This window comes from Medicago sativa, chromosome 5 (assembly GCF_051527215.1).
Source record: "Medicago sativa cultivar Bolivia chromosome 5, Bolivia_mono, whole genome shotgun sequence".
NCBI classification, from domain to species: domain Eukaryota; kingdom Viridiplantae; phylum Streptophyta; class Magnoliopsida; order Fabales; family Fabaceae; genus Medicago; species Medicago sativa.
In genome coordinates, this window is record NC_140753.1 from 7,556,527 (window position 1) to 7,621,538 (window position 65,012).

The 65,012-nt window shown below is 33.6% G+C and overlaps 8 protein-coding genes and 1 pseudogene across 10 annotated transcripts in view; 4 read left to right on the forward strand and 5 right to left on the reverse strand.

The window, feature by feature from the left end:
• Positions 1–919, forward strand: part of LOC146919629 (ACT domain-containing protein ACR1-like) — a 4,368-nt gene extending 3,449 nt beyond the window's left edge. For both annotated transcript variants that reach the window (XM_085713043.1, XM_085713044.1), the window contains exons 7-8: positions 83–190; positions 292–919. In XM_085713043.1, coding sequence (XP_085569169.1) covers positions 83–190; positions 292–681 — 498 coding nt within the window. In that variant the 3' untranslated portion in view covers positions 682–919. The remainder of the gene's footprint in view (positions 1–82; positions 191–291) is intronic.
• Positions 920–5,105: 4,186 nt separating this feature from the next.
• Positions 5,106–5,444, forward strand: LOC146919630 (uncharacterized). Its single transcript, XM_085711054.1, has one exon. It carries the CDS (start codon positions 5,106–5,108, stop codon positions 5,442–5,444), a length of 339 nt encoding a protein of 112 aa, XP_085567180.1.
• Positions 5,445–6,028: 584 nt separating this feature from the next.
• On the reverse strand, positions 6,029–8,438 carry LOC146919631 (uncharacterized). Its single transcript, XM_085713045.1, has 3 exons — positions 7,811–8,438; positions 7,331–7,518; positions 6,029–6,942 (listed from the first exon to the last, which is right to left on the reverse strand). Exons 1-3 carry the CDS (start codon positions 8,376–8,378, stop codon positions 6,256–6,258), a joined length of 1,443 nt encoding a protein of 480 aa, XP_085569171.1. The 5' UTR covers positions 8,379–8,438; the 3' UTR covers positions 6,029–6,255.
• Positions 8,439–11,793: 3,355 nt separating this feature from the next.
• Positions 11,794–12,150, reverse strand: LOC146919632 (VQ motif-containing protein 29-like). Its single transcript, XM_085711055.1, has one exon. The coding sequence runs from the start codon at positions 12,148–12,150 to the stop codon at positions 11,794–11,796; it is 357 nt and encodes a 118-aa protein (XP_085567181.1).
• Positions 12,151–21,954: 9,804 nt separating this feature from the next.
• Positions 21,955–24,942, reverse strand: LOC146919633 (ARM repeat superfamily protein). Its single transcript, XM_085713046.1, has 2 exons — positions 24,810–24,942; positions 21,955–24,630 (listed from the first exon to the last, which is right to left on the reverse strand). The coding sequence occupies exon 2, from the start codon at positions 23,962–23,964 to the stop codon at positions 22,609–22,611; it is 1,356 nt and encodes a 451-aa protein (XP_085569172.1). The 5' UTR covers positions 23,965–24,630; positions 24,810–24,942; the 3' UTR covers positions 21,955–22,608.
• A 7,410-nt stretch (positions 24,943–32,352) lies between these two features.
• On the forward strand, positions 32,353–36,118 carry LOC146919634 (PKS-NRPS hybrid synthetase cheA-like). Its single transcript, XM_085711056.1, has 5 exons — positions 32,353–32,405; positions 32,549–32,580; positions 33,053–34,289; positions 34,396–35,722; positions 35,801–36,118. The coding sequence occupies exons 1-4, from the start codon at positions 32,353–32,355 to the stop codon at positions 35,225–35,227; spliced, it is 2,154 nt and encodes a 717-aa protein (XP_085567182.1). The 3' UTR covers positions 35,228–35,722; positions 35,801–36,118.
• A 4,907-nt stretch (positions 36,119–41,025) lies between these two features.
• On the reverse strand, positions 41,026–41,424 carry LOC146919635 (uncharacterized). The gene has a single exon (XM_085711057.1). The coding sequence runs from the start codon at positions 41,422–41,424 to the stop codon at positions 41,026–41,028; it is 399 nt and encodes a 132-aa protein (XP_085567183.1).
• Positions 41,425–50,875: 9,451 nt separating this feature from the next.
• On the forward strand, positions 50,876–52,626 carry LOC146919636 (uncharacterized). Its single transcript, XM_085713047.1, has 3 exons — positions 50,876–51,080; positions 51,173–51,461; positions 52,234–52,626. Exons 1-3 carry the CDS (start codon positions 51,009–51,011, stop codon positions 52,389–52,391), a joined length of 519 nt encoding a protein of 172 aa, XP_085569173.1. The 5' UTR covers positions 50,876–51,008; the 3' UTR covers positions 52,392–52,626.
• A 5,146-nt stretch (positions 52,627–57,772) lies between these two features.
• On the reverse strand, positions 57,773–59,785 carry LOC146919637 (galactomannan galactosyltransferase 1 pseudogene; annotated as a pseudogene). The gene has a single exon (XR_015011559.1). The product of XR_015011559.1 is annotated as a galactomannan galactosyltransferase 1 pseudogene (transcript).
• Between the last annotated feature and the right edge of the window lie 5,227 nt (positions 59,786–65,012).

A 65,012-nucleotide genomic window follows, 5' to 3' on the forward strand; every position in this document is an offset into this window, starting at 1 on the left:
TTTTATAATAAAGTTGAGTTAAAGTCAAACTATAAAAATTATGATGAACCCGTCATTAAATACATTGATCCATGTCTTGCAGGAGTACTATATAAGGCACAAGTGGAATGGTTTGGCTCTCAGAACCCAAAGTGAGAGGGAAAAGCTTATCTTATGCATAATAGCTGCAATAGAGCGTAGAGTGTCGCATGTAAGTCCTATAAAACCTAGCATTAAGATTTTCCTTTTATGTATCCTTATTATTATGCCATAATGCACTGATGGTGGTTTTTTATGTATGTTATGGTGCAGGGTTTAAGGGTTGATATTTGCACTGAAAATAAAACGGGTTTATTATCGAAAGTGACTCGTGTAATTCGCGAAAATGGACTATCAATACCAAGGGTTGAGATTGGAATGCGAGGAGATGATGTGGTAGGAACATTCTATGTCAGAAATCCTTCAGGTCAAGAAGTGAAACCAAATATAGTGGAATTGTTGAGACAAGAGTGTGGTGGATCCGTAGATGTAGTTACTGATCACAAAGCGCCTCGTAAGCTTTCTCGAACATCATCTTCCTCTTCCTCGTCGAGTAATAGTGAAAATAGTAGTATAGAGGATACGCCAAGACTTTCTATTGGAAGCAAGCTATGGTCTCAGATAGGAAAGATTTCAAGCAACCTTAGCCCCATTAAATCGTGAGATTCTCTCATATATGGAACTAGTGTTCTCCTTGAAGTTATGTCCCTGCCAAATATCTGTGTACATAGAAAGTTTTAGTTAGTTTTCATGTTTCTCATTATTCTTTAAAGCTAGAGAGAAAGTACTCTGGTGTGTTCATGGTGGTCACTCTGTACATATATATTTCTCACATGTATATATCCCAGGCTATTCCACAATGAGAAATAAAAACCACTAACTAATTTTTACACAAAAAAAATCATGTGGTATGAGCAGTAAGTCTTATAGGAAATGCTTTTGATTGATAGAAGTTGCTTGAAATTAGGCTTAGCCACGTTTAATTTGATATAAGCACAACTTTTTTAAAAGTACTATTTTAATATGTTTTGAGTTTAAAAATTGTTGTGTTTTAGCATTAAAATCACTTAAGAATTGCTCCAAATAGAGGGAGGAAGCATCACATAAAACTAACCTTTCCCTTGATTTTTATAAGCCGTGATTTTCCTTTCATGATTGATGTTACATATTCCAGTGTATGAACATTTGACCTAATCTTCCTTGACCAGGACTAGACAGAATTGGTGTAGAGCAAGTTAGGGATGGGCCCCCGGTCATGCTAATTGTGCAAAGTCAACTATAGACTCTAATTGCATGACTTCTCTAGATGATCGAATAACTTGCAACTTAGAAGGCAGAATTGAATTTTGTAAGAAAATAAAATGATAGAAAGAGACGTAGTGAAAAGACCTATTAAAGTCCAACAACGATGATATTCAAGGTTGGCTAAGTAAGACAGACATTATTGCCATTTGATTTAGAAGTCTCACTCAAATAATGTTTAATAAAAGAGCGGTGCTATATATCACAAATATAGCACTCACGAATTTGTCCCGAAGACGGTTAAGAACAACCTGTTTGTAATATATCATGGGGATCTTTTCTTGGTTTAATCCACTTTCATGAGTGTACGTATTTCATGATCCTTGTTCGTATTTATAGATGAGTTGGAGAGTGAATCACATAGTGCTGAAATGCACGCGGATGGAAGACAAAAGACCATAGATAAGTGATAACAAAATACATATTGAATGAGGGGAACATATGAGAGTGAACAATAAAACTAGTGGTTCTTTGAAGAAAATAAAAAATAAACTAGTGGTAATACGTGAATATGTTGTGTCGTGATAATTTCTTGATGTTTTTCTTCGCTATATTAATCATTTCTCTTAATAAAATATGAGAGACAGAGAGGGAGTATATTCACAAATTTTAGTGAATTCTAACTTATTTTCGGAAGAATAATGCTAGGAATATTCTATTTTCATCACTCACTCTTAGTATATGAAATATAAAATCAATAATGTGTTTCACCATTTTATGTGGAACATATTTTCAAAATAGAGGACTTTCATTAATTTCATTGAATAAGAGAGTCATCGTAGAATGAGGGAAAGAGTGATCCTAGCAAATTAAATTATTTACTATATGAACAATTATAAATTTTGAATTAGCAGGACCCTTATTTAAATAGACTACAAAAAATATCATATTTATTGTTTGAGAACCAAAAATATCATATTAAATAGTAAAATTAATTGAATTCTAGGCATAATTGGATCTTCTGTCTTTAATTTATGTACTTGTACCAAATATGTCTTTTTACTTCTTTTTTAAAAATAGTAAATATGCATTTTGGTCAACATTTTATTTTAATCTCATAGGTTTTTAAGTCTCGTTACGTGCACAAAGTTATTATCTTTTAAAATGTTCGTTACGAACGTATACACATGGTCGTTATGGTCTGATACGATAAAATGTTTTTTTGTTGTTGTCGAGAACGGTGTTAGCGTGATTACTTAAATATGCTTATGTCGTAAAAGAATAGTCAATATTTTTACTTATTTATTTACTAAAAGACCTAAATGAGACCCAAAAACAAAATGGTACGTCTAGTGAAAACGCATAAAATCTTTCTCTAGCTATGAACCATAATATATTTTTTTCTCACATTCATCAAAGTAAACATAATTAAGATTAGAAGAATTGGATAGAAAATTAGGGAAGAGGTATATTAGATCATCATTTCACATATTTAGGATAAGTTAGTGACAAGTGCTCGCTTTACAAAAATAAAATCCAAAAGGATGAACCCTAAACCTTCTTCTCATAGCTGAAATTTTGATCGCCCAAACTAGGCAATAAGAATTGCGGTGAATGCAAACTTGTAGGAGGCTTTATTCTTGGAGAAGAAGTGCAATCTCAATTTCTTGAAGTGGCATCACTTTGGTTTCCACCATATATAGCAGTTGTGGACCAAGTTTTTTCAGTAAATGCAACAGTAACCCAACATGGAAATCACAGATATAACAAGAGGATCCATAATATGGAGAGGAAAAGAAGTGAAATTGGTTGTGGTTGATTGATGGAGAAGAGAATCGAATGGGTGTGGTATGGCGTGGGCACATGAAGAATGGAGAGGAAAAGAGGGAATAGTTTCTTCGTAGATGATTTTTCTGAGTTTTCTTAAGTGTTTCCTATATGTTTCTCGCATCCCAAAGCAAAACCAACGTGATTTTTAAGAAGCTACAACTAGTAGCATCAGCTCAACGCATGTTCATGGTTGCATTGCCGTGGAAACAGTTATTAAGTAGTTTTCCTCAAATCTTGTTACTATGTACACCCTGTTCATGGTTGCATTGCCGTGGAAACAGTTATTAAGTAGTTTTCCTCAAATCTTGTTACTATGTACACCCTCCTGTCACTATTATAAGCAAAAATCAACATTTTAGATTCATTCATTAAATGATGTATGTGGTCTATAATAAAGACTACATATGTAAAATGTAGTTTTTTGCTTATAATAGTGACCGGAGGGTGTAGAAGATAATGCACGAACTACCTCCTATGCCGCATAATTTTGTTAACAAACTAAACGTGCAAACACTTTTAAAACTTAAAAGACCTATGTGAGATAAAAAAATTAAAAGACATTATATGGTTGAACACATAACTTAAAGGACAACTGCAATTTTGCCAAAATTTTACAGTGAAAGGAAGAATTCTCAAATAAGAATCAGCAGACAGCAACTCCCATTTAAGATGTATAGGAGATAAGATAATCAATCCAGCAATTTGAATCAAAGCAATAGATAGTCTATATGCAAAATATAGTATATCAACAACTGCACACACCACTTCTGGTATAGTAGTGTCAACAATATTTTTCAAAATATTTCTCTCGGAAACATAGCACCCATAAGCGCGTAGAGAGTATGCAATTATAAGAGCAGGACTGACGACACGTAATCTAAGAACATCTAAATCTCATTTAGGCCAAAAGACCCAAACAGAAGTGGGTTAAAAGTTAAAACTAAAGATGAACAACAGCATTAAGCATTAGACTTCAGAAAATCAGAGTTCTGATGTTTAGGCATAGTCGCTATTTAGAGCAGAAATTCTGGCAGTGCAGGTAAACTCTTTGGTGTTCACCAGAGGTTAACCTTTAAGCGAAACATCTACGTACCTTGGATTCAAATACACCGAAGATTATATGCAACACACGCTAAAAATTCTGCTATTGATAATTCTTGCTTAGACTATACGACACTATATTTCACAAGAGGTTTTTTATTTTTGAATGGCATTTTATAAGTATGTAATCATGGCATTTTATTAATAATTTCAAGCCAGGTACAGGCTGTGTGAAGTAAGGTGGCAGATTCTTTTTGGATTGGATAAAAGAGTAGGACGTTTCAATTATTGTGCTGCCTTGAATGGATTTGTTTACGTTTCAGTCATTAGTTGGACTGATCTTTGTCAGTTCAACGGGTACACCTTGTGGAGTCCTGCTCTTTACCCAAATGATTTCGCTCATTCCCAAAGTAAAATACCAAACTACCCCTACGCATGTTAACATGCGTTACGCAAGTTAACTTGCGTAGCGTGACTTAAGTCACGTAGCGTGAGTTAAGTCACGCTAAGTGCCGTTTTTAGTTCAAAACCCAGCATGCAAGCCCAAAACACCATTTTTTCTTTCCCTCCACCTCCAAAAACCCAAAAAGTGCGAATTTTTGGGTCATAATCTCAACTCCAAATCATTGCAAATCGTCAGGAAGCAAGTTTCTACGCTCATCAAGCATCAAAGAATAGGTAATGTATCACCAAAACTCATCCTATTTTCCTGGTTTTTCTGCCTGTCACGTCATTTTTTGTCAGTAGGTACTAGGTCTGAGCGTGAGTTAACTCACGCTAGTTGTGAGGTGTGCGTAAGTTAACTTGCGTAGGAAGATAACACTAGCGCAAGTTAACTCACGCTAGTGTGTGTTGCCCAGTCTGTGCCCAGAATTTGAAATTTTGCGCCACTTTTTTTTGCTTGCTTTGCTTGCCGCACAAGTCATTTATTTATGTTTTCTTTGTATTTTTTTATTGAGTAGACATTGAGTGGCATGGTGGAACATGTGGCGGAGGATGGCGTTGAGCCCAAACCGGGCAAAAACAAAGCTTCCGGTGAATCTTCCGGTGTAGGCAAACCACCCAATGATGTGAAGTTTAAAGTGAAAATTCATTTTCAAGTCGAAGCTCACATACTTCACAATCAAGCAAACCCTACCGGTAACTTTGAAGAGAAGCCTAAACCGGTACCTACCGGTGTTCGTGTTATTGAAGAAAACACCGGTTCATTTTTTACAACAAACGAGAGATGGAAAGATCGAGAAGAATTGCTTGGTTGGGTTCGTCGACAAGCGGCTAGGGCGGGATTTACTATTTCTATAGATCGTTTATGAAATTTGGACCATTTGGATCTTTTGTGTGTGATTATGTGATTGTGAGAAAAACGATGTTTTTAATTAATTTTGATCAATTATGTCGTATTATCCGATAAACTTCTTAAACTGGCATAATTTGGTTAAGTTATGAATGCGGCGTGATTACATGTCTTTCTAGACTTATCAAAAGTCTGTTCTGTTACTGCATGCATGCAGTTTCTGTTTCTGCTATGAACGTGAGTTAACTCACGCCAGTGCAAATGGCAACGTGAGTTAACTCACGCAATCCATTACACTAACGCATGTTAACATGCGTTATTTTTTTTTTTACAAATAACACCAACGCATGTTAACATGCGCAATGCTTTTCAACAAATAACACTTACGCATGTTAACCTACGTAACGCATGTTAACATGCGTAAATATTTGTACTAGCGTAACTTAACATGCGCAAGGACAGTTTGGTATTTTGCTTTGGGAATGAGCGAAATCATTTGGGTAAAGAGCAGGACTCCACCTTGTGAGCGGTAAAATTCTCTTTTGCCAGGCTTCATTCAGGAACGTATGAAATATGTTGAGTAAATTAAAATTATCAATAAACTTGAATAATCGATAAATATTTCAATATATCAAATTCAAATAGAAGAATTAGGTACAGTGCAGTAATAACCATACATAGCACAACGCCCAGTGGAGACAGGCTTTATTTACACAAAGCACGGCCTTCAGAGGTTAATCATAGAGTACAGAAAAGGTGTATGCAAATATTCACAAAGTAGAAGAGAATCATATAAAGAAATTACCTCTAGGACATTTACCGTGGCATTATCAAATTACATCAATGTCATCAACATTAAGCCAATCATTTGAATCCTTAGACACGGAATTACGAGCACTGGAAAGCCCAGAGCCTGCATGTCTGCTTTCCATAGAGTTTATATCTTTATCAGAGTTAGGTGAACTTTTACCTAACTGAACCCAATCTCTGGAGTCTTTTGTGGATGAATCAGAACCTGATGTTTTCTTATTACTTGCATGTACATCACCATCCTCCTCCTCCTCTTCGAGATCACTAAATGAGACATCCTCTTCATCACCCGTATGATTGGTAGTTCCACTGGGTCCAACTATTTCAGAACTATCCTCCTCTTTCAACCAATCATCGGCATCATCCTCATCCGATTCTTCATATGAGAATCGTTTTGCTGAACTAGATGAAGACTGTTCTGCAGATGGATTAATTGGGGTTTCTTTAACCACAGACTTCTCAATAGGTTGTGTTACATCGCTTTTAACAGAATGTTCCTCCGTCTTCACATTAGACACAACCATAGACGGAGCTTCTTCAACAGCAGAGGTCTGAAGAGGCACTGATTCAAGTTGAGCATTGCTTTGTACAGAAAGGTGTTGTTCTTGTTCCTCCTCTTTTGAGGGCATGTTGATTAAGTCCACTTCTTTCTTTTCCTTACTTCTTCGGTCTATTGCCTGAGTTAACATTGCTCTAGCCTCCATTATCTGCGAGCAAATCAGGATTTGCTATTAATACAATAAGAACTAATAATACAAGTAACATGCAGTTGAAAATAAAATTTGAAAAGCATGTGTTTATTTCAAATTTCAAAACATCTTATTAGACACGTATTAGTACTACTACTAATTTAGTAGTGACACAGAACAATCACATATAACTCACAAGGGTTCTTAACAAATTGATTCGACCAAACAAGCATTGTTACCCGTTATTGCCATAATTTTCAAAGATCAAACTCTATTCCGGTGCCAAGACAATAATCAAATAAAACACCTTCACTGTCTCTAATTCAATCATTAGTTGCACATGATTAATATTAGAACAAATAAAACAGATGCATCCAAAACCGATTCCAATTAAAGTTTAACTTACTTGTGGAGTTGATAAAATCACAGCATCATTTTTGCTGAGTTTAGGATGCAATAGTACAAAATAAATCTTCCAAAAGCAACCATCACTCATATATCCAGGGCAAAGCTCCATTCTAAGAGCAGCTAACCTTGGAGCGAGATGTTCAACAGCCAGAGCATGCTCTTGTTGTGCATCAGACAAATCAAAATCTGCACAAGGACAAAAACTACAACATGAATTCACCTATAAAACACTAACACGTGTTGGACACGGGACACACCTTCTACCAGAAGCATTTGTGGCGCTACAGAGAAATTCACTATGCATAAAGAAGAATCATACAAAATATAAACTAGAATATATTGTAAGCTACGATATTAAATTAATATTGTAATTACATTTGATTACATAAAAAAATTAGATAACAAAGGTAAATTACTTAAATTTAAGCATATTCAATATGAACTTAAGCATATTCGATATGAATGAAGAATATACTACCATCAGAATCAGGATCATCAGGAAGAGGAAAATCAAGCCAAGTTTCTGGATGCATAGCTAAATTTCTGGCAAAATTAACAACCTCCTCCGTCACTCCAACAACACCGTTGAGATCATATTCTTCTTCAGATCCAATTTGAAGAAAACTGGAAGCGATCTTCGTGAATTCAGAAACAGTTTTATTACCAGAAAGCTTCGAGATTCCGCTTTTGAATTTTCCACTAATTTCAGCAAAATCGCTTCGGATTCCAGCGATAACATCTTCATCAGCGAGATTCGGATCGGAATCGCGAGTCTGACGATTGTCTTCGTGATCGGGATCGGGCGGTGGTGCTAGGAAGGAAGCGACGCCCCAGAATTGGCGGGAAAGGGATTTTGTTAGCTCGGAGATGTCGTCTTTGACGCCGCGTGCGGTGGGGCTTGATGCGGATGGTGATTCGGATTCCGATTGTGGATCGGGTTGTGATTCGGATTTGGAGTTAGGATTGTTGTTAGGGTTTTCTGATTCTTCTTCGTTTTCTTCGTCGATTTTGAGTGAGTTTGCGATTGTTCTTGCTAACCATGACATGGTTCGTTGATCTCAATTTTCAATCTCTCACAAGGTGTTTTACCATCACTTCATTTGTTCAAGTGTTTTGTGATTTTCTTAACCAGATAAGACACCAAGCTACGACGCCGTTTTAGTACAAACAACAACAATCATGATGATGTTAATACTAATTAATATTAATATTTATTTATAATTTAGGACAAACAAAATGAGTTGTTTTCTTAGAATTTGATGGCTTAAATGCGTAAATCAACCCTCTAATTTGACGTGTTTTTGGCTTTCACGTTGTATCTTTTTTTCTTTCTAAAACAACCTTGTAAGTTAATTACTTTTTGCTTTTCGTCCCTTCGCCAAACATTGTTACAAAAACGCTTTGCATGCTAACGACGTGTGACGTGGCAGGTGCTAACTTGGCTAAACACGCTTATGTGGACAGACAGATGATCCCTAACTATATTATAGGGACCAAAACCAAAAACAAAAAGGTACAGAGGGACGAAATTAAAAACGCCTAAATAACAAAATTTGAAATTAAGGTGGCATTCCAGATGATCCCTAGCTATATTACTAGGACCAAAACCAAAAACAAAAAGTTACAGAGGGACGAAATTAAAAATCACGAAGAAGAAGTTGTGGAGTTCAATTGGAGAAAAAGACTTGATGGATGATGAAGACATTGTTAGCACGACATGTGATTTCAGGGGCGCAAAAAAAGAAGAATATGGTAGAGAGAGAAGAAGAAGATGGAAACAACAAGGACTTTTAATTTTAAATTTTGTAACTTCGTGATTCTTAATTTCATCCCTATGTAACTTTTTTGTTTTTTGTTTTGGTCCCTGTAATATGTCAAGGATCATCTGGAAGGTCACCTAAATTTAACATTTTGTTATTTAGGTGTTTTTAATTTCCTCCCATGTACCTTTTTGTTTTTGGTTTTGGTCCTTGTAATATAGTCGGGAATCATCTGTCAGTTCACATACGTGTGTTTACCCAAGTCAGCACCCGTCACGTCGCATGTCGTTAGACATCAAGGCGTTTTTGAAACAGAGTTTGACGGAAGAGACTAAAAGCAAAAGTTGTTAACTTATAGAGATGGGTTGTTTTAGGAAGAAAAAAAAAGGACCTGATTTACATATTTAAGCCTAATTTGGACAGAGGGAGTATTATTTTTAGTATTATACCGAGAGAGTGATGTTAGTTAATTCCAAAGAAAAAATTATTGATAAATTATGTAGTATAAAATAAAGTTGATAAAAGAAATTATTTAGGAATTGAATTCGATTCTTCCGAACAAAATATTAGGTGAAATTCAATTAATAAAAATATGAATGAAAAAATAGTAAATATTTCATTAGTATTGGAAAGTGAAAATTATCTTGATAGAAATAATGTAAAAGTGACAATTATAGAGCGCATGATTTTGTGATAAGTTTAAATTGTGTTAGTAGTATATTTGTGGGGAAGTATGGTATAATTTGATACTTTCTTATTTATGTTTTAGTAGTAGTTCTCATCCAATTGATCCTATTTTGGTATATAGTTGGTGGATTAACTTGTTCAAAAAATTAACTATGAATGGACCTAAATTTGATATAATTTTAATTGTAGTAAATAACTTAGATAAAAGCAAAATTGAAAGACAAGGCAAGACAATAATCAAGAAGGAAGAAAAGAAAACTCAACTTTTACACATCTATGTGGAACCATCTTTTCAAAAACAAAATCAAGTGGAAATTCGAGCAAAATCGAGTTGAAATTTATGAATTATGGCTTAGCAGGACTTTATCAAGCAAGAAATATCCATACCATTTTTTTTTTAATTGAAGTTACTGGTTTGATCTATAGTGTTCCCGTAACTCTATTATAGTTTGACCTCTAAGTCTTCTCTTGTGTGACAAAGGAAGATACACCAATTTTTTAGACAATAGTCCATTTCACTTTGCATCAAACCTTGGGTGAGCTACTGTAACTAAGAACAAAACTTTCCAATAAATTTTTTACTTCTATAAATGTGTCTTGGATCTTCTTCATCTTGTAGTAAGTAGTAATTCTCAGACTTCTTTGTTATATACAACCATTTCTCATCAACATGAATGATGGTATACAACCCTGTGAAAAATGGATCACTCGGCAAGCTGACATTTTCAAGCATTGATATATAAAAGTGCAACCTAACTTAAGATGGTGATGTATTGTGGTTGTATTCAAATTCAACACACGAGAGAGAGAGAGGGATCTGATTGATGTTGTTTGAGGCAAAGGAATGTTACGAATTCGAGCAAAATCAAGTTGAAATTCTTTTGCGGCCACAATTTTTTGTCAATTTATGGGATATATCAGCATATGCATTGTAATCCAAATATCCTATATTGTATGTATGGAAATTGAAAACACTGATGCCAACAATTTTGTCACAACTTTTTTCAATTTTCTTTTCGGACTCTTCTCTAAGGCTTTGTTTGGGAGTTTGGAGGGGAAGGGAGGGGAGGGCTTTGGGGGGTTGGAAATATATAGAAAAATAGACAAAAAATTCACATTTTTGAAAGAACAGTTTTTTAGAGAATGATAAACTAATACTTATGATTAATATACTTTTAATTTTAAGAATATTATAACAACATAGATTGAATTTGAAAAATTCATATAAACTCTCCATAACCCCCCAAAACCCTCCCCCAATGCAATTTTTGAGTTCCCTCAGATGAGGGGGATTTTTTATTATGAGTAAAAAATTAACCTCCAAAACCCTCTCCTCCCAATGTCTTCTATTTCTTCCATTTGTTCCTTCCTTTTTTCCAAAACCATCCCCTCCCCTCCCCTCCAAACTCCCAAACAAAGCCTAAAAGCGACTCATGTATGGCTCTTCTTTCTTCGTTAACCAACTTTAAAACAAAAAAAAAAAAACAAAAAATAGCTTGTTTGTGCTTTTCCCACTAGATCTTTTGATCGCCTATAAAAAATTGTGATGAGATGTGGCTTGTTTTATAAGATTGAGTTAGACCTAACCCAAATTCTAAGGGTTATATCCTTACAAATGAAAATTGTAACAAGAATGTGAATATTGAAAAATAGGACAATAAGTGGCCAAGGATCGAATATTAAGCAACCTGTCCAATTAAATTCATTGCTAAATATGTAGTTCTGTTGACAATGTTATGATCGATCCTGAATATAAATTGTAGTATATAGCAATGACAAATGTTCTATTAATATGCTTTTAATTAGCATTTATCGAATTAAATCTTATCTTACATTTTACATGCACATGTCTTGATCAAGAAAATCCAAAAAAGCATAACAATGTATAATTGTAATGTAACATGCAACAGCCATGTTATTGAGCTGGCACAACTAAGCCAAATAATAATTAAAACATTTTGAAATTAAAACCAATCGAAAACCTTGCTCAATCGGTCACTGTTCTGTTCTAGCTTCATGAGAGTGAAGACCACCAACTCTGAGAAGATGGTGAAGACAAATTCAATTCCAATAAACCTGATTGCTTTGTCACACCACTACTCTCTTGATATTGCACCCCTTTATCACTAACAACAGGTGCAACATTCTTCACAAATTGTTGATGTTGTTGAGGCTTGAATTCTGGTGCACCTGTGAGTTGTTGAACTAACTCTCGAAAATTCATAACATCAACTTCATAAACCCTAACTGCTGTTAAAGGTTGTGGTGCCACTGAAGCTTTTTTCCATGGTTTTGATTGTGGCTTTCTAACGGAATGGAGTAATGAATTATTATGAGACTTAGGATAAGAGGTGGTGGAATAAGCTTCCATGGTTGTATAAAAGTTTAGAGTTAAGAAATAATAAGATCAAATTAAGAGACCACTTTTATAATATGTGTTGTACAATATTGATTCAACTATTTATAGATTGTTGTTAGCAGCCTAAGCAGTGAGGGCAACTATATTATATTATAAGTTATTACTATATAAAATGAAATGTGCTGATTTATGTGTGTTGCGTTGATGGTCAAATAAAGCCAACGATGGATTAAACTTTAAAGGATGGGATTCTGACGTATATTTTGTCTTGACCGTCGGCTGAATCGGTATTATTTGATGCTGTGTTAGCTATGACATAAGCAAATTAACAAATTCAATTTGCTCTGGTCAACATTATGTTGTTGAATAGCTCAACTATAATGTGTTTAAAGACATCATCCAAATTAAACTTATGTCTCATGTGTTCTTTTCTTTTCTTTTTTCTTTCACGAAATCTTAAATATAGCAGTTAAATAAATTTTTGTTTCCTATAAATATGCTAAAAAAAAAAAATGGCTCCTTAAAAAATATCAACAAATTTTAGTCCTCAAAATGCTTTATGTCACAATTTATTATATTTATTTTTAAGTAAAATCATGTGTATCATTCAGAATTTTGAATTATTTTTTGCAGACTTGTTTAGTGGATTATAGTAATCTCTCTTTCAAAAGTTTGAATTTTTTAACAAAGGATGAATTAGCTAAGAATTTTAAGTTTTTAGCGTTTAAAAATTTATTCTTCATATTTATTTTGTTAAGAAATTCGACATTTTTGTGGGAGAGATTGTTATATTATTCTAAACATTTATGTAAAAAATCATTCAAAAATATGATTGGTACACATGAGTTTCTTTAAAAGCGATGACCAAAAGTTGTAATGGAAACTCATTGAATTTTTTTAGTAAAACTAAAAACAAAATTTAAGATATTTATAAATATCAAATATTTATTCAACCCTAAGTATAACAGTGAGGATATCTACAACATGTCTAATATATATAATAGCAGCTTATCTTTTAATTATTTATTAAAAGTAGATGAAATTTAGTTATTTAACCGTTGAGCTTTTAGTTCTTTTTGAAGTGTGTTTTCTATAAAATGTTTTTGAAGATACTTGTAACGGTTGCTACCGGCAAGAGACGAGTGCTTTGGATTCGGGGTTAGGTGGAGGGGTTTAGAATCGGCGACAACGTTTATTTGTTTGGGAGAAAAAGTTGGTGGAGGAGTGTAACGAGGTGTTATCTAACATTTATGTGCAGGTTGGGGTAGAGGATAGAGGAGGTGGAGGTTGACGCTGAAACAAGGTTATACAGTTAGTGGTGTTTATCACATGTTAACTACGGCATAGTCAAATTATCACATGTTAACTACGGCATATATGGTCAAATTCTCAATAGAAAATGCATGAAATAATTTGGTTCGTCGTGTCGGCTTCTTCATAATAGGCTTCACACGAAAGATAATTTAGTTCATCATGGTATTATTTATCAAAATGTCAATGTTTGCGTTGCAAGATGCGGTAATTCGAAATTTGTGAAACATTTATTTTTTGGATGTTAATGAGGCAATGGTTTGGTATCTACTCAACAATCTCTCTACTCTGTTTGAACATATTACTCATTTTAATAATTTGGGTGGTTTTTCAAATTCAACTTGAAAAAGGATGCAGGTGGTGTGGCTTGCTTGTGTGTGTAGATAATTAGGAAGAAAATGAACAACCATTGTTTTAATAATAAGGAGGAACCAATTGATCAACTACTGATGGTTGAAAGCTAAGAATTTTTGCTTATCTTTTGATTTTCATAATTGATGGTTGCATCCTTTAATGGTTGCGGCCTAATGGATTGTTTATTTCGGTCATTTTTATAAGGATCCCTTTGTAGGTGCAAAATATGCTTATAACAAGGGATCACATAGGGAGTAAATAAATAAGATTATATTTTCGAAAAAGTTATAATATTTTGAACTTTTAAAATTATAATACTAAATCTTAATTTACAATTATGTTAATGAGAATGATGTGTACCTCAAGTATTACTTCAAAAATCAAAAGAAATAAGCTTTTATGAAAAATGATATATTTATTGTATCAGCAAATTTTAACTTTATTTAAAAACAAACTTTTTTTTATAGATGTTATATAAAAAATAAAAAAAATAAAAATCCTTTTTATAGATTTGTAACTCAATACTGTTAAACATTCCTTAGCAAAGTCATTATTTTAAAATAGAAGGAATATGTACATTGTCTTATTCCTTAAAAAAGAAAGTACATTGTCTTATTGTCAATTTGATTGGTCGATTGGACTAATAAGGTGTTAGGCCAAATAACCCGATTCTTTTAGGACACTCCTTAGCAAAATGGTTATTTAAAAACATAAGGAATATGTGCGTGTGTCTTATTGTAAAATTGATTGGTCTATTGCACTAAGTAAGTTAGATCCAATTAGTTAATACATATTAGTATTGATACACGCCTATTTCCTTCATTATGTGATCATATATAGTCTCTTTTGTACATCAATAACAGAGTTTACATTCAGAAATCATATTTTTGTTATAATTACTAGCTGGTGCAAAGAAAATTCAAGAGAACTAGACATAACGTTTAATGCAAGCAGACGAGAGAGAGCGTGTAAAAGTCTTCCTTGAACTGTCTAAAATGATCTCTTGATGTATGTAGAGTTCTCCTTTGAAGTTTATAAAAGAGGAGACATGATTTGCAAACCGAACATGAACGAAATCATTTTTTAAAGCATTTGAGATAATCTTTCTAGATCTCAAATGTTTTATTCTTCAATTCCTTTCAAAAGCTAGCCATAACTATCCCTTCAAACAAATAAGAATGCTGCTCATCGGTCTTTCTAGCCATAGCATTTGAGATAATCTTTCTAGCCATGAACTCTTTTAAATCAAATTCCAAGTTTGCTTGCTGCTCATCGGTCTTGTAATCTTGTTCATATTAATTGGTAAGATAATTTAACGTATAGAATAGACAGATAAATTAAATAAGAAAAAATTGAAGAATCTTGCAGAAAATTTGCCATATGTTGTCACATATGATGACATATTGCATGGTAGCGAAAGTCCTCTTCGGCATTTGACATGCATGCTTCCTCACGTAAAGTATTTGTAGTGCTTCACTTAATTTCACCCACACTAGTAACTGTTGTTTATTTTATTTTATTCTTTTCTTATGTTCTTCAAATTGATACATACTTCCATTCCCCCTAGACCTAGTATTTTAATTTAGAAAACTAATAGTTAGTCAAGTCATGTGTAAATTGATTAGTTAGGAGCCAACGCAGTATCAAATTCAACATGCCGTTGGCCTTTGAAGAATATATGTATGTGCACGAGTGTAACTGATATATACATATATAGTTAGTTTGTTAGCAAACCAAGGACTGATTAACAACCCAAATCAAACTTAATTAACAATTAAACGTGGACATAACAATAAAGAATAGAGCAGAGCAGTGATGCAAATTAGTTCTATATTTGCACTTAGTTTTTTAATGTCTTGCGCTGGCCACAGTCTGATTTTGACTTGGTCCATGTTAGGAAGAGGGAAAGAAATATATATATCAACTCAAACAATTGTATATTCTAATTGGTATGTTTCTTTCAACGGATCATGTTATTGTTTTGCATTTATGTATGGACCAGCTTAAAATCCTTTTTAGTTTACTAAAAAAATATACTACACTAATATCGCTTAAAATCCTTGGTTTGAATGTTAAAGTTGGATGACATGAGCCTAAGAGGGCCCAACTTTATCGGTCGGTGACTTAATCCCATTGAAGGAGTGTTTTTTCCCTTTTTTTAAGTATTGTTAGTAAGATTTTAATTTGTTTCCTTAACTTTAAACTTGAATTGGATTTAGTGCGAGTAGAGTATGGCTCTTCTTGAGTGAACTTGAGATTCTTATCAAAGATCAACTTCATTTTGTGGTGATTCTACATTTGACATTTCATTCTCTATTCCTCATGGATTGAAAGTGGTGTCTTCTTACTTTTCCCGTATGAACATTGTGTTGCTCTCTCCTACGTCTCTATTTGGGTTTCTCCCTTGTGCTGTCATGGGTTTCTCGTCTTCTCCCTTTGTAGAGGTCAGGGCCGACCCAAAGGTCAGGCCACCAAGACAATTGTCTTAGGCCTAAAAAAATAGGAAAAAAAAAAATACTTAATAAAGAATGAATTTGCCGATTTTGTTACCAAGACAATTATTTCAACAAAGATTGAATTTGCCGATTTTGTTATCAATAGAAAAATAAATATAGAATAAAATTGATTACAGTACTTTAAAATTAAAAACGAAAAGTATTTCTATTAAAGAACTATTTTAGACTAGGACCTCGTATTAAAATTCGCTTTAAACCTCACTGTGAGTTGGGCCAGCCCTGGTGGAGGCTTTCTCTCCCACAAATAGGAGTCGAGTCTACTTTTCAAAGCACAGCTGCCACCCACCTGAAATCGGGGACTAAAATCACTTTAATTATCTTTGATCTACATCCAATACCTATGTTGCCCCATGTCCTTCTACCATCAATCGCATGTGCCCCTCTTACACATGTTACTAAACTATGCAAACCTCTACTTGGATTCAATCCAAATTTTATGGCGCAACTCGGTCTAAACACACCACAAGGTGCATACTAGGCTCCCAAACTATTAACTTTGTGGTCATGTCATGATACACCATTAAGTGGTCTTTTATCACTGTTGGGAGGTTTCTCTTCCATCATCCTCTCATTCAGGGTCCTATCAAACAAGTACCCATCTATCTCAGTCTCACTCTATTCATCGACAATGCACCCACCACCTAAACCACCCTAAACGAATAAGTTTAGAGCTCATTTAGAAATCATAGACCACATGTAGCAAAAGATTACTTACCTACAACAACCGGAGGATACTTCCACTCAACTGGATAGACGGTGAATGTGATTGTTGAGATCAAACAAGTTCCTTGATCCACGGAATTGTATGGTCACCTTGGTTGTTATCTGTTTATCTTCTAGGATGACGTAACGACCAATTTCCATGCCACGTTTTTCCGTCTGGCCGATGGATCAACGTTGGGTTTCCTCCTTATTGGACTAGGCAATTGGTTATGTTTGCTCCATTAGTTTAAGATCTTGGTGCTTGATTCAATCACTATTTAGGTTGGGACTTTTAAGCCCATACCGTTACAGGTGTAAACCTATAACATCTAGGCTTTGTTTAGTAGAAATAGTGACCGCCTAATAAGTAAGCTAATAGTTTCTAGCTGATGACTGATAGAGAATAAATTAATGCAAGTGTTTAGTAAAATTAACCGGTTTATCAAACTAATAAATGTAAAATTACATAAAAGAGCATTACTAACTCGTAATAAAATTTACATTTAAAATACTTTGTTTTAAAGAAATTTTAAGATATTCAAAATTCATCAATTTAAATTATTAATTTAAAATATATTCCATATATTATTATTATTATTATTATTAAATTAAAATTTTCTTGCATAAATTTTATTTTATATTTATACTTAATTAAAGTTTTGTACTTTACCAAAAACAAAAAAATAACAATAAAACATGTTTACATTCTTCAAAAAATATATTCATTTTAAAAGATAAACCTAACAATAAAATTATAAATTGTACTACCTCCACTCCTAAATATAAGACCTTTTTGAGAAAAAAATTGTCCCTTTTTATAAGAATCATTTGATATTTTCAAGTACGTTAATTAATTCTTTACCAACACACCCATATTTATTTTATGGGTCTTGCTAACCAGTGCCCTCAGGGCATTGGTTAAGGAAACCAAAAGTACTCCCTCTGTTTCAAAATGAGTGTCGCTTTAGCCAAAAAAAATTGTTTCAAAATGAATGTCACTTTCAGTTTCCAATGCAATAATAACTTTTTCTTTTCAATTGTACCCTCCAATTAATACTCTGTACACTACTTTCAGAGTATTACTTTTAAAACTAACCAATAGTTAATAAGGATAATTTGGTAAAATAACTATTCTCTTTCTTTTAATCATTGCATTTCTTAATATGTGTGTAAACACCTAAAACGACACTCATTTTGAAACGGAGGGAGTAATATATTTACATTGAATTCAACAATGTTTTGACTTTTAAAAAGTTAAATTCTTCACTTTTCACCATTTCCCAAGACAATGTTTCTATTTTTATCTTCTTAACCAATGCCCTAAAGACACTCTTTAGCATTTCCCTTATTTTATACTCCCTCCGGTCACTATTATAAGCAAATTTCTAATTTTTAGATTCATTCAATAAATGATATATGTGACCTACAATATAGACCACATACGTCATTTATTGAATGAACCTAAAAAATCAAAATTTGCTTATAATAGTGTCCGGATGGAGTATATTCTTCATCAATCAACATTAAATACTATGTTGAAAACATACACTAACCCTCCTTAAAGGATAAAATTGTAAAAACAATAACAATTACAAACAAATTTATTATCATTTTCAATTTTCTTAATTCCCGTTATTTTTTCAAAAGAACCTTATAATTAGGGACGAAGGTAGTAGCTTATACTCCCTCTATTGTCAATTACTCCTTCCGTTTCAAAGTGAGTGTCGCTTTAGCCAAAAAAAATTGTTTCAAAATGAGTGTCGCTTTCAGTTTCCAATGCAATAATAACTTTTTCTTTTCAGTTGTACCCTCCAATTAATACTCTGTACACTACTTTCAGAGTATTACTTTTAAAACTAACCAATAGTTAATAAGGATAATTTGGTAAAATAATCATTCTCTTTCTCTTAATCATTGCATTTCTTAATACGTGTGTAAACACCTAAAACGACACTCATTTTGAAACGGATGGAGTATAAGCAAAATTAACTTTTTAGATTCATTCAATTAATGATGTATGTTGTCCGCAATATGAACCACATAGCTTATTTTTCAGAAATATTGAATAGTGTTTGACTTTATAGTTCACAACTTATAGCTTATAATTTTTTCTTCCAATTTTACCCTTATTATTTTATCTCAAATCCATTATTATCCCTTAAAACTTATAGCTTATCGTGTTTCTTCTTTTCAAAAAAAATAAAATAAAATAAAATGCGTCGTCTCTTCTTTTTTATGATTTTTTTATAAAAGTTTAATGTTAAGTTTAAACATATGGTCACTTTATTGTCAACAAATTGTCACGTAAATAATAGTATGTTTTTACGTCCCTCGAGAAACAATAGTATATTTTTACGTTTATAATTTGGGAGCTTCTACGGTGCAGTCAGGAAACTGACTTTTTTGAAAAATTAATTTTGATTTTAATGTTTGATTCATTTTTAAATTGTTGATTACTGATTAATGATCAATAGTAATTCATCTAGTAATACTTGCAACATCTTGGACTTACGTGTACTATTTTATCGTTGGAATATTTAACATGCAAACAAAGTTGATGATATTATGTGATAGTCTTAAGTGTTACACTTTGTGGGGTGTTACGCTTATAACAAAGGTAGGATAAAATTAGATGTGTAGTCTTGTTAATCTGATGAATTGATGATACTGTGAGGACTGAACTTTTGATGTCATTGTACAAAAAGTGGGGCGTTACTCATTACATTTTTGATGTCATTCTTATGACTTCACCAAAAAAGTCATTCTTATGACTTCACCATAGAATTTTCCTTTATAATTTTCCGTTGTTAGTTTAGTAGTAAAATAAGCTATAAGCTCGTGATAAAAAATCAGTTATTAAACAGGACTTTTTTTATATGCAAACTACAAGCTATCTATTATAAACTACAAGCTATCTATTAAACTTTTTTTATGTACAAACTTAGTATATGGCCAGATAATAATACTATAAATATAATAAAGAGTTTATCACAAACTTAGTAGATGTAGATGCAGATGCTCCATCTCTAGAATATAGATCTGCCCCAGCTGGCAGCATACGAGTCAATCTTTTTGCGCTCAAAGGCAAAGCTCAACTTTGTTTCTTCATAATTGTTCGAGTCAATAACACGAGGTGTAATAAGATATTAATCTTTACACGTGAGACAGTTGAGCAGACAACATGGTTTTGAGTTTTGACTGTTGACCACCGAGTGCTGATTTGCTAGTAGTATGTCCTTATTAGCATTATGAATCATATGTACTTTAATATCCTAGTTGGTCCTGTCATGTTGTAATTTAGTTGAGTTAATGAAATTTGTACCGTTAACTTACAAAGACTAATCTGGGAAGATGATTAATAAAAGTTGAAGTCAAAATTCTCAATGATATGCTTAAATAGAACCAAATGAATAATGCAGAACATTAGTACACACCCTATAATTGGAGGAGCAAAAGGCGAAGTTATGATCACAGTTGATTTGCATAAGTACATATCAATCAATGCTTTGTAAGAAAGTACTACTATAACTTTGGGTGAATTACTTCTTCATAGTTAAAATATACTATTCCCTCCGGTCACTATTATAAGCAAATTTGGACTTTTTAGGTTCATTCAATAAATGATGTATATGGTCTATATTGTAGACCACATACATCATTTACTGAATGAATCTAAAAAGTTAAAATTTGCTTATAATAGTGACCAGAGAGAGTATATAGTAGTCTCCATGAACATAGTAACAACAATGCATTGTAACATGATGAACATAGTTCAGTTGATAAATACAATGCATTGTAACATGTAGGAGTCGGGGTTCGAATTTCGGACGCCCCATTTATTCACCTTAAAAGTGAATTTTAGACCTATATATATATATATATATATATATATATATATATATATATATATATAGAATCAAATTGTTGTTAGAATTTTATATTATTTAATATGTTTTTCGTATTTTGATTGACAAAATCATAATGCCTCGAAACCAACTTCATTCAACTCCTACCATCACGCTAGCGTGGGCCTGAGTCCAATTCCACATTGCAATCTTTAACCCGCTTTGATATCATGTTAACAATATTGGATTTCAATACAAAATAACAAAGAGACGACTAGGGTTTGAATAATGTTACAATAACTTAACAATACAAAAGATTATTAGAGACTCTAAACTAACCGACTCAATAGTTTAAGTTTAATACTTTATTATTTAACACAAATAACCCTTCATTCAAAAATTAAAAAATGTGTCAACAAAATGAATGGAGAGAATAGAAAAGGAGAAAAGAAAATAAGCAAAATGTTATTTTCATCGTTTGAATATCACATTCAAGAGAAAGAGACGTATAATCATTTTGAGCAACAAGAATATCCTAATTTTCCCCAAATAAAACAGTCTATGATCAACACTACTACTCTACTACCTTAAGCCCCTAAGGCTATTTTTATTTTAGACTTGGCCTTTATCCTACTTAGTAGCATTATTTGCATAGACATATAGAATTTGTAGGTATTCCTATGGCCAAACAGCAATTCAACGTTCCTATTCCTTGAAAGCTTTAGAGCTTTCTTATCTATCTTTTTCAATCAACCACTGATTCAGTGAATGGTTAAATTGGGTCTTGTTCTTAAATACTACAAAAGGAAAAGGAAAAGGAAAAGTATACACTAACTGGAACGTCTAGTCATCCATAAATACTGTGTGAACTTCACCACTTCTGGTGGATGGTCTACCACTCTTCTCCCTTAATTTTTTCACTTTGCTCCCTCCCCTCATAGGTCATTTCAATTATAGCAACACCAAAGGGACATTTTTTTTTGAATATAACCCCGGAAAGTTAAGTAAAATCTAACAAAAAAAAAAATATTTTAATCAGAATTCGAACTCAGCAATTATTAAAGTAAAATAAATATCACAATTTGAGATGTTGAAGTGCAGAATAATTAAATTAAATGAAAAATGAAATAGTTGTTTTCAATTCCATTGTACACATAAAAATTGAAGGTTTCACAGGCTCTCCATTGTCTCTACACATGATTGAGATCAAAAGTAAAATTTCCAGTATTTTTGTAATGGAAAATTGGAGGCCTCTGAAATGATCCAAAGAGGAAGAAGATACAATGAAAGTAAGGGCTTGGAGCAAAGCAACTCCTCAACAATTACAATTGAAATTGCAAGCTCCATCTTTGCTATGTGATGATCACTCTCCTAACAAGTATCTTTATCCAACAACAACAACCGCATGACTTCTAACCCCAAAAGCAGTATAAATAATTCAAGTATCTTCATGATGGGGCTTATTGTAACAACATGAACATTGGACAAAAAGAAGTAAATGCACAGAAGCAAGGGTGTGCAATTTCCACATTATGATTTCTTCTTCATTCATCAAATTAATTGTTGGAACCAAAATACTTAAAAATATTTACAGGAGAGACTTGCACCTCAATCCCATTTTCACATTTTGGAAGTTATTGGAGTTCTGTTCTGTGGTTTGAGAAGCTGCTAACCTTTAATTCTACTCTTGCCCCTTGTGAATTTACAAAATTATTGGCACCACCACCAAGTTTAATCCAGTGTCATTGGATGGTTCTGGTAAGCTTACACTTGGAAATGAAGATGGTATCTGAATAATTCAAACTACATAGTTTCAAAAGCTCAGCAGATTGTTGTTTCAATATTGGATTGCAACCACTTTGAATCACAAGAAGGAGCTTAGCGGCAAGCCCTGCATCAACGGCAATCGACGAACACTCCTCGGGTGCGAGCTTGCAAACAGACCACAAAATTGACAATGCATACTGAGTACAGCTTTCTGATATCCTCATCAAAAGTCTCACCATGATAGGTATGGTGTTAACACATTCCTTCAAAGCTACCCTGCCTTCAGGTATTGACGATAACGAATCCAAAACACAAAGGGCTAATTCCAAACAATCATGGTCCATACCAGACAACAATTCAACTAATTGAGAAACAGCACCAATGCTAACTAACAAAATCTTAACTTCCTTATAGAAGCACACTGTTCTGAGGAGGCTTAATCCAGGACAGATTCCATTGCTATGTCTCTTATCCTTAACAAGCCTCATCAATCCAACCAATAAACTATGGCTGGAGATAATCTCGGAACGAAAATCTTTCTCCTCAATTAACGTTTCAATCAACCGCGTGCAACTGATTTTAGTCTCAATTGAACCCTCATTCAAGATATCAACCATCAAAGAAATCTTTGCAGGTTGCATAAGATTCTTTTTAGATTCAGAATCAAGTGTCAAACTAACAAGAATACCAATAACTTCAGAACCAACAGCATGTGAAGTAAAAGGACCAAGTAAAGAAGACAAAACAGAAACACCACCTCCATCAATCACAGACTTACGTGCAGTAGCATGAACAGCCACAACTTGATGAAGCTCCTTCAAAGCATGAACTCTAGCTTGACCCTTCACCTTCTTGAGTGTCTCCACAAGCTCAGAAGCTCTTCCTTGAACATCTTCAGACCTCTTCTTCATCAACAAGTACTTCTGAGAAAACCAAGTATATATTAACCTATAAAGTGTTGTGTTTGGAGTGATGGAATCATCCCAAAGCTCTTGCATAGTTGTAGGACAAGTAAAGTGTCCCATGTTAAACCATTTGAGAATGTTGTTCCTCTCATAGGTTTGTCCAGTGCAAAGAGTAACAGGGTCTTGCATTGGTTCAAGAGAAATTGGACAAATGAAAACACTTGGTACTTCACATAACTCAAGCTCTTGAATCATTTTTCTCAGATCTAATTTCTCACCAACAACACCAGTTCCTACAATACCACCACAATCAACACCACCCAAAACCCCATCTTTCACAGCTGTGTCCAGATCTAGAATCTGACCATCACCACCACCCTCATACCCAACAACCATATCCCTTTTAGAAGGCTGATACATAGGCATTTTTCCCTAAAAAAAAAAAATCCCTTTTTTAGACCTAGAAAGCTATGAATGAAAAAACCCACAACCCAAAAATCAGTTCAATGACAAGAACTCTTCAAAGGGTCATCAAATCACATTACATTACAGTCTATGACAAAAGTGAAAAAAAATGAGAAGAGAGAGAAAATGGGTTTTTTCACTGTAGAAAAATCACTTTTTTTTTTGGGTATGGTCAAAAAGTAAAATAATGCAATCACATCTCAAATCATGAAGATATAATAATCAAAGTTGAAAGAGAAAAAGAAAGAGAGAGAGGTAGCAATGAAAGAAAGAAAGAAAGAAGAAACAGTGGTGAGGTGACCACAGTGATAGTACAAGGAAGAAGTGAAATGAATGGCAGAAGGAAAAAACCTGACAAAGAGTTGAAACAAAGATGGGTGAGTGGGTTGAAGAGAAATAATTGAGAAACAGATCAGAGAATGAACAGTTAAGGATTAATAGAAATTAAAACAGGTACTTTGTGAGATTTATTGTTGTTTCAATTTCAACTCATAACTCATTCATTGAGTTGAGTTGAGTTGAGTTGGGTTAGAGAGAGAAACATAACATAACATAACATGTGATTGTGAGAGAAGAAGCAACAAATGCAAATAATGTTAGTAGTACTAACTAGTATTCTTCTATGTTCTTTTGGGGAAATACTTCCATGACATAGTTTTGATGCCATTGGTGCCATTGGGGAAATCCTGGCCATTGATGTGTGTGGATGTGTGTGGGGATGTGTGTGTGATGTGTGTGTGTGTGGTGAAGATGCAAGCTATGGCACCAATGACACCAAAGCTATGGCACCAAAGTGTTACTCTAACCTTTTGGGGGCATTTGGTCAACAAAGCATAAGATTAAACTAAATAATTGAATCTTTTTGGGTAATTAATTAATGATTTCAAGAAATGGATAACCGGGAAAGTATGGGGTGTAGCCGGTCAATGAAATGAGATGAGACTGTCTAGGCTTGTGCACCACACGTGCACTTATCTAATCTGTCGCCGTAAACTTTCCTTTTCTATGTTTATTAATCCACTACTAGAACTAGTATAATCATACTCCTTTGGGTTTTTTTTACAAGTGATTACATAAAAATATAAATAATCATTTTCGTCTTTAAAGTTTTTGAACCAATCCGATGATAACCACACTTTTTATTTTATTAATATTATCCTACCCCACACAAACTTATGATTAAGTCCAAAATAATTTTTAATTCATTCACTTTCTCTCATCTTCATCTCATCTCATCAGTCAGACTCTTTCGTTTCTACTAAAAAAGAAACCCTTGCCGTCAACCACACCAAAACCATTGTTCATCGCTATTGGTCACCGCTGAGATCGTTCATCTGGTTAATTTTATCATGTTTATGTCATTGATTTATCATGCTCATCTCGTTAGTTTTATCATGTTTATGCCAATGATTTATGCCATGGATTTGTTATTTTGACTATGTTTTAATTTTATGATGTTCTTTTTGGAATGAGAAATGATATTTTGACAACCACTTTTTGACAACTTTTAGACAACTTTTTCTCTCATACTCACATGATGTTGTTATCTTCTCTATTCCTTTTTCTCTCTCCATTGTTTTTGACCAATAAGAAGTGAGAAAAACAAGGTTGTCAACAAAGTTGTCATCAAATGGATGTCAAAATATCATTACTCTTTTGGAATTCTTGTGTTTGTTGATGAATGATGCATGTATGGATCATGAATGATTGAAATATTTGAGTTTGATGAAGTTGTTTTTGAAGAATGATGGATGAATGAATCTTGGATCATATGTATGAAATATTGAGTAAGGTTAGTTATAAAAAGTTATTTGAAAAATAGAGAACATGAAAAAACAAAATATGAAATACAATTATACAAAGTTCTATGAAATATTTTGTGAGAATATGAATTTTTTTAATTGTATTTTTAAATAAACCGATCAACCGAAGCAATCCAAACCGAACCAACCCGATTAGTTTGGTTCGATTTTTTTTTTAAAAACAGTGAAAACCGAACCAAAACAATTTACTAGGACCAAAACTTTCTTAAACGATCCTATATTTTATTTTTAAACCAAAGGTATCATATTTGCTCAATTACAGAGAACAATCCCCTCAAAATAATTGAGATACATTTAAGAAGTTGATATCTTCTAACAAATTTTGCTCACCGCACATTAGTCAGAAATTTAACCCTAGATCAAATAGTCCAATGACTCATATATCTCTGACATATATCACACTATATCGATTCCTTAAATAATATCATCACTCTATCTATCTTATAATTACAGTATTGATCAATTTGTAAAATAAAATATATTTCAAAATGAATGGTATTTTTACTTTTTAATACAACATTAGCTACTTTTTTTCAATAATATCTTCTAATTAACACTATTTGCATTAGAAATGGCCAATTTGTAAGAAAAAACATTTGTATCAAATTTTAACATTGTTATTTATTTCCTGCTCTTGCATTCTCTTGCTACTTTAATTGCTCCAGCCATGATTTTAATTGGTATTACTATTAGTATTTTAGTACATTCGGTGTTTTTTAACAGTATATTTGGTGATAGTTTTAAATACCTGTAAACTATAGATGAACATTTTTAATGCAATTAGACCAATTACTCCTCCACACAGGTAAAAACTTTATTTGCAATGAATAATGATCTTCTTGTATTTATCATCCACACAGGTAAAAACTTTTATATCGTTTATTTTGTTTCTCTATCAAACATTATAGCGTGTGTGTAGGCTGTTTTAATTTAGGCAAAGTAGTTGGAAAGCATAAAATCTTTGAACAAATATACAACATTTTATTTTAATACTTTTTATGAGAACCACTTCAGCTCTCTCAATACTCAATATAGATAATTTCCAAACAACTCAAATGCCCATTATTTGGCCAAATTTGTCACAGGAAAGCCTGGCTTAGTGCAGTTACAAGAAATACAAGCAATGTTATGTTAGTCAAAAATTATGCAAATAATAGTATTATTTTTCTATAACACATTTGAATAAATGAGGTACCTTTATCTTTTGTCAAAAAGAAAAAAAGAAAATTTCAAACAAAGGCAAAGGTTTGATTTTATGCTATTTAGTGTAGGAGTAGCATATAACAATGTCTTTTTCTTTTGGCCGTGAAAGGTGAAAAAGGATAAAATGGTCTTTGAAAGGTATAAATAAAGAAATGAATAATTTAGTGCGCACGAAGCAACAAAGGCAGAAGAGTTTCACAAAAGTCCAGGGAAACCCCACGAGGGTGTGTGAATGAATGAATAAAAGGTGCTGTGCTGCCCACGATACAACCAATGTTCAAACTACGTAAAAAATAAAGTATAAAGAATGAAATATAAAATAAATTCATTAAATTTTGTTGGGCATAAAATAAATGAAAATTAATGATGTATGTGGTTAAATTTGCTTATAATTGACAACGGATAGAGTATTATTTTACTGGTGATAATTTATATAAATTTCACCGTTTCTAAAGTTATGTAAAATTTGAATACCAATGCATTATACACAGGGCCGTACCTTGGAGGATGCAAACCGCTCAATGGAATCGGGCCTCCTCAAGGTATGGGCCTCAAAAAAAAAATTATAGTCCAGTAGTACTACTAAGTACTACCCCACTAAAATAATTTCCTTATACGGTAGTGATTTTTACATTTGGATGTACCGCATATATGTGATACCTTGTATTTATCTTTTAAAAAATTTAAATAGAACATTGTTCTTAAAAAAAAATACATTTTTATTTGTTACGGACCTCTTTTCACTTACAGAGGCGAGCTTCCAAATTTGTAGGAACGACCCTGATTATACAATGAATATTGAATATTGCTAAAAAGTATGTATGTATAAGTATAACTTTCTATGAAGAAATAAATCGAAAATCAATTATTTAAATTCTTCATGAAAAAAATTGTTTTTGAGGAAATTATTGATGGAAAAAATAATCCAGTGCACCACTCTAATATCTTTGGCAAACCAAAAAATAAATAAAAAGAGGAGAATGGTACATCTCTTTTTAGTAAATCAAATACATTAGATACTTTTGCAAAAGAAATATAAAGAAAACAACTACCGTCGATTTATTTAGAGAAATGATATTTGTACATCCATTTTGTGATAATTTTTAGACAACTTTCTCTCTCATGCATACTCACATTATATTTTTATTCTCTCTTTTCCTTTTTCTCTCTATATTGTTTTTGACCAATGAAAAAAGAGAAAAAGAAGGTTGTCAAATAGATTGTACAAAATGATTGTTCAAATATCATTGCTCATTTATTTATTGAGAGGATCAATTTATTTAAAATATAAATAGAGACGTTCTTTCTTAAAAAATAGTAATAATTGAGAAACGACAATATGTGGTCTCCCAGAAAACCCAAAGAAGAAATTAAGAAACTCAAAATGAAAGAAGAATGGGCCACCAAAAGGGTTACCCTTTAATTTTAGGAAAAAATGCCAGCAAAGCATTGGACTGTGACAGTTTTTGCTTTGACTGTACGCATTGGTTTGCTTATCTAATCTATCCAGTCTTTGCCTTTGACTGCCTTTGCCAAATGCATATCAATATCAAATTCAACTCTTTCTTTCTTTCTTACTTTACCTTACACTCAACCCAATTAGACATTTACACGTGACTCTGCCAACTCTGTCCCCATCCTTCTCTATGTCACTGTTTTTCATGCCTAAACCTTGTACAATTTACACTTTAATAACACTCTAATCCTATACTTTCATTTTCATCAGTTTACTTATTAGGCTCAGTCTAGGGTGAGAGACCTTAATAGGTCTCCTAGGTGCATTAGTGTTTAGAAACTTTTTTTTTTTGAACAAGTAGTGTTTAGAACCATTAGATCATGGAGGTTCATATTAACAATCATGGATGTTACACACCATATGTTTCAAAATATGTTTTGTTCACCATTCTGTTTTTCTCTCTGCATTCTCTCTCTCTCTCTCTCTCCCTCCTTGTTGTGACACCACCGCATTGTTACGCCGTTTTTGCTTTTTATGAGATTTGAATCCGTTTTTCATCATAATAACAACAACTATCATCACCAGATTTCCCTTAAAAAAACTTTCATCACCAGATTTGGATCCTTATTATCAACAATAATTAAATTTCATTAATCTTCCTACTAAAGAAATAAAAAAGAAACAGAATTTGTACTCTAACAAGATATGTTCCTACGATTCAAAGAGAGTGAATTTGAGAAGGAAGGACAGTATGGTCATAAGGTCGATTAAGCAACTCATAGTTTTTGGATCTTGACATGAATATTGATTATTATTATTACAATTGATTATTATTATTATTATTATTATTATTATTATTATTATATTATTATTATTAAGGTCGCAACTAAAAACTATTTGTAGCTCTCAATGATTTAAAGGTCGGAGAAGGAGAAGAATGCGAATGCCTCAGTGAAAAGAGATCTAAAAATTGATTATTATTACTTTTTTCGGTTTGGATCCAAATATATGGAAGATGGCAACTGTGTCGGCAACATCGACGTCGGCGTCAACATCAGCGTTAGACAGAAAAATCTTTGAGGCTCGGCGTGTTTGACAGTGGCGGAGGATCGACTACTGGCCACTGTTGGTGGTCGGCCGACGAGAGTGTAAGCAAACAGAGGGGCCCCAGAAGAAAGATGAAAGCTCATGAGAGAGAAAAGAAAAATAATCTAGTGTGTATTGGTTTATGGTGTGCTTAACTAATCCAACGGTTACAAAAGATAATGCACCGTAGGAGACCTGTCAAGGTCTCCCACCGTAGACAGTGCCTACTTATTAAGGCAGTGTCATCAGATTTCTCCCAAGCAGGAAGACCAGATTTTGTACTTGCTTAAACTTTTTTATTTTCTTGTATGCTATTAATTGTGACATGTGAAGCCATGATACTTCAAAATAGATGACGTATTGTATCTCCTGCGTATCTTGCACCGATACCTGTCTGATACTTTCCAATACGTATCAGGAGAGTATCCGAAGATTAAATTTTATTTTTTTAAAAACAATTATCCGATACTTCCCGATACGTATCAAGAAAGTATCTGATAATTATCCTGCATCGATACCTGCCTCAATAATTCCCAATTAATGTTAACTAAAATAACTTAACTCTTGAGTACATTGCTTCTTTTTTGGATCAATATAGTATAGCACTAACAATGTTCTTTTGGATATAGTATAACACTTATGGTGCTCTTTTTATGATATATTGTGTATGTAATTGATTAATCATCACTCTCTTAATCGTCAATATTATTTATATTTATGTTGATGTGTTACGAGCCTATAACTGGTTTCTTTTGTTTGTTAATATATTTGCATATTAAAAAAATGGTTATAATTATATTGTACATTTAATTATATAATTTTTTTATTAACGTATCTCAGCCGTATCGTATCTTGATTTTTGAAATTTTCCCGTATCGATGCAGTATCGTATCTGTATCGTATCTCGTATCCGGGCTTCATAGATTGTGACACTATCAAAAAGCATAAAGTTTTATGGCTGTACTATTTATTCATTTCTAACCAATTAAACATTGTTTATTTTTTTTATTTTCTTTCATTTATGAATTCAATCAAAAAGTGTAATAGGTAGAAATTTGTTATAAAATAAAGTACGACATCTAATCATTATTATAAGTAAAATTTCACTTTTTAGATACATTAAATAATTAATGTATTTAGTTTACAATAAAAACTAATTACATTAATTATTCAATGTATCTAAAAAAGTAAAATTTTGTTTACAATAATAACTGGATTGAGTATCTTCCAACTCGTGTTAGACAGTATTATGTTGCTAACTTTATTTTTAATAGTAATATTATGTAGGGAAATGTTAACGTATGCTAAAAAAATATTATGTATAGAAAATTGGATGTATGTTTTAATTAAAATTGAATAGGGTGTAGATGGCGCCGATGAAAGTGTTATGTGTCCAGACTGGATGGATCTTTATAGTTGGAATTCAATATTTTACTCAAATTGTTGTAGTTGGGACTTGGAGGGACAGATATTTTTTTAGTATATATTATTGATTATCAATATTAAATTTAAGAGGTCTTCGATCTAGAGGTGGGGAAAGCTTGGTTATGTGAGTGCATATTCAATTCTAAAATAAATAAAAAGTTCAAAGATATAGACCAAAGACCAATATCAGGATTCAACTTTCAGACACTGTGGGGAGTCACATGATCGAGCACATTATAATGCTTTTATAATATGCAATGTCACATGATCATCTTAGGCCTTCGCCACTTATTCATAAGAGAAATGATATTTTGACAATCATTTTTTGACAATTTTTGGACAACTTTCTATCTCATACTCACATGATGTTGTTATCCTCTCTCTTCCTTTTTCTCTCTCCATTGTTTTTGACCAATAAAAAGTGAGAAAAACAAGGTTGTCAACAAAGTTGTCATCAAATGAATGTCAACATATCATTACTCTATTCATAATAGTCATTATAATTCTCTTATTCAAATATTAGCAATCTGACTTAGGAGATTACCAATACTCTCACCCATTCCATGTTGCTTTTAACTTGGATACCAACATATTTTAATTTTAAGGATAGATAATGGAATATTCTTTCACCATGCTATTTGTGCACCAACGTACATTTTCATGTCTTTTTAATTTACATGTTTGTTTCCAACATGATTTTTGTATTATTCCTTTAACCCACTATAATTAGAATCTACCTCTAAAATGAATAGCTCGATAAATCAAATTCAGACTCTTTTTCTGATAGAAAAATATGTTATGAACTCTCTCAATATTTCTATTTTTTTGTTGAAAATATTTAAGGATCGACAACTCCCAATATTTTTGTTGATATGAATTTTGTATTTTACTAATTCCATTTTCCACTACTCTAATTTCATAATGTTTGTTATAGAAATTAATTGTAGCCATGGTAACAATGATACGTAACCCAACCCATTATGTTTTTTGTACAGGTCAGATAAGTAACTCTACATCTTGAAATTCCACACCTAGACAGGAAAAAGGATGTAACTGGAGAGGTTGGACAATGATGAACAATCCCAAACACGAAGAACAGACGTGGTTGCCATCATGAAGAATGAATACAACAGTTGGACTATAGTTGCATACACATCGCCCGTATATTAAATAATTCTACAGTATTTTACTATATATTTAATTTTTGTAAAAGGATTGTATACATGTACTTATGATTTATTGTCTCATCATTAACTACTAACAACCCTCCATTCATTTTTAAATATAGCTTCAATTTTATTAACCAACAATGGATAGTCATGTGTAATTATGCTTTACAATCTCATATTGCAAAATATGGAAGCTGGTGTTGCCACTTCCCAATCCCCAAAGACTCTCAACAGGCTAAGGTTGTTCCAGGAAGTTATACCCCACACCCCTACACTTATACCTTCACCCCAATAATTTTTTTAAATTCCAATTTTACCCCTTTTATTATATAATCTTTTACACATAAAATTTTCACCCTCATTTTCAACATCTCCTAATTCAGGATGAGTTCACCCCCACATGATATTTTTCCAGGTACTTATTTCCTCTTTTTTTTTCACCGTAAAAGGTTTCCGAAAATACTTCGGAACACTCATACATACCTGTCCGAAAATTTTTCGGAATACTCATATATATATATATATATATACGTTTCCGAAAATAATTCGGAATACTTATATATACGTTTCCGAAAAAATTCCGGAAGACCAGTATGCAAAGATTTCCGGTTCATACTAGTTCATTCCAATTATTAAATTTCTATAAAACGTAAACAAATTAACAACCGGAAATGTTTATTGATTGTTTTCCGGTGTATTTAATTTAATAGTTTCTTATTCTTGATTCCATATAAACGTTTGTGCTTAATTACTACAATACCAAAAAATTGTCCAGATTCTTATATTACTTGTTTGTATTATTTTTTAAAAATCTTCATTTTAACAATAGTTTCTTATTAGAAAAATTATATTATAGTTTTTCACTTTTGTATATCATTTTTAAATAGTTACAGACATACCTCAATTATATGATAAAGATCAACCATGTGTAGACACCACTGCTGCATTCACAACTACACAAAGGTTTGATACAAGAGAAGCTGTTGTAAGCTGGGCTAGGGAGATAGGAATTAGAAATAAAGTGACTGTTACCATTACTAGATCTGATAAGGAGACCGGAAAGAGAGGAAGGAGTAATAAATTAATCTTGGGTTGTGACAAGGGTGGAAGGTACAAGCGAGCTGAAAGTTCAACACAAAGTGCTACGAAAAAATGCGGTTGTCCATTCAAAATTAGATCAACACCGTTGAAAGATGGTCTCGGATGGAAAGTTGAGGTAAAATGTGGATTTCACAACCACGAGTTACCTGATAGATTGGAAGGTCATGCGTTTGTGGGACGCCTAAATGCAGATGAACATAAACATGTTGAAGATTTGACAAAGCGTCGTGTTCCACCTAGACACATACTTCTATCATTGCAAGAGAGAGACCCAGAGAATGTCACTCGAATCACACAAATATATAAGAAGAGGAGTACGCTAGAAAAAAAGGTGAGAGGTAATAAAACGGATATACAACAGTTGCTAACGTTGATAGATGGTGAAAATTATGTCAGTTGGAGTAGAAGAAGAGACGACTCAGATGTAATGAGAGATATAATGTGGGCGCATCCAGATTCAGTCAAGTTGTTGAACTTGTTTCCAATTGTGTTGATTATGGATAGCACATACAAAACTAATAAGTATAGATTGCTGTTGCTCGAAATTGTAGGTATGACATCTACTGAGTGCACATTTGCGGTTGCATTTGCCTATATGCAATCTGAGCGGAAAGAAAACTTTTGTTGGGCATTAGAGAACCTGAAAGGTATGTTTATTAAGGAAGGCCCCCAAGTAATTTTGACTGATAGGGATCTTGCTTTGATGAACGCCGTTGAAATTGTATTTCCAAATAGTGTTAATTTGCTTTGCCAGTTTCACATAGACAAAAATGTTAAAGCAAAATGCAAGAAATATATTTCAAAGGATATGCAAAAGGTGGTGATCAAACTGTGGAAAGACCTTGTACAATCGCCTAATGAGGATGAGTATCAGCAACGATTGCAACAGTTTGAGGAAACATGTGTTGGTTGCGATACGTTTGTCGATTATGTGAAAGATACCTGGTTAACTGATTATAAACAAAAATTTGTTGGAGCATGGGTCGACAAAGTGATGCATTTGGGTAACCAAACGACTAATAGGTATGATTAAATTGAAATTTTATTTTATATATTTTAATTTTTAATTTGAACATTTTTTTTTAACAACATTGGATTCACTTATATGTGATATTTTGTTTCATATTAGGGTAGAGTCTGCTCATTGGAAACTGAAGCAAATGTTGGAAAACAGCAAAGGAGACTTGTGCAAATGTTGGAAGGGTATGCATGATAACATCAAGTTGCAATTAGGCAACATCATAGCTTCATTTCAGAAAAGTTTTTATGAAGTTGACCATGCACACACAAGTCCATTTTATGAAAAATTGCGTGGATTTGTTTCTAGAGCTGCCTTGAGGCGCATTGTTGTTGAGTTTGAAAGAGTTAGATATATGGATATCGACGAATCGACATGTGGTTGCAGACTCAGAGCAACATATGGATTGCCTTGTGCTTGTGAGTTAGGGAGATATAAAATTAGTGGTATGCCTATACCATTAGATTCAATTCATATTCAGTGGAAGAAATTAAGCATGGAAGGTCAACAAGAGGAAGACACAGAAACTAGATCTGAGTTAGATATGACTTATGCAATTGAGGAATTATGGAAAAGGTTTCGGTCACTTGACATTATTGGAAAACGAGCATTGAAAAGTAAGGTTCTTGAACTTGCTTATCCAGCTACGAGTTCCATGTGTCCACCTCCCGACAAAGTTAAAACCAAAGGAGGAGTGAAGAAGGATAAAGGCAAGGTACCAAAGGGATATGATGTGTACCGTGATCCTTCATATTGGGAGCATGTTGACAATGAATATTATGACTCTCAAGGATCGTTAAAGAGGTTGTGTACACAATCATCCCAATCCTCTCAAAAGCAATCATCTCAAAAACAGCCATCTCAGCCATCTCTGAAGCTACCTTTTCAGAAACAGTCATCTCAACCATCTCAAAATCTACCATCTAAAAAACAACCATCTTAGAAACTACCCCCTCAGATACAATTGTCTCAATCATCTCAGAAGCAACCCTCCCAGAAACAACAAGAATTTTATAGGTTATTGGGACAATTTCCTGAACATATTCATCCATATGTTGAAGACATAGTCAATGTTGCTCCAGACGGAAATTGTGGATTTAGGGCGATTGCACTATTACTTGGATATGGTGAAGAAGGATGGCCTATAGTCCGCAGAGAGTTGGATAGTGAGATAGTAGCTAATATCAGTTTCTACAAAAATTTATTCGGAAACTGTCTGCAACAAGTAAGAGATTCATTGAAGATATCAGGATTGGGATCTCAGCCTAGAGAGAGATGGATGACCATACCGCATATGGGTTACGTGATAGCAAATCGGTATAATGTTATTCTAGTAACGTTAGGGCGTCCCAGTAAGACGTTCTTTCCTATGAGGACTTCACATCTCACTAGTGTTAGATTTTTTTGCATTGGTTTTGTCAAGGATCACTGGGTTCAGGTAAATACAAATACTAGTTATTTTAATTTGAAATAATAATTACTTTTGTTTGAAATAATAATTTAACCTTTTTTATAGGTAAAGATGAAGCAAGGATTTCCATTGCCCGAAGTTACATTGGATTGGAAGAAATTTTGTTTACCAGAAGCAACATCTTGGATGGTAGCATTTGATGGACGTTTGCAACAGTGGCAATGTCTTGCACCGGTAGTGCCACACATCACTAGCGTAATTGAAGTTTGAGTCTTGTTTTATGATTTGAAACTGTGTTTCTATTTTTATTTTCATTTAATAGAATAAATAAACAAACTTGTGTTTGTGATACTCTAGTTGTTCCACGGTTTCCCCATAGATAAAAAACCATAGTACTGTTTTGTATTTAATAATTTGTTTGCATTTGCCACAAGTTTAAACATGACATCTTCAATAAGAGATGATGTAACTCATTTTGGGTTGCATAGCTATCTTAAATATAGCATTATTCTCAGGATTCAAATATTATTATCTCAACTTTTCCATTAGTGCAATGCTTTATGACAATCAAAATGACACTTATTTGATCACATCCGAAAGAGAAACCAAAATAAAAAGTTCTATAGTTTGTGTTCACATAGCCCTTATCAGCCCTGAAGCAAACAACTAAGAGAGATAAACCATTAGAGAATAACTTAATTAGAATATAACAGAAACATATGCATGAATATTGTGTCCTGTCTCAACTTAAGTGGATGATCTCTGGATACTCTGTAAAAATGTGCGTGTGTGCATTGCTTCTTTAATCAATTGTAGTACCAAAAGGTTACAAGAATGGAAGAACAAGTCCATACCACCTAACACCAAGGGAAGCAGTACAATAGCTTATAAAAACTGTTGTCTTAAACAAGAATACCAAGTCTACATATATTACATTCTCGTTCCTGCTTTTTTTTGTAATGTATAGGTTCCTGCATATATAAATATTGATCACATGCTTTGAAGCAACAACACGAGCACTATATATTATATCCCAATATTGCAAAGTCAATAGTAAAACATATAATCATGAACCAAAAGTCGATAATACAACGTTTAAAATAAACCAGAAGTCGATAGTACAATGTATATCATAAAGCAAAATTTGATAATACCAAATTTAACATCAAGTAGAAGTCGATAATGCAATATATAATAAATAAACTAATATAGCTAAGGTAAAGGTCCACCATGAGTCAGGTCTAATGCTTCATACAAATGCTCAAATTGGGATTCCTCTTTTGTGGCCCCGACAACATCCAAGTAATCCTGTAGCTTAGAAGCAATCAAAGACATCCTTGGGTCAGAAGGTCCTGCATCATCAGGGACTCTATATGTTGGAACAGGGACTGGTCTATGTGGGTCCTCATTAGGCCGTATCAAACGAGGATGTGATACCCTGTAGTACCACTCCATGTATGTATTTGTGACTTCATATGGATATGTCACAAGAGATGCTCCTCCAACGACCCGATGCACGCTGGAATGGTAATCAATCCACTCAACACCTACATCAAAGGCATGGCGATCTGGAGGTGGTGGCGGTATATCCTGTATGTATCCAAATTGTCGGATACACCTCTCAGGCAAGTAAGGAACTACAGTGTCATACCAGCGAAGACAGCCACTATAAAGACATATTTTGTCAAATGGGACTACCCGAGAGTGACTCTGAAATGGACGCCATATGACATCTGTAGGTGTTAGATCATCTATCAATCTCCGTATCTGATCGACCTTTAGAGTCCCCTGCTTGTATTTCCATCGCATAGCTCGAGGGAAACCTCCTCCAGGTTGATCACAAGAAATTTGATTCTCTGCTCGATTCCCAAGAGTCGGAAAATATTCATGAATCCAACACTGTTACATAATAGATAAAAAAATTAGAAATTATAAACTGAAACAATAATAAATTATTATAATAATAAATATTTCGTCTTTAACATTATTAAAAAAAACACCTGAAGAAGTGTAGCATATCCTCCAAGCTGTTTGGTGGTAAACATAGACCCATCTCCTAGGTACTCGTATAATGTAACCAAAGCAGCTGCACCCCAGCAAAATCTACCGCAATTTGACAAATTCCTAAATAGCGGCAAATATTTTGCATCTACAAGACTAAAACTCTTGTCTGCAAATATAGTACACCCAACTAGCAACATCATGTACGCCCTAGCACCACAGTCAAGCATCCCAGTCTGGCGATGCCTTTTGAACAAATCATACAGCCACTCCTGCCTATAATAACCACCTCTGTTCCTCGCCGTCTCTGCCTTAGCGACATCATAACTTACACCCAATAGGTCCACAGCAAGTCTAGATGCTTCTTCTTCGGATAAACCAGAAGGTTGATCGTAGAAATCTCCCCTCACCGGAACATGAAGTAAGCATGCCACATCGTATAGAGTAATCGTCATTTCACCAAATGGCATGTGAAATGACGACGTCTCTGGATGCCATCTCTCAACAAATGCAGATAAAAGATTGGCATCAACCATCTTCATGCTACTCCTCTGAAGTGCGCTTAGTCCAGAACCATTCAGCCAACCCTGTACCAGAGGGGGAAGTTGTGGAGGAACCCAATCTTCCAACTTTTTCCCATGCGATGGTACCTTTAAATGTTTTTTTGTACCGCGTTCCTACGTAAATTTAAAATGAACCATTATTGTATAATTTAATAAAATCGAAATAATGAAAGATGATAAAATATTATTATGTAAAAAAAATAAAAAATCTATAAGTAAAACAATTGAAACTAATAAACCTTACTGTATGACTAATAGAATAAAAATACCCCTTCGAATTACAAAGTGTGGCTTGAAGGGAACAAATACAAAATACATTATAAACAAAGAGTGTGTTAATTACTTACCTGACCATACCATAGCCTACGGGCAACATGGACCTCATACCGCGTGAGAACAGACAAGTCATAAGGTCCACCCATATACCTCTGTGCGGGTTGCTCCACATCTTGATCCATATGCTCCTCTACTGCCACAAGTCCATGCTGCTCTACCTCTTGATTTATGAGCTGCTCCTGTGCTTGATGTACGGCTGGTTGATCCCGAACCACCTCATGTCGTAGTTCATTTCGTCCTATGCGTATAATCTTGCCACCTCGTCCTCTGCACCGAACCCCCTCATGCCGTCGTTCATTTCGTCCTATGCGTATAATCTTGCCACCTCGTCCTCTGCATCGAACCACTGAATAAAGAAAAACAAAGAATTAATAAAAGAAAAAGAGAAAAGAATTAAGCTTAAAAACAATAACAGTCATTGCTACAAGTATATAGTTAATTAAGTATACATATATAATCAAGTCTTAATTGAATTAAAAGTGTATGATCTGAACTTGTAGATGGAGCTAAGTAGCAGCAGCAAAGATACATCTAATACTCATTGCTACAAGTATATGTTAAATGGAGATTTGGTTACTTCCTTGCACAAAGTCAGTGATGTATCTAAGGAGTTGAATTCTAAAAAATTTACAAGTATATGTATCTAACGAAAATTGCAAAGTCAGTGATTTATCTAAGGAAAATTGAAGTCCATGGATTGGATCACAATATTGAAAATTGCAGCAGCAAAGATAATTGTTTACTAGCATAATATATCACTTATAATTGTTTCACTCGAATCACAAATTACAATTATATCACTTAGTCAAATTTACTAGCATAATATAATTCTTTATGTGCTGTGAAATACTATAATTGTTTATGTGTGTGAAAAACATGTTAAATTAAAAAAAAAAATTAGATTAAGGATTCAGAAAGCCATTTCGGAAGTTGCAGAATCGGAAGTTGTTTACCTCTAGCCAAATTTACCCATAGTTTGTTTACTAGCATATATAAAAAGATTCGGAAGATGCAGACAAAAAAATGTCTGAACCGGAATACTTCACCAAACTAGTCCGGGAAGTACCGGAACGCTTAAAATGCGTCTTCCGGAAAAAAATCGGAAAGCTTAGTGATTAGGATTCCGATTAAGGATTCAGAAAGCCAGTTCAACACATCATATTTCCAGAATCGTCAGTTCATCACGTCGCCGTTTTCAATTGGCGATTCCGGTAACAACTAACCCAGAAAACGGCAAAACTTAATCATTGATTCCGGTGACCCATTAACAGAACAAACATGCAAAAATACAGTGACAACACAAACATAGAAACGATTAACAAAACAAGGAAAGGAGGCTTACTCTCAATCGTTGTAGAATTAGAAGAAGGGTTTTTCCGGAAAAGGGGTGAACACAGGAACTGTTTTTTTTCAGAAAAGGTAGGGTGAAAAGTGAAAGGGTGTTGTGTTGTGTTTTATACAAAGGGTAATTTTGGTAGTTTATGTCAAATGTTGGGGTGAAGGTATAAGTGTAGGGGTGTGGGGTATAACTTCCGTTGTTCCATTATGTCTAATCCGCGAGCAGGGGCGGACCTGAACTAGGCCTAGTGTGGCAAGTGCCACACCAGCCCAGCCAGGCCCAATAATATTTTTTTTAATTGTACACTGCTTTTGGTTCAGATTTTGAAAGTTACTTTAACAAAGTAACACAGTCAAGGACCCACCAAGCAGTGTTTCGTTTGTTTGTATCTTTGAAGCTAGTACACTCTTTATTTATAAGCTAGCTCATCTCTCAATATCTTAAAAGTGGCCGATGTGGGACTAAATTTCTTCTTGCTTTAACCTTGTTGCAGAGTATTTCTTTTTGGTAATGTGCAGGCAATCCTTTCTTATTCTACCAATTTGTTTTAGGAAATGGTGAATAAATTTAAGAAAATAGTTCACCCACACCCGATGACAGATAGTCATGTGAAAGGTTCTATTATTAATCAGAAGGTACCTTAATCTAATCCAGTAGCCATCAGCAAAGAAACCCGTCCTTAATTTGATTGATTCACATAACTACGAAGATTTACAGCTTAAGGATTTTGAGGACAATACTTGGACTAAATATATCTTTGTAGAGGATTGAAAATCTTGAATGAAACAAAAAGAAGAGAATGTGTAACAATGTCTAAGCTCTATTATTTTATCAAGAAAACTAGTCCCCCCTTTGAATGCAAGAGCAATAACTCTTAAGGGAACTGCATACCACAAGGGAAAAGCATGATGGTTAATTATTTGACAAAAAAACTATGCCCCACCAATATTGCGAGTCCAGGTCCGCCCCTGTCCGCGAGGCATATGAACATGTGGAAGGCATCTGGGTTACCCTCGTTAGGGTGTGAGGCGCCTAGGGTAGGGTGCTAGGCATTTTTTTTAGGGAAAAAATTCATTGATTTTCATTAGCTATCAAGTCTCGGATACATATGACGGTACATCAACATAAACATGGGAGCTAGCATGATATGGGGCTACTCTAGCTAATTCATGAGCGACCCCGTTGGCTTGCCTCCTATTGAACTCGACATGAGAGTTCTGAAAATTACAATCGAACAACTGCCTACAAGCCTGAAGAATACAACCTAGTTCACTGCTATCACCTAGGTTTGAATTAAAATGTTCAACAACAGACTTGGAATCCAAAACAAAATCAACATTGTCATAATGAAGATCAGCCACCCATTGTAGTGTCGTGTGAAGTCCAACAGCCTCGCCAACATCCACATCACAAAGAGGAGAGAAACAGTCTGTCTTAGCCATGACAAACTCACCCTGATCATCACGGATGCATATGTCAATACCTACCATATTCAGAGAGTCGGAAAAGGAGGCATCAATATTACATTTGTACCTACCATATGTCGGCTTCGTCCACTCGTTGACAGGACCATGAATAACACTATTCGGTTGAGCAAGGATGTTTGTAGCTTTGTGCGATCTGACTTCTTGGGCGGTTTTCCAATCATCTAAGAGGTGTTGGGTGTAACAGCCCGATTTTTCGCTAGATTTATTTTATTATTTATTTAATTGTTTTTATGTGCGTTATATGTGCTCATATGTGATTATTTGCCTCTGTGTGTATTTCTGGTTGGGAATTGTAGAATTCGGTGTTAGAAGGGTATTTTGATTATTTTGTGAGTAAGGGTAATTTTGTAATTTGATGAGGATTATTTCTAATGCTTAGTGAGAGTTGTTATTTTACTAAGTTACTAGAGAGAGAGTGTAGTAATTATTTTAATTACCAGTAGTTGACCACTAGTATTACATTTTACCGTTAAGTGAGTAGTAACATTTTGGGTTAGAATAGAAATGGGTTAGGCCCATTAAGGCATTGTGAGTTGAGCCCAATTATGTAGAGCTTATATAAACTCTAGTTGGTAGAGAAAATAGGGTTTTTACCAACATTTGTCATTTGGGAGAAGAGGTAGAAAGAGAAAGAGCAAGAGAAGAGAAAGGGTTGAAGAAGGAGAGCTAGAGAGAGCTAGAGATTCAAGTTGTGGGAGCTAAATTGAAGCCTTAGCTTGAGTTGTAAAGAATTAAGGTAAGGGGGTTAGTCTTTGGTCATAATTACTTAGTTGTAGCTTCTACCCTAATTCTTTACATAAAAGCTTATTTGAATAATTGATTATTTGTGAAATTAATTGTGAAATTCGTGCTTATGTTGTGATGCAATGTTTGGGTATGTTAATTGAGTTGTTGATGATGAAATTGCAAGCTTAAATCATGTACATATGTATGCTTTGTGTTTTACCCAAAAATTGTTGATATGAGATGTTGTTGTTGATGTTGTGAGGTGTTGTTGTTGATGAATGGAACCTTGGGTGATCTTAATCTTTGAACTTGTGATGATTTGTGTTGTTATTTTTGAAGTTTTATGAAAATGGGTCAAATGGTGAATTTTGTTGGAAGAATGTTTTGGTGCAAATTTTATATGGTTTTGTGTATCTTTTCATGTTTAGAAATGTTTAAACAAACTTTGGGATCAAATTTGAGCTTTGGGAAGTCAAAATTGAGGTTTTGGGGTAAAAAAAATGAGTTTTTCCCGTAACAGGACTGTCCCAACTCACCACAGCATCCCCTATTTCGCGTTCCTGCAGCTTTTTCACACGTTTCTGTTTTGAATTGGCCTTCGGTGTAAACATGAAAGTTGTAGATAATTTTGTTAGCTTTCTAGAGGCATTGGTTTGACTTGAAAATGATTTTTGGTTTTTGAGTTATGATGAAAATACTCCAAGGAGGTCTTAGAGAAATTTTACGAAAAATTCGCATAACTATATCTAAGTCGACCCAAACCTTATGGATTGTTTCCCAATTTCAAACTTATGTTTTATGAGTTCAACTAAGGTGTTTAATGGTACTTAATCCATGAGGTGATGAATCTAACTTGGTTTTGTTTTGTAAAAGAATTGGTTTTGCAAAATGATACCAAGAGACGAACTTGGTGATTTTCATGATTTCGTCGTGTTTAGCCGGTGAAACTTAATTGTATGCTCTACTGCACTTGTATATAGCCTAGAGGTATACTTAGTTGAGGCATTGAATCTTGTTTACTTGATTTTAATTCAAAAGCTTCAATTTTTTTTAAATGGTGAAATTAGAGACGAACTTTGATGAAAATGGTTTTATGAGCCGGATGATTTATGAATCCTCTATGGGTAGTTAGATATGATTGTAAGAAGATGTTTGAATGGCTGCTAAGTGATGAATATGATGTTTGTTATCATATGTTGTATTGAATGAAGTTTTTGAACTTTATGATAAAGCTAAATGTTGATATTGCCGTTGATTATTGCTGTTGTTTATAGTCGTTGATTATAGCTGTTGACTTGTTGTGAACATATGCATGGTGGATTGAGTCATATGTGCATGCATCATATGTCGTGTCGGATGTTATATCCATATTGCCGTTGATCGGATACTTGTATCCATATTGCCGTTGATTATAGCCGTTGATAATGATGTTTTTGTTGCATCATAAGGTGACGACCTTGGAGGAGTTTGGTACCACATGCATCTAGAATAGTCTAGAACATTGCATGCATTTGATTAGTTGATGAGTCGTGTCATATTTGAATATGTGACTTGGTGAATTGTGCATTGGTGAAATTTGGAGATTGTTGTGATTATATGGATTGGTGTATATGTGCATTAGTGGATTTTGTTGATGGTTGTGAATAAATGATCTATTCTCTAATTGCATGTATGCCTATTTGTGCTTATACACTTGGTGAATCAATTGATGATAATTATTTTAGCAATAATGATGAGGTGAGATTTGTATATGTATATATGTATATAATGTGGTGATTTTCTTTGATGATGATGACTGCTCGCTTATAACTTTGAAATGATGGATGTTGATAAATGACGAGCTTATGTCGATGACTTGTTTAGAGATTGAATATGTCTGTTATGCTATGATGATAATGTGATAGCTTGAGATGCAAGTAATGAGGGGTAATAATCATGTGATGCTTGTATTCTAGGAGGGATGGTTATGTATATGTGATATGCATGAATCCTTAAATGCTTATGGTTGTTTATGTTGATTATGATTAATGTAAAGCTTACCTCCAGTGGTTTCGACCGCCTACCTGTCGGTATGGATGGGTAGACGCCGTGCAGGAGTAGTCGCTCGGTGAGTTGCTTGTGGATGTTTGGATAGCGGGAGCTATCTCCGCTATCATTTTGGCGTAGTAGTCTAGGGCTCTGATTAGGTTGAGTCGGAGTCCTAGTCTTGTTAGATTATTTTATTTTGAAATGTACTCATTGTTGAGATTTGGAGAATTTTATGTTGATGTTATTTGACCATGGCATATATATTTTTTGAGATGTATGAATTATATTCCGCTGTGACTGTTGAGATATTATTATATATGCATGCTGGTTGTTGTTTAGATGAGACGTAGCGTCTATTTCTTGAATATTTGTTATATTCGCGTGTTTTATCGATTTAATAGAAATAGGACGTTACATCGGGTCCGTTCGACAACATGTAGACATGTTTCATTTTGTTGTTGCCACAATTTTAAATTCCTACGCTTCCACAAGCTCCACATGATCGTCACAAACAATTCTTTTTGCGCAAAAGGCAGCTGGTCAAGAAGAGAAAATATCAAAGCATCAATGTTATAATTTCGAAGGAGAGTTCTATCAATAATATCCCATAAATTAACCTCTCGCCACGCTTGCATCGTACCTGGACATTCTAATAAGACATGAATACTATCTTCATAATTAGTTCCACACAAGACACAATCATTAGGACAATGAATACCACGACTACTTAGGCGTGCACGTGTAGGGAAACAACCCCGACACACACGCCAAACAAAGTTTCGAATCTTGGGAGGAACCTTAAGCTTCCATATCAAACTCCAATTCCCCGGAACATGCAAATGAGAGTTATCTGCAATTTCTGTAACACAAATTCGTTATGCACTACGAACAGAATAACTACCAGTTTTCTTAGCCTTCCAAACAATTTTATCTTCATGAACAAGAGGATGGAGAGGAGTATTCAAAATAAGCTGGGGAGTATTATGATCAAATATATTAGAAATTAAAGTAGCATTCCAAACCTTTGTCGATGGTTCGATGATGTCTTGAACTTTGACATGAGCAAGTGGCGCATAAAGAGGGCTTTGTGTTGAGAGGGAATAACCATCTTTAAGCCACGAAGCACCAAACAATGGAATAGTAGCACCAGAGTCAATCCTCCATCTAACACCATGTTTAACCACAATTTTAGCGCTGAATATACTTCGCCATACATATCTGGGATTAGGTCCAAGCCTAGAACTCAAAAAATCACATTGTGGAAAATATCGTGCTTTGAATAAATGAGACACAAGACTAGTGTTATCAATTTAAAATTTCCATCCCTGATTACCAAGCATCGCTACATTAAAAGATGTGAGGTCCTTGAACCCCATACCACCATAATTCTTATGAACAGATAAACGCTCCCAAGATAGCCAATGCAAACCTTTTCTAGTGGTGCCACCATGTCCCCACCAAAAAGCGTTAATCATTTTTTCTATGGCATCAACTAAATTGTTTGGTAAAAGATAAACACTCATAATATAAGAAGGAATAGATTGGAGTACCGATTTGATCAATACTTCTCTTCCAGCTTTAGAAAGGCACTTGCTGCTCCAAGAGTTTATTTTGTGCCAAATGCGATCCTTAATGAAGCCAAAAGTCGCTTCTTTGCTTCTACCAATCATGGATGGTAGCCCCAAGTACTTACCGGTTCCCATAACACCGCGAACACCAAGGATGGAAGTGATAGAGTCTTGAGTAAGGCCGGGCACACTCCAACTATAATAAACTTCAGATTTAGGAAGGCTAATTGCTTGACCAGAAGCTTTTTCATAAGTCTCAAGAATATTTTTCATCACACCAACTTCTCTTTCTTCCGCCCTGAAAAATAAAAAAAAGCCGTCTGCAAATAACAGATGAGAAATAATAGGAGCATTAGTACATATAGAAATGCCATGAATATCCCCTCTCCTTTCAGCTTGACGAATGAGATCTGAGAGACCTTCTGCACATAAAATAAACAAATAAGGAGAAAGAAGATCGCCCTGTCTAAGTCCCCTACCAGGAAATATAGGTCCCACCGACTCATTGTTAACAATTACAGAATAATCGACTGTTTCAACACACATCATAATCCACCTAATCCAACGGCTTGCAAATCCCGTTTTAATCATGACTTCCTTAAGGTATAACCATTCGATATGATCATAGGCTTAACTGATATCCAGCTTTAACGCTACATTTTTATCTCTCAACCTCTTGCTTATTTTCATGTGGTGAATAACTTCAATAGCAATCATAGCGTTATCCAAGATAGAGCATCCCGGGACAAACGCCGACTGGTTATCTGAGACACATTTATGGAGACCATTTTTCAATCTATTAGCCAAGACTTTAGCTACAAGCTTATACAATACGTTGCACAATGCTATGGGACGCCAATCTTTCATAGTATGCTGCTCATTTCCTTTAGGGATCAAAGCAATGTTAGTGGAATTAAGCGAAGGTGGAAACTGATTATTATTCAACCAAGAACAACACTCACTAAAAATATCAGAATTACACAATGACCAAAATTTCTGAAAAAATCCTGGATTGAAACCATCTGGACCAGGACATTTATCCGGGTGCATAGAATACATGGCTTCCTTAAACTCTTGTACCTGAAAAGGAGCGGTTAGAAAATCATTGTCCTCTACCGACACAACATTATCAATGGCTGCCAAGATAGAGACATGTTCACTATGATTTTCAAGAAAAAGTTCCTCAAAATAACCTTTAGCAAGCTGACATAGACCCTGTTCATCTGTTACACGAATCCCCGCATCATTTTCTAAAGAAAGAATACGATTTACCTTCTTGCGAGAGGTTGCAGACGCATGAAAAAAATTTGTATTTAAATCACCATCACGGTACCAATGAGTTTTTGCTCTTTGTCTCCAATATTTATCCTCTTGAATCATTAACTGAGTCATTTTCTTTCTCAATGAAGACAAGCGATTATGATCAGTTGCTGCTCCTTGATCTCGGCACCTATTCAATTCTTTCTGGCACTCGGCAATTTCTTCTTTCAGACCATTATGAGTAGTCTTGCTCCACGAGCTAAGATCAGATGCACAATGATCTATTCTCTCAGTTATCGACATACCTGCACTAGACAACCAACTATCAGAAACAACATCATGAATCCCCGGTTCTACACACCAAGCATTCTCAAATTTAAAGGTTCTTTTAGGCACCCAGACACGTGTAACAGGCTCGCTAGTGAGAAGAATCGGATAATGATCAGAAGCCGAGGCTACTAAATTTTCCACCTTCGCATTAGGAAATAACTGAAACCAGGATGCATTAGCAAGTGCACGATCCAACCGTTCCTCAACTGCCCTTGAAGTACCTAAACTTTTAAACCAAGTGAAGGGATAACCTTCCATAAAAACATCTACCAAACCTGCATCAGACACAACTTGTCGGAACCCGTTGATTAACCAACGAGCACGTACAGAACCACCTCTTTTTTCTTTGACATCTAGAATATCATTGAAATCACCTAATATACACGAAGGTAAAGAAATGTTATTAGATAGACTTCGCAAAAAATTCCAAGAGTCACGTCTTTGCCCACTTTCTGGAATACCATAAAAACCTCTAAGTTGCCAATGTCCACGATTAGAATCATTGACCTCCACATTTATATGATTATTAGAATAGTTCAACACTGTACAATTAAAAGAATTTTGCCAAAACAGTGCTAATCCACCACTCCGGCCAATGCTACTCACAACAAAGCAATTGTCAAAATCAAGCATATAAAGGAAATCATTTGCTTTATTAGAGTGAACTAATGTCTCACTGAGAAATAAGGCGGCTGGCTTATGATAGCAGACTATGTATTTTAATTTAGGAACTATGCTCGGGTTCCCTAGGCCTCGACAGTTCCATCCTATAATACTCATTTTTCTTTGCAATTATGGTAATCCCAATAATCCACATCTGCCATACGATGAAAAATGGTACCACACTAATTCACCAAGTTGACTTGTTATAAGATATATAAGATGGCACTTGGAATGGAAATACAAGAAAATGCACATCAATGTGAAGGCAAGAGAAGGTACCACACCTTTGTCTCTATGAATTAAAATACATGTAATAGCAAATTGGTGGAATCGTGAGTCATACAGTGCAATCAAAAAAGACAAAAAGAAATAGCACCTTTAGCTCTTGAATTGAGATTATGATGCCAATTGGAAAGGAAAGCAATCGCAATACCACATGATCCTGAAGAAAAGGGAGTGTAAACACTGTTATCTCTATGCAGAGGAAGCAAAAACGTTCAGGGGAGAAGATTTCTCACCGAACGACGGCAAAATCCCTCACAAGGGAAGCGACGACGCTAACCCTAGGAGCGGCGGCGATATGTATTAAGGAACTAAAACTTACGGTGCTAGGCATCTCTCTCGGATTCTAAACTATATTTAAGAGTTTTTCGTTAATTTGTTCGGTAATCTTAAGGTTTTGTTTGTGAGTTTGGAGGTGAGGAAAATGAAAGGCTTTGAAGGGTTAGAAATATAGAGGGAAATGGTAAAATCTTTCACATTTTTTGAAAGAACAATTTTTTAGAGAATGATAAATTAATTCTTATGATTAGTATATTTTTAATTTTAAAAATATTATAATTACTTAGATTAAATTTGAAGAATCCATGTAAACCTTGCAAAACCCCCCTTCAATACAATTTTTGAGTTCCACCAAATGAGGAGAGTTTTGTATTACGAAGAAAAATGAAACCTTAAAGTATTCCCCTCTTAATGTCATATATTTCTTACACTTGCTCATTCCTTATTTTTTTCTTTCCAAACCCTTTCCCTCCCTTCCCCCTCCAAACTCGCAAACAAAGCCTAAGAGACTAAAAGAGGGGATTTTTAGAAAAATCAAAGGTTGAGGCTTGAGTATTTTTGGATGAGATTCTTAGATTCTAAACATTTTGGATAGTGAGATCTCGTTAGAGGAATGATCTAAATTTTCTCTCTTGATTTCTCTTAGTTCTTAGTTGAATTAGGTTTAATTTTTTTTAAACAACATATATGTATATAAATTAACCGCGCTTGCACATGATGTACAAGAGGAAAAAAAGAAATACAAGGCTCCGTAAATATGCGGCTACCAAAAACCAACAAGAGAAAATAGTACACCCAAAAGACCCCAGCTAGGTGGACACAAACCAAGCTGAAGAAGTCGAAAAGAAAAAAAAAACACCCCCATTACCAAAATATTCAAAAGCTCTATCTCAACAAACAATGTCGAGGGTTCGCGAACATCATTCATAGAATAGAAAAGATGTGATCTTTAATCTACTCAAGTTCCATATAGGACCTTAATATCTTCAACCTCTTTGCTAGTATTGTTAAAAATGATGTCATTTCTAGATTTCCAAATCACCTAAATGGTTGCATACCAAATCAACCTCTAACCCTTTTGGAGCTTCTTGTTCCTCGCCTCCTCATTCCAACATTCAAAATGAACAAACAAATTTTGAGGAGTAATAAAATTAATTTCGAGTCAACACAATACAGTAGAAACTCTTTAATTTAATACTCGGTAAATTAATAAACTCTCTAAAATAATAAATTTGTCCGGTCCCGACTTGGGCCAATGTAAAAAATTGAAAAACTCGATAAAATAATAAGATAATAATTTTTCGGGAGATCCCTTTATAATTTTCGGTCCCAAGAAAATCATAAATTAATACTCCCTCCGTCCCATATTACTTGACCTATTTAGAATATTTGCACTATTCATGTACCATGCTTTGACTCTATTTTTCTACTAATATATAAAAACAAAATATAGCATATAAGATGTTGTTAGATTCGTCTCGATTAATATTTTCAAAATATCCAATTTTCGTAATTTTTCTACTAGATTATTAAAGAAATTTAAGTTTAAAATTGTGCATTGACATACGTGACAGAGTCAACTAGGTCAAGTAATATGGGACAGAGGGAGTAATTCATAGAAACTGAAAAAATACATTGAACACATTTGTTCCTCTTGTTTACATTTACTATACTTCAAAAGTCATTATTGATTTCCAATGCATATGAACACAGTAGTTACTAATTTACGTTGAGTCCAAAGGTTCGCTGCAACGTAATTCTAAGAGGCATAGACTAATATGCCTTTTTGTTTGGCATGTACGGTATAATTACTTAAAAACTCTTTAAATTAATAATTATTAATTTATCGATAAATTAATAACTCTCTAAATTAATAAATTTCTCCGGTCCTGACATTATTAATTTACAGAGTTTTAACTGTACCTTGGATCACAACTTAAACACCACACGACAATTAAGGAAAAGATTTTTTTTTTTGAGAGAAAACAATTAAGGAAAAGATGTGAAGCTGTTTATGTGGCACTCCTACAAAACACACAATTTAAATTTGCCTCCAAAGGTAAGGAATTTCTCCTTGCAAAAAGTATTGAAAAGTACACTTTGCCACAGCTCAAATATGTCTAAAGTAAAGTACACTTTGCCACAGCTCAAATATGTCTAAAGTAACCGTGGCTAATTTTTTTTTTCCTTACTTGTGCTTTTCATAATCAAAAGGATTCAAAATTTCATGTCTAAGTCTGGATTTAAACCAGAATCTTGGTTAAGTTAGAAGAGATATGTTATTCTCATCTAAGCTAAGTGTTCTTGGGTAATGTTTCCAAATTTTAAAACATGGGTAATTTCGATATTTGGAAGAGCTTAAGGAAACCAGTGAATGACCCATTTCCCTGGATAGTTTAGCATAGCATACAAATATATATACACAATCAATTTACATCTCCGTTTGATTTCATGAACCGGGACGAGAGAAAACGGAGGTTTAACGAAGCAATTGTTAACACGCTATATCCCTCATCTCCACAAGTATACCATCTTTATCATTCTACCTTTCGTTCTTTAATAGTGCTATGATTAATTAATACATCATCATCATCATCATTAATTTATCTGAACAGGACTTGGAACCAGTAGAAGACTCAATCGAATTGCAGTCTTACTCCGACGTTATTTCAGGCACATTAGATGACTGTGAAAATGCCTCAACCAGCGGTGAAGAAGAAGGACATGATTCTGAGACGGAGAAACTCACTAGAGCTCAACGGAAGAGAATTCGTAAGAAGAAGATGAAGGAAGAAGCAATTCTACGCGGAAAATTGATTGGGCCATTGTTGCCTCCGACCCAAGCAACCCAGTGTGGGGATGATGCTCCTCCTCCAACTGTTCGATCAAATGCTTCTGAGGAAGGTTATTCAATTGCGAACCTATTGACTATGTTTTATCATTTATGAATGTCTTGCTTATTTCCTTAACAAAATAAGAGTAAAGACCAAATTTAGTATCTCACAATTTTTGGCCAATTTCGCATCTCACATTTTTCGCAAACCAAGTTGATCCTGACAATAAGTAATAGTCAAATTTGTCTCTTAACATTTTTATATTAGAGATAAATTAGTTTCTCTGTTATAATGAGTCGGAGACTGTGATATAAAAATGCTAGAGACTAATTTGGGTTGCAATTAAATTGTGAGGGAGAACTTCTCTCAAAAATGAATGTCTTGTTTTTGTTGATGTGAGAAGTGTCTTATATAGTCTATGGTAAATCAATAATTGAAAACCATTCAAAATTCTAAAAAAGATCTATGTTGATCTCCATAAGTAGAAAGTAGAAACTCATATTATTACTCGTTTTCAAGACGGTGACAATGATCCGGTTGGTGCCGGTTTAGAAAGAAGAAAAAACTTTTGACCAAACAAATTTTATCTTGTTTTTATTGAATTTAATACATATCAGCTCACTCTCTTAGTTGCAAGGATGTAGAGTGAAGACCAAGAGGACCAAACCAAAAACTTCTACATGAAGGCGACGACATTGAACGTCTTCAAATTTTTGAGCCATTTTCAAATAGTAATCCACCATAGACCATATGTGACACTTGTCTATACAAATTATTGCCGAATTTGAAACTAATAATTATATGAAAAGGTTGTGTTTTGCTCTGACTCAACATGATTTTAGGTGATGAGACAGTTTGCGTTAACTCCAAGAAAATGAAGCAGCGGAGGATGGCAAAAAGGGTTGCCAAGGAAAAGCGAGTTGCCTCTCCATTGGACAAATGCAATCAAAGTTCAATTTCAAGTGATGCTGTTGATGACATGAAAGAAGCTCGTCCGTAAGCATATTGTGTAGTTCTTGAGTATGTGATCTGAAATTATACTAGTTAGTTTGTTGCAACTATCACAAAAATGGGGATGTAGTTTAGAGTATTATTTTTGTGTATGAGTAGTCATGCTCTTGATGCAGTGATCATAATTTTAAGCATTATAGATGGGATGGCTTTACAAACTAAACTATGATTGTGTTTCACAGTTTGTTAATTAACTCCAGGAATTATCTTGTTTTAAGCTTTAAGTTTCAATTGTGAATTGAATATTAACACTACGAAGTTTTTGTTGCCGTTTGACACTAAATAATCTGCAAAGGGGAATCTGTGGGACATATAAGGTGAGTTCTCTCCTCGCAATCATTTTTATTTTCCCAAACACAAGAGTCATGGATCGAACTCTTGACCATTTACTTAAAAGATCCAAACCACTTATCAGTTTGACCAATCCACTGTTGGTTGAATACTATTAATCTTTTGGTCATAATTGTGTGGTTATCATTATTTATTATTCCCCATCAACTTATGTACTGAATAAACAGATGAAGAGAGGAATACTAAAATGGTGGATGAAGTGGTACTTCTGCATTCTATGAAGGATGATATTTTTGTCGCTCTTTTTTTCCTTTCTTTTTTTCATGAAATTTTTGTAATTTTTGGAGTTTGAAAAGAAAAAAGAAAACACATATAAAATTAAATGAACCCAAGAGATTCTTGAGAAGCTCCCTTCTTAGCAAGAGAATCTGCACACTTATTTCCTCCCCCAAGGTGTGTAAGAAGGACAATTGCCAATTGTAACCAAGGAATCTACGAATAGCATCTACCGTTGGAGCACACATGTGAGTTGGAACTACTCGTATAACCATATCAACTGCCATTAAGGAACCAGTAAATAACATGTGTAACCTGTTGGCCAAGTTAACTCAAGGCCATTGAATGTGGCCAATAATTCAGCATTCATAATGGCGCCAATGCCACAAAAACCACAGAAACCTACAACCATTCTCCAACAGAGTTAGCAAGGATGCCTCCTAAGCCTATCTATCTGGATTAACTAACTAACTCCCATCCATGTTGAGCTTGAAATGTATTGTGATATTATTTCCTTGATGAAATTTTCTTTTTGATGCTAATTTATTGAAAATTTATATGTGAAAAAAGTTTTAACTTGACCGGTATTATTTGCACGGAATGACATTATCATCTAATGTATCATTGTATCTTATAAGATGAAAACGAGTTTGACCTCGATGTTAACCAAAATTCAATGAAAAATAAAATTTAGAGTAAACTACTATTTCGCTTCTTGAAGTTGTAATTGTCTGATGATGAGATAGCAATACAAGTGAAAGAGGCAAGGGATGTACGACCTTGAGAAGTGGGTCGGCGCCTCCCAGGTTATGGTGGTGGTGGAAGCGATTTTGGTAATCACTATTCAGACATAGCTTTGTGCTCATGCAGATCCATCTATCGTGAATTATTATTATATGAATGTGAATCTGAACAAGAGGTTGCCGGCTCCTAAAATGCAATAAACTGCAAGTTGTGCCTATGTATTTACTATGTAATAAAGAAAGTAATACATATTTTAGTTAGAAAATAAAACTAACATGTTCTCTAGTTTATAATTATCGAACTCTATCATCCCTCAAAAAAAATTATCGAACTCTATCAATCCCTTTCTTTGTTGACTACAGAACTCTGTTGCTCTTGGATGCACCAAATTATAACAGTATCATAAAGCTTAACACAGCTATACTACTATACATGTAACACTTCTAGCAAGGCAGTGAAAGAGGAGGAACAGACAAAGGGTAAATGTACTAGGAATGGCCAAACTGTTTCAGGTAAGCATCACTGTTGTTATACTTATATGTGGGTATGTGACTGAGCATTGACATGAATCACATGATACAGTTTTGATAATGTTTTGACCCACAGCCCCTTATATGACACAATACGGGTCAATGACAACATTTGGAGGTATCCACATGCTTCATCTACCCCTTCTTTAATGGGCCATAGTAAATTTTCCCCAAATTCAGTTGGGTGGGTCTTCACAATGAAGGTCCAAAATACGTACATTTATGAGATCCACAAGAAAATGCTTCCCCAACAAACAACACATGTATGGTTAAGAGTTCAGAGAAATATTGGAAGCATGTGCTGTGGATTTCTCGAATTAATATGCTAGGCAATTCTAAACCATCGTAAAATATACACCTCTGATCACTATTATAAGCAAAAATTCACATTTTAGGTTCATTCACTAGTATTTATTGAATCAATCTAAAGTATGAATTTCTGCTTATAATAGTAACCGGAGGGTGTACTTTTTTATTTTTCGGTTGAAATGTAAATTATTTTTCTACAAAATATTAAAATATTTTTAATACTAACAATTAAAAAAAAATATGAATGCTAAATTATGCATTATAAATACTTTTTTTTAGGGATGCATTATAAATACTTTTATTGAGCATATAACAAGTACTTTTTGAATATAGATTATTGTTTAAAAAGCGTTAGCACTTATGACCATTTAACTTTAAATATTCAAAAGCTAAAAAATTGTGGTTGGTTCCAAAAATAAGAAATAAAAAGTATCATATAGCTGAATGTGGGGGCTTATGCAAAAGTAACAACTACTCCCTCCGGTCTCAAATATTAGAAAATATTTTTTTCTTAGGTTCATTGAGTAGTTAATGTATCTGATCTACATTGTAAAAAAGATACATTAATTATTTAATGAACCTAAAAAGAGAATCTTTTCTTATACTCCCTCCGTTTCAAAATGAGTGTCACTTTAGCCAAAAAAATTTGTTTCAAAATGAATGTCGCTTTACATTTCCAATACAACTTTAATTTTTTTCTTCCAACTTTACCCTTTCAAACTTTTCTCTCACACAATTTTCAATGCAACTTTAAGTTTGTCTTTTTCTAATAAAGTAAGGACAGTTTAGTAAAAGCGTTGTATCCAATGATTATTTCATTTCATTTCTTAATCTGTGTGTCAAAGCCTAAAGCGACACTCATTTTGAAACGGAGGGAGTATTTGAGACCGGAGGGAGTATAGCAAAGTTAGCAACCAGTTAGCCAGGCCATATGAAAGACACTCTTTTAGTTAATGCCATCAATGTCAGAAAACAATACTACAAGAAATAATAAACATTAATAATATAGGGTGGATTAACTCCAGTGGAATCTATAATAATTTGAGTATAATGGTGGTTGAGCGACATTGGACAACTCAATAATCTAAGACAATAAGGTATCAATGTTCATTAAGTTGTCCAGAGTGGAGAGTAATGAGGAAATGATGTGTGTATAGTGACACACGTTTCTTTCATTTGTTGATCGGTTGTAATTCTTCTTTATTACTAACATTATTGCCATAGTTTTTGCTAACATTGTAGTAAACACTCGTATTGTACCTTAGGCCACTTGCATATAAACTACAGTATTCAACAATTCAATAATCATGCATGCACTCCCTCAAAAAAAAAAAAAAAATCATGCATGCACATACTTTCTTATTGTAAAGCTTTCGCTAAAATGATTCCAAATATTGGTGGGACACATTATACCCAAAATATAATATTGATGGGACTAGTGTGTTTAAAAATTAAATCTCAGTTAGAAATCTTCTTTATTATAAGGAAAAAAAGTTAGGTCTAAATCATTATACAAAATACGAGTAGTATTTTTCAATGAATTAGTTTAAGTATTGAATAAAAAAACCAAAATATAATTTCAATATTATGTCTTCATACTTAATGAAATAAAGTAGTATCCAAAGGATTGACAATGTAAAAACTCGAAGAAACCCCACTTCAAAGTATGGTTTGAACCGGTGGATAATCTAAAATATTAAATCTGTGATGTTCGGTAATATTAACGGTTGAACTATCTCACAAATATGAAACAGCGTAAAAAGATATTTTTAATAAATATTTAAATAAGGGTAAAATCAAAGGGAAAAAAAATATAAGCTATAAGTTGAAACTTTGTTTGAAGCAACTTATATGAAAACACTCCAAGATAGTAAAAAATAAAAAAATTATAAGCTCATGAATTTCCTTTACCAAACATGTCTACTTTAGTTATATAAACTTATAAGCTATAAACTCAAAAATTGGTTTTGCCAAATAGAGCCCTTAAATGAGAAAAGGTATAAGCTCAAATACTACTTAAATATCATTTTAAAAAACAGTTATAAGTTAGTGATAACAGCTTATTTACCAAACATATCTCATTTGATCAACCAAGATTATAAGCCAAACCAATAAGCTATAAGCTAGCATAATTTTTCATCAAAATGGAATGCTAAATTATTATGATTAGGGTGTTTAAAGATCTAATTAATGTCATCTATACAACCGATTGGTCTGTTTGATAAGCACAATAAACTAACTTTTATATGATACTTCATGACTAAAAATATTATGATTTTTGTATAAACACATAAAAAGCAAGATTATGAACTGTATGAATAATTTTAGAGTTAAATATATATGTAGTTGCTAAAAATCATAAATATAAATGTAGTCCCCGTGAGCATAGCTCACTTGGCAGGGACATGCATTATTATATGCAGAGGCCAGAGTTCGAACCCCGGACACCCAATTTATTCACCTTGAAAACCATTTATTCACCTTGAAAAGAAAAAAGTGAATTCTAGCCGCTAGGCTACTTGAAAAAAAAAAAAACTATTGATTTAGCGACCTTCACTTTCTCACAAATTTGTATATTATTTTTACTAATTTATAACCTTTTTTACAAGCTAATTCTAATATAACTTATAATTTTTCTCTCTCAATATTACCAATATTATCTTATTGAAAATATTGAAGATTAATTAAATATATCATTTTTTTGGTAAAATTAAATATATCATTTATGCAATTTCATATTTATAAACAAGTTTATCCATTACTTTTACAAAATACTACAAATTCAATCAACTATTTATCTATTATCAATTCACTTATTAGTTATCCGTTACAAGCTAGGCTACCTTGACGGCATACATCCAAAACGGTCATTGCAGCACAGCAATCGTGGGGTATAAAATGGAAGGAGGTGTGGCTGAAAAATAGAAAGTAGACAAATAAATCATCTAATTAAAATTTGCCAACTGTGTCTTGAAAAATTCTTGAAGTTATTTTTCTTGAGAAGTAGCATTTTTTGGAATGCAACAATCTGAGTCTCAAATGAGAGCTCATTTGACACAATATGCAAATTCTAATTATCAAGCATGCACTAACAATAGTCCAAAAACAAAACAGGCGCATGTAGAAACTAGAATTAAGAACCATTTCTTTTGACAAAAACAGGACAAAAAGACAGGATTATCCAAGAATAAGAGACAAACCAACCAACAACACGTAGGGATTCGAGGGAGAATAAAATTATCCCCAGTTTATGCAAATATTGACAAACCAAATCCATAATCTAATATTTATACCAAAACCCCACCTCTAATACGCCAAAAAAGATCCCTTAAAATATTATACAAAAGCAGAATAAAATATATCACTAGTTCACATTTCACAATATCATATTATCCATCATACAGAATCTTACTAGACATTGGTCACACCAATAATTGGACCCCTATTAAAATATGATTAAAAGATTATACCTGAAGGGTCATGATCATATCATAGTCATAGTCATGAAGCATAATCATTCTTGAGGATAATCAAAAGGTAAAGAAGAAACACCATTATCCCCAAGATCTTTATGCACAAAACCAAATTTACGAATAACTTGATTATCAGCAAAATTAAGTGCTTTTTTCATCCCATTCCAACAAGCATCAGCAGTGTACATTTCATTATACTTCCCACTACAAGGTTGACAACCTGTAAAATGTGTAACAAATGGTCTTCTCCAACTTCCTTTACCATAACCAGCATCTTTCAAATACTCTTCTCTAATAACACCATAAGCTTCACTCACTTTCTCAGCATGACGCCTTCTTAACTTAGGCTCAACTTTTTCAATATCTTCATATTTTTTACTAATGTTTGAGAAAGTTTCTACTATCTCTTCCCAATACCCCTCGAAGTAATATTCGCCTTCTAGATAAATCTTGTCAGCCCATTTTTCTTTCTCGATCGCGATCAGATAGGCTAGGCCTGTCTGATCGTCTGACTCGGGAAAGAATTTATCTTTAAAAGTTGACCGGAGAGTCTTACCCCATTCTTCATAATCTGGGCTTTGTGGGCCCATTCCAGCCCAAGCCTCCATGAAATCTAATGACCATTGACAGTTCCTGATCAAGAACACACCAGCGTTTAACCCGGTCCAGCTCCGTTTCTCATGGATCAAGTGAGGCCAGCCATGAACAACAAGGTTATGATCCTTGTAACGTTTGAGAGGAAGCTTGAAATCCATGTCGGTGAACAATGCATCTGAATCAACCCACCAGATCCACTCTGCTTCTGGGTGTGCCATCATTGCAGCTTTTACAACAGGGTACTTAGCCCAATAAGCAAACATCTTAGGATGCAAAAGAGCGTTGTTGTAGAAGATGTCATAACCATGAATACGAGAGTAATCCACTTTATTTTTGAAGAATCTTAACAACAAATGGTCACCTATTGGATTCTTGCACGGAGAAGGTTGTGATCCAGTGACCATCAACACTCTTTCCTTTGCTCCTGCAGAGAAAGACGGATGATGTTTTAGCCACTCCTCGCGCTTTTCATCCCAGTCGTCTATTTTGGTGGTCATGGTATACTCCATTTCAGGATCATCGTAGAATGTTTGGTCTGGTGGATCAAAGCGTAGATCGGGTGTTGAGTATGAAACAACGTTGTTTTTGTGAGGTTTTAAGGTAAGGTTGTCGTTTGGGATGGGGTTTGTGAAGGAAGAGAAACCCCAAACAAGTAAAAGAGCTGAAAATGCTCCTCCAAGGAAGAGAAAGCCATCAGAGAGAAATATAGAAGAAGATTTGTTTCTGGGAATGGGTTTTGCCATGATGGAAGAAAAGTGAGAGTGTGAGAGTTCTGTTGTAACCATATTAATTACCTTTTCGTGTAAACGGTGGTTTGTTTTGTGACGTTAGGTTCTTTGTAGTGTGAGTGACAAGTATGAACTATGAAGAAAACAAAATAGTTGAGGTTGTGAAAGGAGAAAATGTACCAAAAATGGCTGAGATTGATTGAAACTTTGAAGGAAACACTAAAAGGGTAGTGAGTGAGTTGAGTGAAGTTTGGTTTGGGAAGTTGGTTTGTCGGTTTATGTAAAGAGGGGGGTGCGTATCATCTAAAGCATGCGCAGATTTGTTGATTGAAAAGTATTGGACTAGAATAAGTAATGAAGGGTCAAGGATGGAGAAACTTATGATGACTAACAAGGAATAAAAACGTATTACATGAACTTTAATTGACAAGATCCCTTTCAAGCCAAAAATATTTGACAAGATCTCTTTATTTTCTCCCAAACAAAATATATTTAGTATTTGTTAAACAATAAAATTTGGTGAAAAAAATCAAAGATATACACTTTTTTTTTTTGTTATTACCAAGAGTTTTGTTGTTGTTCTTTTTTGAGAGATAGAGTCAAAGAATTGAATGTACTAGCTTTGTTTGTTTCAATTGTTAAGATTTGAGAGCGATGGCTGAAATGAACCACATATGATACGATATGACCATGAGTCTATGACCATGTGAAGGGGTAACTTTAAAATTTATAGGTGTGGCTATAGCCGATTTGATTAGCGTGCTTTTCTTGATCATGTCGTGATTGAAGCTGATGCTAACTTCCAAAGATTGCCGGCATTTTTCAACACAAAATGTTCATGAGCACCAACCTTTCTTATACGTTAAATGATAGTTACTCAATTGAATTTAAGTTGAAATATGTGGCTAATTCATGTATTATTAATTCATGCAGTTGAATTATTTATAAATTTAGTCGTGAATTTAATTAAGCACGAATTTAAACGGGATGGCTAGATGTCACATAGATGTACAAAATGTGGATGTTGTTGATGTATCATTTCTCCACTTCTATTTTCTCTAAGAGTTGTTTTATTTGAACAACCATTTGATTGACAACTTTTGGGACAATAATAATTTTATAAAGAAAAAGAGGTATTGACACAAAAACCAAAACAATAGAGAGAGAAAGTAAAAACATAATGTGAGTATGAGAGAGAAAATTGTCACAAAAGTTGTCAAAAAGTGGTTGTACAAATATCATTTCTCTTTCTCTAAATTATACTAACCACATTCCTAAGTAGCGGTTCTCTTAACAAAAAAGTGTCTCATATTAAATAATAGTAAAAATTCAAAATGTTAATTTTATTGTTTTTTTTTTCTTTAATAAAATGTCTTTTATTGTTTTTTCTTTCTATTCAACGCAATATTAATTTTGGAATACATTTAACAAAATAAATACTATAAAGGAAAGATAAATTAATTATTTCTCTCAAAAAAGTATAGCTGAAAAATTGTTCGGTACACCATAAAGTCTCATATTGTAGTTTATATACCACATCCACACTTCTCAACCCAATGAGATGCATTTTATAAAAGACAAAACTGTAACAGACTTAAACTCAAAGCAGACAATACCTTACAACACGGTAAAGGCTACGGTGCATGACTTTCATGGGTCTTCTACCGGTGCATGACTTAATTTTTATTTTATTTTTTTGTTGCAAAAGGGATGTGATCCATTGGATGTAAGTTGAATATTTTCAATGGCTAAGATTAGTAGGTTAAGTGACTCACTATGGTTGTATTCTTTTTAACATATACTACTATATTGATTTAATAAATGCAATTGATTTTGAATTCAATTTTTAAAATGGGTGTTTTTGTCATTGCTGAAAAATTGAAAAAAATTTCCCAGCAACATGTATTATCTTTTAGTAAAAATCCCAGCAAGCAATGTTATATTCAACCAGAACCTCCTTATTACGGATTTAAGATTTTTTTTTCATCCATTCTTTTGTCTTAATAAAATTGCATATTTGAAGAGTTTAACCACCATCATGGGTTTATCACTTAATATGGTTGTATTTGTTACATTTTTTTAATATTTAAATTTATTCTTATCTATTTGTTACATGTGTTATTTGTATTGAAAATTGAGGGCGTTCATGGTTAATTTGATTTGTTATAATTTGAAAGCAACATATATTTATATTTTTAGTTTTAATCAAAATTAAAATTTAAAAAAAAAACACCGTTCATAATTTTTAGACATTAATGCAATAAAAAGATCGAAAAGACGGGAACGCACGTGCCTGTCTTTTTGCTAGTGCATATAGTTTTAATCAAAATTAAAATTTCATAAAAAGAATTATTTATAACTGACACACATTAGTGTCAAAAAAAACAGACAGATGAAAAGAGTGCTCATTTGAACGCTAGTTTAAATAATAATTATATTAAATCAGTATTAAAAAGTAAAAGTAATTCCAAATTCCATTGCTTTTTAAAAAATCAAATTAATGTTTTTTTAGGGAGAAAATCAAATTAATGTTTAAATAATAACATTTTAATAGGTCACCAATTTTTTAAATATCAACAATTCATTAAATCTGATGGTCCCTATTGAGTTTGTACCAAAAAAAATAAATATTGGAGGTCTCCCACGAATGCTTGACCTATACAGGTCTTGCACCGGAGACAGCACCTTAGAACACGGTATGACGTACTTGAGGAACGAAAACATTATCAATTATTAACATATTCAATACTACTTATGTATGCAATGCATTGGAAATTAAAATATATTTTTTTAATAAATAATTTCTTAGTATAAAATCTTTAAGAATACATCGGAGTACTCATTAACATTGATATTTGAAAAAGGCTAACAAATGCTCGTAGGATGTTGTATAAGTATTTAAATGTAATTGTTACATAAAAAATTATTTAATTATAACTCTTACATATATTTGATTTGTATTTTTAAAATAAAATATTTTTTTATGAATTTCTTAAACAATCATCTTAACATTTGTTAACGAGACCATTGATATTTATAGCACCGTACGCGGTCACTTTTGTGTTGGGTTTTATGCTGCTAAGGACACGTTGAAAGAACCCAACACTTGGCCCCGCCAAGCTCCCAAGTCTCTCTCAACTTTCGCTATCTTGCTTTTCTTTGTAGAACAAGAATTATTATAACTCATCAAGATACGGCACACTAATTTTATTCACGAGAAACTAAAAAGCTTTGAACCCCCTTTCATAATTTCCTTCATATTTTTTTTTCTAGGTAAAAGGATTCACTTCATTATTACGAGACCAAATCATATAATTTTCTAACTTCAAATGATCCATTAACATGGGATCCCCATGAGTTCATTTTTTGTGTGATGAATCCATAATTCCGGGCACTTTAGTAGAGAATGATTAACTTTTACAAAGCAACACTATTTTATATGAAATGAAAGAATCAATGTTCAACAAAGTACGTAAAAGGTGGAGTGGTAGACTATCTAGAAAAAACTAGTGTTACCAAAAATTAATTATATGAAAGTTGAAATAAAATGAGCCATGGTCAAGAAATTATTAATTGACTGATCAACCACGTAATTAGAATGAATGCATCATCTTATTGATATCATTGTCGCTTGTAGTAAGGTCCATAACAAGTAAATTGGTTGATTGTTTGCATTTTTATTTTTTTCATAGATGGTGATACGTTTGCCTTGAACTTAAGGGACTCTTTTTACTAATTTTCCAATTTCATTTTCGTCCATATTATTACTTTTCTGAATGAAAAAGAATACGTGGCCTCACAATACTTTTGACATGTAACAGTCTCTAAGCCGACAAAATTATTCTCGTGCTTAAGTATTGCCTCCAATCATGCACTAATTAAAGGTCCCCCATCCCATAAAGCCCTTATTTTAAAGGACCCATAGCAAAGCAAAGAGATATTAAGTATTGCCTTGAACTGATCAAGGACAATATAATTAGTCCTTAGGTTTTAATGAATTCTATCTTTACCAAAATCACTCAAATTTATATACAATGTTGCATCCATTGTCGTGTCACTAGTTCAGTTTTACAATATTTTTGTTTTCAATGAAGTGGAGAAACTCAGACACAAACTAGATATAAATGAATAATCTTTTGTGTTTTAGACTATCAAATATTCACGCAACGTTTTATCATCTTAGTTATGTGTACATATATGATGTTTTACCTCTTTTTCTTACCAAAACATTTTACCTTTTTAAAATCGATTAAAAATGACATTCAAGGTCTGTTTTACTTATTCTTAAAAACATATGACTTAATAAATACTGAGTTGTTGAGTCGCTTACAAAACCGACTTGATAAATGACATGTTATATCTCTTTCAAAAAAAAAAATGACATGTTATATATATGGAAAGATGTATATAACTTATTGAAAATGTTTACTTATTGAATGATGAAATTTTTTTATGGAAAGATGTGTTGAAGGAGAAGTATGAAGGAAAATATGAATATCCATAAAATCTTTTAGAGATAAATAAATTTAAATTTCCTTCAACGTGGGGAGGGATGTGTGTGCCTTAGAGAAAGGTTTGGAAGACAATCAAAATTAATTTAGGGAGTATGCCAAGAGAAATATTGAATGAACAAGTTTAACTTCAAAAAATGGCATGATACTTGGTTGGGGGGGATCATCTTTCTCAAGTATTTCCTCGTTTATTTTCATTATCTCTTAAAAAAAATAGTAAAGATAGTCAAATGGGGTGTTGGAAAGATAATGCAAGGCATTGGGATCTTCAATGGTGGAGGGAGCCTTTTAGAATGGGAAATCAAGTTTTACGTTAGTTAAAAGGTTGGTTAGATTCTCACAGGCAGGGATTAGTGTGGGGGCAAATGGGGTCAAGTGACCCCACTTGCCTCCACACGTGTATTGTATTTTTAACCCAAATTTAAATATATATATATATATATATCTAGTTTGACCTCTCTTTATATAATATTATTGTGAGTAAATAGGCAATTTTTCCCTTGAAATTGTAAGTTTCGTCAATTACCCCCCTGAAATTGCATAACGTTAATCAATTTACCTCTTCCGTCAAATTTTTCTGTTAACTGTTTACGGTTATGATCAAATACCCCCTGAAATTTTGCACTTATGTGCAAAATGCCCCCTGAACTTGAAAATTATATATATTTTTTTATCATTGACTCAAAAGATATTAAAGGCAAACAATTAACAATTATTGATCATATAAATCTTTATGGAATGTATGTTTATGCAGCTATTGGTCATATAAATTTTTATGGAAGATATGTTACTCTCATGTGTTTTAAATATATACATATATAGAAGACTTTTTTTACACAAGTTGGTAATAATGTTAGAGTATGCAGTCATAAAGTACACAAGTCTTTGATAATTGTGTGTCCATAAAGAAAATTCATAGGTTAATATCTGCAGAAGGAAGAAGAAACAAGGCTTAGGTTTGTGAATTTGCAACTTAATTAATGATATAATTTTTATAATGCAGGAAATGCCATATCTATTAGCTGCAGCATGTTAAATAGACTGTGTCACATATCTTCTGCATGAAGCCGGTAGATCACATTGTCCTACAAAGTTATGTGATAGATATCAATTTTTTGCTGCTATGGCATTCTTGTCTTGGTTTATTTCAA

Coding starts and splice junctions, on each gene's coding strand:
- LOC146919630 (XM_085711054.1), top strand. CDS start 5,106: ATGGTGGAACATGTGGCGGAGGATGGCGTTGAGCCCAAACCGGGCAAA.
- LOC146919631 (XM_085713045.1), bottom strand. CDS start 8,378: ATGTCATGGTTAGCAAGAACAATCGCAAACTCACTCAAAATCGACGAA. Junction 7,519..7,810: donor TGATGATCCTGATTCTGATG/GTAGTATATTCT, acceptor GTCCTTGTGCAG/ATTTTGATTTGTCTGATGCA. Junction 6,943..7,330: donor TGATTTTATCAACTCCACAA/GTAAGTTAAACT, acceptor ATTTGCTCGCAG/ATAATGGAGGCTAGAGCAAT.
- LOC146919632 (XM_085711055.1), bottom strand. CDS start 12,150: ATGGAAGCTTATTCCACCACCTCTTATCCTAAGTCTCATAATAATTCA.
- LOC146919633 (XM_085713046.1), bottom strand. CDS start 23,964: ATGCCTATGTATCAGCCTTCTAAAAGGGATATGGTTGTTGGGTATGAG.
- LOC146919634 (XM_085711056.1), top strand. CDS start 32,353: ATGGAAGCTGGTGTTGCCACTTCCCAATCCCCAAAGACTCTCAACAGG. Junction 32,581..33,052: donor CCCACATGATATTTTTCCAG/GTACTTATTTCC, acceptor ATTTTTAAATAG/TTACAGACATACCTCAATTA. Junction 34,290..34,395: donor GGTAACCAAACGACTAATAG/GTATGATTAAAT, acceptor GTTTCATATTAG/GGTAGAGTCTGCTCATTGGA.
- LOC146919635 (XM_085711057.1), bottom strand. CDS start 41,424: ATGGTAGGTATTGACATATGCATCCGTGATGATCAGGGTGAGTTTGTC.
- LOC146919636 (XM_085713047.1), top strand. CDS start 51,009: ATGAACCGGGACGAGAGAAAACGGAGGTTTAACGAAGCAATTGTTAAC. Junction 51,081..51,172: donor TATATCCCTCATCTCCACAA/GTATACCATCTT, acceptor TTATCTGAACAG/GACTTGGAACCAGTAGAAGA. Junction 51,462..52,233: donor ATCAAATGCTTCTGAGGAAG/GTTATTCAATTG, acceptor ACATGATTTTAG/GTGATGAGACAGTTTGCGTT.